Here is a 72089-nt window from a genome sequence, read left to right as displayed (position 1 = left end):
CTCACGATCATTCGCCGACAATCAGTTTTCTAATTCTCTCATCTCTCTCTCTTTCTCTCTTAATTCTTACTTTGATTTTTCATACAAAATTCCGCATTCACAAGATCTAGAAACACCTAGCCATATTCGAAGTTGCCTTCGCCCTAGACGTGAAAGGTTTAATTTCTGAGGGTTTGGTCCCAAATCTCTATTTCAATTATTTAATTTAATTGTTTGCTTTATTATTTTCCTTGAAGTTACTAACGTGTGTATTTTGTTATTAGAAAGAGGTACGAAGCATCAAAGTAATTACTTTTAATGATTTTTATTGATGTTATGACGTAGAAATCATGTTTATATTGTTATTATGATATTCCTAGTATCATGTCTAGGGTAATTTTAATATTAAACATGATTGTTGCGATGCTTCCTATGCTCTTCCTAATATTTATGATTGTTAGTATCATGTTAGGGCTAAAGATTTGATTTTTATTGCTTAGTGACATGCTAGGGTTTGTTATTAATCTTGTTAGTATCATGCCTAGGATCTTGCTATTATTTTTATATTTTAATATTAACATGAACATGATTATGATTATAATTGTTATTATTATTATTCATGATTATGATGATTTATTATGTTGCTTGATATTTATTTTTATTACTTGATCACACCTTTTATTGCATGTTTAAAGGGAATTTGTACTTGTAATCACGCTTAATAAGATATTTAATAATCTTGTTTAGGGTTAATGTGATTATAATTTCAAGTGATCGCCAATAATAGATTTAGTTGTGCATTAATATTCAACCAACATAGATAAACAGGTTTAGGGTTAAACCTATTGATTGCATGTTAATTAGAAAGCGCACAAAAATACGATCAGAATAAAGTAGAGGCCTATTATTAGGGCAGGTTCAATCTCTTTTAGGTTGGATTTGTACCTTCATCCCCGAACCCTTATTTGGTTCTAGACCTTATGGAGTTGACAATCTCCTGGATCGTTAAAGGGGTGTAACCTTCACCTCGTGAACGGTTTACAAGTTCCTTAAAAAACTTGTTGGCGACTCTTTTGCTCTATCTTCTTCCCTTTTGGACGCCGTCGTACTTTAGTGTATGATCACAGTGGGGTTCAAGCTAGTGGGATTAAATGCTTGAAATATTCCCTACAGTTTTTGGCGACTCCACTGGGGAGGATTTCTATTTTAATTCCTTAATTTGTTTCGGCAATGATTTAGAATGAGTGGATGAGAGTCGAAACGTTCTAAGTATTTCATGTGCGTAATTTTGATTAACATTATTGTCATATGCATAAAAAAGATCTCATTGGAAAGACCATTCGTAATGAGTTAAAAACATAGGATTTTACACGTAGGAAATTTGAGAAATATCTTTTACAACTAGGACTGAAATAACACCGCGTGAAACTGGAAAATTTTATCGAGCACAGAAAGCTGCTGAGGCATGTGGGAAGTAGCGTCAGGGACCAGAGCTTGGCGCCAGTAGTTTAGTTTTAGCGCCAGACGCTAGTATTGGCGCCAGGCGCTACAGTTAAAAGCTGGCGCCAGTCTCTGTTTGCTGGCGCCAATTTCCCCCAATACCGAGCCAGAAATATGCGTTCTAATTTCGACCGGTTTTCGTATTGTTTGCTCGATCCTACTTCCTGATTGAATTTTTTCTCACTTTTCTGAAACCCGTATGTGTTCTACATATGGACATAACCCTCTGGGAATTCATGCTCCATCTACCCGATTAAACGCTCCGTGCAACAAAGGGTACATCCGAGATGTTGAATTCACCAAACCATGGAAGCGAGTTTTTTCTAAAGCTCGCGGTGTCCCATCCACTCGCGCCAACCCTTCACGGTTAGGCTTCCGCGCGGTGCATCTGGACAATTAACCATGGACCCTCTATTGACTAACCCATATCTCGAACTTTAGAGAACTAGAGCCATGTTTAGGTTGCAAACGCATTGCATCATATTGTGCCTACTTGACTAATTGTGCATTATTTGTTGTGCATATATATTCTATTCTCTTAACCGTTTGTTGACTTGTGTTGAGACTAAATAAATTAATGACTTAAAGAAATTTGCCTAATTAATTAATTAATTAATTTATTGGAGTTAATAAAGTCTTAAATTTTAATCTGAATTGACCTAGTACGACTTTAGGCATACCCCGATTGACTAATAACACCGAAAACAGTCCCAGATCGAAGCTCCAATATTGGCGCCAAGGTCTGAGCTGTAGCGCCACACTATGAAGTGTAGCGCCTGACGACAGCTCTGTCGTCTGGCGCCAAGCTCCACGGTGTGATGCCAGTCCTGTCGTTTGGCCGACAGTTCGGATTATTGGTCGAGTCATCACCTAGAGTCTAATTAATCAGTTTGCTAATTAATTCGGTTAAATTTTGCTGTCAATAGTACTTATTTGAGTCAATGATCGAGTTTAGGCACTAAGTCCCATGGTCTTACACAAGAGTCCAAGCATGTCACTTACACTCAACGCACACACCAATACACATACTTTGACCATGTTTAAGAGAGTCTTGTGTGCGCGCTTTTTCCGTCATTTTTTTTAAGGGGGTAAGTCGGATATTAATCCTCCAAATAAAAAAAAAAAACTATACTTAGTTCCCTAAAAATATGTACATTATTTTTGCCAAAAAATATGCACACCCTTTTCTTTTTCCTTTTCTTCCTTAAAAAAAACTGTAAAGTCAAGTTGATTCGAGTCAAGTAATTAAAACGCAAAATGGTTTAATTTACAGCGCGTGGTCAAGAAAAGAAGGACGGATAATTAAAGACAACCTCTTCGTACAAGTCCAACTTTTCGACAAACCCATAGCTCGTAAGAGGAAAGCTAAGACTAAAATGGCAACACAAGAAGAAGTCAATGATCTTAAGAACCAACTGGCTACCGTGACTGAGACACTGAAGCTTCTCGCACTCAAGATCGATGATCCCATGAAGCAACAACAGATGGACCTCATGCAAGAGAGCCTAAGCAAGTTGTCTAGCGATTACAAGTTTCAAGAGCTTACATCACAAGGGGTCTCGGTGGACAAAGAACTTCTTCCGCAAAAGTTCAACGCCAACGACATCCCAAAATTCAGAGCAACTGACAACCCTTACTTTCATTTAATAGCATTTGAAACAATCATGAGTATCAAGGGTATTGATAAGAAGGTGTTCCCTTCTCTGTTTTCACTATCTCTCGAGACCGTTTGCCAACAATGGTTCTTTTCTCTCGAGAAAGAAAAGACCTATACCTGGGAGTCCATAGCAAACGCTTTCGTTGATAGATACAAGTGCAACATTCAAGTCGAGACTGACCATAGAGAACTTGAAATCCTCAAGCAGAAAGAGAATGAAGGCTTCACCTCTTTCTTTAACAAATGGAGAGAAACCTCAGCTAAGATGATTGAGGTGCCAAGTGAAAAAGAATCTGTGAGGCTATTCATCAAAAATCTTCAAGAAAAATATTCCAAGCATCTCAAATACCAAAATAATCGCCATACCTTCAAGGCCGTTTATGATATTGAAATCAATATTGAAGACGACTTGGCTAAGTTAAAAGCTGCCAATAGTAACTCCAACAGTGGCTGGAAAGGAAAGAAGAACGACAATCCTTCTTCTTCCAAAACCGCCCACTCAAACAACGTTAGCACTTTTAATTTAGGAGAAGTCCTTGCCATGAACAATCAAGGACAGAAGAAACCATTTAGGAGGAACTTCACTCCTATTGGCATGAGTTATGACATCGCGTTTGATCGCTTAAATGCAAAGGGTCTTATAACTCCTATTGGACCATTTGGGGACCCACTAGTTGAGAAGAGGTTGGCTAATGGAACCCCAATGCACACTGCAAGTATCACCAAGGTAGGGGCCATCTCACCGAAAACTGTTGGAAGCTTAAGGAAGCTATCCAAGACTTGATTGACAATAACAAGCTGTCGTTGCCCCCTGCCAGTAAGAAGTCAAGCATTGACAATGCACCTCTTGCTCATACCCTGGCTATCTCTGATGAGGAAAACGAGGTTGATCCCTCATCTCTCATTAGACCTATCAAAGAAATCCGTGCCATAGAAAAAGAAGAGGAAATCTTTTTCGATGTCAAGGATGGTCTTCCAGAACCGGCAAGTAAGGAAGATATACAATTGCTCACACTATCTATGAGGGAGGTATCACAACTACTACGTGAAGCTCTCAAATCTATGAACGAACTCCATAAGAAATATGATGAGCTTCAACTTCTGAAAGATAAACCTAAAAGAGAATTCACACCAATAGGAATGACCTACGATGCTACCTTTGATCGCCTCTATGATCAAGGACTAATCAAACCTATTGGTCCAACAGAGGATCCAATATCAGAAAAGCGATCTCCAAGGTGGGATCCCAAATCCTACTGCAAATACCATCGAGGAAACGGTCATACCACTGATGAATGCTACAGGTTTCAAAACCTCATTCAAGATCTTATGGAAGCTAAAAAGATCTCATTACCTCTAGCTAGCAAGGGAACGACTTATGAGGCAAAGCACTTTCCCTTACAAGTCACTGAAAAACCCAAGAAGAGTAATAGAATCTACACTCCAATTGGGATCCCATATACACAAATGTTCGAAATGCTCTCCGAGAGTGGCGAGATCAAACCTCTCGAACCGAGACCATTCGAATCGTTGAAAAGGACGGATAAATATTACTGTCAGTATCATCAATCAGGGGGTCACACTATAGAAAACTGTTTCAAATTCAAGGATTTGGTTCAGAAAATGATTGATGAAAAGAAACTAGTCCAAGTTCAACAAGAAGAGGATGCGACCATTAATGGAGTTTGGGACAGTGATGAAGAAGATGTCTATCTAAAGGACATATTAGGACCTCCACCTTCTGTGTCATACACCACAGATGACATTTGGGCTGAAGAAGACTCATCGATAGACGTCCTCACAAGATCCGGGAGAATGCAACCTCCCGTTTCAACACAACCTATGCCAATCACACAACAAGTTCCCATACCTATCATTGAGGACAATGATATTGTTAAGCAGTTTAAGAAGACAAAGGTTTAGATGAATGTATGGAAACTTCTGGCAACATCTCGAGAACATAGGTTGGCTGTAATGAATGCCTTGGACAAAATCGGGGTAGATTCTGACACTACTCCTGAGGGACTAGCCAACTTCCTCACAAGTGACCTTCCTAGTCCGATTAATTTGATCACCTTTTCTGACAAAGATTTACCCCCAGAAGGTGACAAACAATACAAGGCATTAAACCTCACAGTAGTTTGCAAGAGGATGAATGTTCCTATGACCCTTGTAGACAATGGATCGGCGATCAACGTCTGTCCACTTAGAACTGCGAGGATGCTCGGCGTAAGGGACGAAGATTTAACTCCGTCTACACAAGGAATAAGGGCCTACGACAACACTCGTCGTCAAGCTCTTGGCAAGATTACTCTAAATGTAACGGCAGGAGCAATAGAACATGCTACTACTTTCCAAGTAGTAGATATTAAAGTTTCGTTCAACTTGCTGTTGGGACGCCCTTGGCTTCATGATCTAAAGGTCGTCCCTTCATCTCTTCACCAACAAGTGAAAGCTATAGTTGGAGGAATTCCAATCACCATCGATGCTTCGCCCATGAGGATCAAATCTATAGAGAATCCAATTATTAATGTAGAGCACGACGAAGATGATGAAGATTTATGGGGCTTTAACGAAGAAGTATCCTTAATCCAGGAGGATGAAAGGACCCTTCTTTTCCATGACCCCCATTCCAACATGATTGTCAATACCATGCTGAAGAAACAAGGACATTTTCCTAGGATGACCCAAGGAATGGCAAAACCACTGGAGTCACCTGGCCTACCTAAGTTAGACACTTTCGGACTTGGTTTCGAACCGGCTCGGAAGGATCTTAAGCGAGCCCAGAAAAAGTCAAAAGCACGTAGGGACGCTCGCATTCAAAAGAAAGCAATCCCAATGGATCAGTACCCTCTTACGCTTAATGGTCAGTTTATAAAAGAAGGAGAGGACTATCCATGCTATGAATTTCCCGAACCATTTGTTGTAAATGGCATACGACAACCGGGATTCGAGATTTTCTTGGATTGTTACTTCGCTGATGAAATCCCAACTCCCGTCCACAAGGAGAAAGCACCCCCATGCTTTGACTTTAACGTCATGGGATTACTGTTTGGGCAAGAAAAGAATGAGCCAACTTATAAAGAGGATAACTCCTCGCTTATTCAAACAGTCCTACAAAGTGAAAGCTTTGATCCCTCGAAGCTAATTACTCCAGCTGAAGGATCACTACAAGGGTGGCGCAAGACTATCAAGGTGACTACCCCAAGCGGAAGTAAGATATCCATCACGACAGGGCAAGGACCGATATTTGAAGAGTCGTCTGAGTCTGAGTCTGAGTCGGAGTCTCTCCCTCTAGAGTCTTCTAAGTCTTTAGCAGTAACACCTCCCCCTCCTATTTCTTCTCCTAGGATAGTTAGTGATCCAGTCCCTGAGGATATATCACTCTTTGATGTAATGATCTCAGAGTATAATAATATTTCTCATTTTCCTTACTTCTTGTGTTCTTCTCTAACCCAAGATGACGAGCATTGCTTAGCTAACGATGAAAAAGACAAAGAAATTATTAAAGCAATGGAAACACTCGAAAAGAAAACATCGGTAATTGAAGAAACTGAAACAGTTGATATCTCAAATGATTCAACTCATAAAAGAAAAGTTAAAATCGGATTAACATTGAATAAACAAGAAAGAACCGATTTAATTAACTTACTTAAAGAATTCATCGATGTATTTGCTTGGTCATACGAAGATATGCCAGGCATTAATAGAGAAATAGCTCAACATACTATACCACTAATTCCAGGAATGAATGATAAGTGTCATTTATGTTGCTATTTTTAGGAGTTTTGTAGTTAGTTTTTCATAGTTTTTCTATCTTTTTACTTGGTTTTAATAGTGTTTTACTACATTTGTCATGTTTGTGTGTGAAATGTCGTTATTGCTCAATTTTGGCTTTTCTTGCATATTTTGGTGGCTTATGACATTAGATTAAACTTTATTGGTTTACTCTTATGTTTAGGAACACTTGGATAAGTTCATTGCTCAAGATTGAAGAAATATAAAACATAAAAGAACAAGTAATGAAGAAATGTGCACTTGATTTGCAAAGATCATACTTCAAACGCCTATATCTTTTGATCTACAAAACATTTTGGGGCGATTCTAATTGGAGATGAAAGCTTATCTCGAGAGCTTTCCAACGACAGGTCATATGCTCAATTCCGATATAAAACGTGGGAGATATGCTCATTTGAAGCTGAGTATTTTGCCCAGTCCGAGAGGAGCGGGCGCTCCGGTTCTTGGAGCGGGCGCTCCAAAATCTGCACGCCCGCTCCTCACAGGAAATCCAAAATAAAAAAACAGATTGTTTCCTCCAGATTTGGAGCGGGCGCTCCGACCTTCTGCACGCCCGCTCCTGGACCTGGAGCGGGCGCTCCTCCTCCTGCACGCCCGCTCCTCTACGCGCTGCTCGACTTTTTGCGGAGCTTCCTAGGCAATTTAGTAAGGGCTATAAATAGATTTTTTTTTGCTCATTTTAGAGAGAGGAATTCATATTTTCAGTATTTTTAGGTTAGTTTTAGGTTTTTAGAGAGAGAAACTCTCAAATTTTGGAGAGAGAAAGTGAGAGAAACAATGGTTTTCATGGATTTTGGATAATCAAAGGAGGAATTGGATGATTTGAAGATCTCCATTTTATATCAATGAGCATTTCTTACTCTCTTCTCTCTTTATGCTTTATTAATTGCTTTGTTAATCATGTTTGAGTAGATTTCCTTCTACTAGGTGTTAAGTGAAGCTTGTTATGGTTAATTGAGTTATTTGAGATAAATTTTATGATAATTGTGTGATTAAATTGATTGAATTGATGATGGCATGTTGTTTGTTTTAGATTGGATTGATCTCCCAAGATAGCAAACTTAATTGCATGTTAGTTCTAGTTTGACAAGGGATTGTGAATTAGAATTTATATATTTGATTGCATTTTAGGTAAACTTCTTCTATGCACCTAGTCAATGAGGGATCTAGGCTAGGAATTTGAGAGATTGCTCTTGATGGTAATTAATTCCCATTTTAATTCTTTCTTTGCATGATTGATTATCAAATCGATTCCCATTAACTTGTTAATTGTTCAAAGTGGATCTTTGCCCCTAGTAGACTTTGTAATATCTTGATCTTTATATGTGTGTTAGTGTAGTTGTAGTGTCCACTATCCATAAACCGACTTCGGTGTAGCTTAAGCATTAGATCGAGAACAATCCAACATTACCGTTCCTTGTGGTTCGACTCCGAACTTACCACTAGACTTGTTTAGGGGTTAGTTTAGGATTATAATAAATTTTGTTTGGCCGTGAGGAGGTTAGTCAACGACATAATTTCCCCGCGCTCAAAATGGCGCCGTTGCCGGGGAACGGTGTCAATGCTTGATTGTTTTTTATTGCTTGAGTCTAGGTCTTTGTGTATACTTTTCTTTTTATTTATTTTTTGTTTTTGCTTGTTTTTGTAAAAAAAAATGGCAAGTAACTCGTTTCCTCAATATGACAATGAGCCTTTTGTGAATATTTCAATAGACTTGAGGGATATTTGGATTTTGATTGTTGTAGTCTTTGGGAGGCTTGTGAGATTTGTTATTTTGGTTTGAATGAGCAAACTATGGATGAAGTTGAATGCATGCATAATGGTGAATTTAGAGCATTATCAATTGATGATGCTTGGGATTTTTATGTTTGGTTTGCTTGGGATGTCTATAATAAGGGTAATCATGATTCTATTATTGATATGCAATGTGTTGATACTTCTAATATTAGCATGAATTCCCATGATTTGTTACATGATCCCTTAAGTGAACCTAAAACACATGATTTCAACTCTATTTCCTCTTTTGTTCATGATGATGAGGTACATGCTCAAGTTAATGCTAATGGTGTGTTTCAATATTCTTCATTATTTACCATGCCTTCTTGTGATGTGCTTCGTTCCCTTAATGATGAATCTCATGTGTTTGATTGTGCCCCCACTCCCCAATGTGATGTATATGATCATGATCTTAATGTTGATTTTTCCAATCTTGGTTGTACTTCTTCTTCTCTTGTTGAGCCTCAACCTTCAACACCTTTTGAATCCCTTATTGCTACTTTTGAATCTCAAATTAGGTGCATTGAGCTTGATAATGAGCTTGGGCCTAGTAAGGAAATGATTCTTAATTCTATGAGAGGTCAATTAGAGATAATGAAAAAGAATGAGGAGCGTCTTGAGGAGGGAAGGAGAAGAAAAGAAGAGTTAGAAAGCCAATTGTCACCCTTGATGCTTGTTTGTGAAAAATCCCAATTTAATGTGTGTGTTGAGGATGATGATGATGATTTTGAGCAACCAAGAGAATGTGAGGATCCCATTGGTGAGCATATGAGTGATGGTGAAGGAGTTGAGAATGAAGAGAGTGTTGATTTTGAAAATCCTAACCCTTTTTCCCATCTTGATGAGTCTCAAGTGCATGATTGTGATCCTTTTATCCATGAGTATTTGGATTCATTTGAGGTTATGTCTAATGTGTTTATTGAGTGTCAAATGGAAACCCATAGCCTTTTGAGTGAGTTCATTAAGAATGCTTCATGGGAGAGAGATGATTTTGAAATGAATTTGCATCCATTCATGCATGGCTTTGAGATTTTAGGCTTTAAGGAAGTTGAGGGAGTTGTTGTTCATGATTGTAGTGAAGGGGATTATGTAGTTCCTCTTGGAAGTTGGATGTTTGAGGGAGATCATGATCATGAGTGTTCTTCTTTTGAGGATTCTATGATTGATTTTCATGCTCAAATTGGTGATTTGAGGAATGGTGGTGAAGAAGAGACCATTTGTAAGACCATTGCTCCTATCCCCTTCTCTCATGTCCCTTTTTCAAGGAATTTCAACCATATCCCCTACACTCCTATATCCCTTCCTTCCTTTGTTAATGAGCCTATTGGGGACCCCCTTGCCTATGAAGATTTTTATGTCCCTCATTCGTCTTCTATTGAGGAAAAGGGTGATTTTGCCACCCAAAAAGATTTTTGTGAAGAGAGTTTGCCTTTCTATTCTTCTTCTTATTTTCTTAAATTTTCTTTTGATTCTTCTTCTTCTTGGAAACTCCCTCTTCACCTTCTTTTGCGTGCACTAATCTTGGTGCATGCCCTTCTTATATCATTTGCTTACTTGTTATCTTATGAGATGTGTAGTAGTGCATTTGACAAGCTTTTGCGATCGTTGCAATATTATTTACTAGAGCGGTCAAGCTTGGACCTTAAGCAAGCCTTTCTCGGGAAGTAACCCGTGTTTTATTGCTTTCATTTTCTTTTATTTTTAGAATAGATTTTCTCTCATGGAAATGTTTGTGTGCCTTTAACTAGGTACATAACTTGATATACTTTGGTGCATTGGTTTGGATCAAGAATCAAGGAAGTTTGGCACCACAATTTCTAGCATATGGAAAACAAGATTCAATTCTTGAGAAGAGTGGCTTTGAAAAGTTTAATTGGGTCATTTGCGGGTATATACACCCACCTAAAATCCGGTAATATCTTTCCTTGCTGTTTCTCCATTGGTTGATACCTAAAGTGGCTTTGAAATAGGAGATATGTTGGGTTGTTGGATTGATCTCCTTGTTTTTCCCTCCCATGGATTATTTGATTTATGTTTGAGCATGTTGTCTCATTCAATCTTGGGGGAGGGTATTCTATCATATTTGGTAGATTTTGATTCATATATATTCCATGCACATTTGTATATGCTTTTCCATTTTCTATGTCTTAAAAATCACAAAAATATTTTTGTTTCTATCAAGACAAATTTGCAATGTATTTTCTTTTGTTCTTGCTTTGGACATAATACTTTTGGACTTGTATTCTTGAATGTCTTTCTTCCTAAATTTTAGAGGTGTGCACGGTTTGAGAATCTGTTAGGTTGACTCTAGGATATGGTATGCTAAGGTAGTTGGCTAAGAACTTTGGGACCATGAAGCTCTAGTTCACTTGCTTGTGGTAAGATGGAGTTGCTCTCTATAGTGGATATGAAATCAAGAGTTAGTTATTGCTATCCCTAGTGAGGTATAATTGTTCTAGCCTTCATCATACTTTGTTGAGCGGCATATTTGGATCCTTGGCTATTGCATTCTCATATCTAGAACTTGACTTTTAGCTCCCAAGATCGCGACTGAGCCAATTTAGGGGATGACAAAGACATTTCTCTTTTTATAGGATTAATTTTCAATTTTGGATTTGGTTTGCATTTGCCCCTATTACTAGCCCATTTGAGCCATATACATTCTTTTCTCTAACCACAATACAAGCCTTCCAGCCTTGGTTTCACTTTAACTCCTACCTTTAGTTTGTGAAGCAATTTTGTTTTGGAGCTTGTTTTATTGTTTATGGTGCAAGTTTAGAATTATGAGTTCATTTGCAAAGCAAGTATGTGTTGTATATAATTTTTTGCATAAAACCAAATGCATTTTGAGAAAAATCCGCCCAAAGTTAAAAGAGGCAAGGACATTAAAAAAAAAAAAAAAAAAAAAAAAAAAAAAAAAAAAAGAGCAAAAGCAAAAGCTTGGAAAAAGATATCGAAAAAAAAGTAAAGAAGAATGTAAAGCACAAAAAAAAAAGAGGTTTTGTTATTGTTGTTTTCCCTGTTTTTGTTATTTTGTGTTAAATAAGCTTGGGGGAAAGTTATTTAATAAGCATACTTGGCACTTTTGTTTTGGAATCGTTTGGATCTTGTGGAAGAAGTTCCACCTGTGCTTCACATAGGTTTACCGCCAATTTCAAGAGTTCTCCACACCTTTACTCTCCTAGCTTATATGTTACAACCTTGAAAGTCCTTTTGATCCTAGAGGGTTAAGTCATTCAATGATGGCAGGAAATAGGAATCAAGCCTATAGAGCGAGTTTGCATAGCCAAGATGTCGGGTAACCTTCTCAATGTTTTTAATTTCTTATTTATTTTCCGGTTCCTTCGTGGAATCATGAGAAGCTAACTTGAAAGTGGATTTGAAACTAGTAGAGAGAACGTGGTTTGATTGGTTGGAACAAAAGGTGGAATGTGTTTCCTTTAGTTCTCTATGCTTAGCATGTGTTATGTTTCAATCAACCTTGGACATCTTAGAACGTGCATACCTTTATTATTTTAGAAATATTGACATTCATTAGTGTTTGTTCCATCATAAAAGTCCACTCTAGAACGCTTGTAACTTTTCTCTTACTTCGATTTATTTTATTTTATTTATTTATTGCTTTGCCTTGATTTTTGTCAAGAGTTATGGGTTAAACTCTTAGGACACCCTTACGAGAGCTTACTCGTCCTCTAGAGCAATCTAAGGGTTTAAAGTGCTTGATGCATAAGTGTAGGCGTCGTTTGAAGTGCGCCTACGTTAAAAGCATGTGTGAATATGCTTGGCACTCATAGGAAATGGGAATTGACATAATACGATTAGGGACAAGGAAAGTAGGGAGCCGCCGACAAGTTTTTAAGGAACTTGTAAACCGTTCACGGATCATAAAAGGCAACCACGAATAAGGGACAACGATAGGCAACAACGATAGGCAACAACAATTGACCCGTGAAGGTTACACCCCATTCATAATCCATGAGATTACTAACTCCATATGGTTCGGAACCACGAAAGGAGGATCGGGGATGATGGTACGAAGTGAGTCATGGAGTCACATTCGCCCGTATTGGCCTCTACTCGATTCTTATAGTGAAAAGTGATTCCTGCGATCTCAAAGGCATACAAACAAAGATTCAATTTGCTCCAAACTAATATTATTCTAAATTGGTTGAATATTAATGCAACACATAATTCTATAATATTGTGATCACTTTAATTAACAACAAGATTAAAAAGGAACCTAAACCGGTTGTCCAAATTATCTTATTAGGCGTGATTTTCAATTACATATTCCCTTTAACATGAAATATGGTGATCATAAAAAATATAATAGAATAAACATTAATATTGGAAGCAATTTAACAATAATAATGTTAGTCAAATCAAATACAAAATAACCTAATCATGATACTAGCAATAAGAAAATAAAATAAGAGTAATTAAATTAATTAATTACTCACATTCCGCGCGTTCCTTTAAATTGCTACATCATGAATAAATTGTTAGTAACTTCAATAAAAATATAAATCAAATTGAAACAATTAAATTAAATAAAAAGTAGAGTTGATTTGGTCCAAACCCTCAGTCAATTATACCTTTTCACGCCTTGGTTTAAGTATAAAACTTTAGGTATTGTATGAACTCCTTAGAATGCTTAAAGGAAGGAATAGTGAAAGAATGGGGATGCTAGTGTTTAGGCTAAAGAGGGAGAAGAAAATTATTTTTTGATCAAACTTGTTGATCCCCAAAAAAGGGGAGCTATTTTTTATAGAGAAAAAAGAAGGGTCGAAAAAACAAGATAAGATCCGAATTAAATCGGAATAAAACTCGATAGACTACAGTTTTTGCGGTTTTTGTTTTTATCATATCTTTTGATCCAGAAATTGGAATAAGATGAATAAGATATCGTTGGAAATCTCTTGAAGTCTACTTTCTAACCCAATTACAATCAGATTAAAATATTTTATAGAATAAAAAATATGTCCGAAATAGTGAGACGATGTCAGTTTTGGATAGAGTTTGACATTTTATACATATCTTTTCCGTTATAGCTCGGAATTGATATTATAATATATCATTGGAAAGATAATTTCAAGGGCTATCCAACCATATAAAATTTGGATAAAAAATATGATGCACGAAAATAATATCTGTCTATCTTTGAACGTCTTTCAATTCAGATATAAATAGGATTTTCAAAAAAAGGAGTTTTATTCAATTTCAAACTATTTAATCTTATCTTTTTAAAAATGATAATTAAGATCTTTTATAAACTTATATAAGCTTCTAATTAATCCTAATTGGTTTAGGAATGGGATTAAATAATTTGGACCCTCCACATGATCATTGGGTCGTAGGTAAGGTGGGCTTAGGTTTGGTTTGGGCTCGGTTTAATATTTTGGCCATAACTTATTCGTTATAACTCGGATTTGGGCTTATAATATATCTTTGGAAAGCTCTTTTAAAGCCCCATCCAAATATTCAATAATTGGACCCAGATTATGGACCAAAATAAACTGTATTAAACGTTTTTATAAAAAGGACACGAAATGAATGATTTTAAAGGACACGAAATGAATTATTTTGGGTTTAAAGGCACGAAAAGAGAAAAATAAGTTATGGTTTGGGGAAATGGGCTAGGAATTGGGTTGTTTTATGAAATGGAAATATGGATTTAAGCACTCCAAAAATTAAATACTCAACCCGACCAATAATGGCGGTGAAAGGTTGTTCATCATCGGTTTTGGTTTTGGGGAGACATTTTTAGGTGTCTACAGAAGCCCCCACTTTGACTGAGTTTGTAGAAACGTCAGTTTCGAAAACGATAGTCAAAGTAGCTGATAGGGACGGAGAATGATTAAAGACGTTCTGCGATCCTAAATCATTCATTATACGCCGATACCTGCAGAAAAATGTTAGTTCTACAGATAAAAGAGTAAAGGGATAGAATGCTTATCTAAGACCAATGTATTGGTGGCAAATGAGCTTGGTAGCTTCCTATGCTTGAAGGAATCCACCGGATGACGTCTGTTGAAACGCTTTCCATGCCTGAGGAAAGCCGACTGAGGAGTTTGGTAGTTTTCTAAGCCTGAAGAAACCTACCGGATAATACTTTCCATGCTTGAGGAAAGTCGACGTATGAATTTGGTGTCATTCTATGCTTGAAGAAATCCACCGATGATGCTTTCCCTGCTTGAGGAAAGCCGACTTGGCGGTTTTCTATACTTGAAGAAAAATCCACCGATAACGCTTTCCAAGCTTGAGGAAAGCCGACTTGGCGGTTTTCTATACTTGAAGAAAAATCCACCGATAACGCTTTCCAAGCCTGAGGAAAGCCGACTGATGAATATGGTGTCATTCTATGCTTGAAGAATTCCACCGATAATGCCTTCCATGCTTGAGGAAAGCCGATTTGGCGGTTTTCTATACTTGAAGAAAAATCCACCGGATAATACTTTCCATGCTTGAGGAAAGTCGAAAGATGATGAGATTGCAAGTCTCTGTGTATCGAGAACCTTGCGTCATGAAATGATGGTGGTCCGCTTGTCCCCGGACGTGGGCTGTAGATGGTCCGCTTGTCCCCGGACGTGGGCTGTAGATGGTCCGCTTGTCCCCGGACGTGGGCTGTAGATGGTCCGCTTGTCCCCGGACGTGGGCTGTAGATGGTCCGCTTGTCCCCGGACGTGGGCTGTAAATGGTCCGCTTGTCTCCGGACGTGGGCTGTAAATGGTTCGTTTGTCCCCGAACGTGGGCTGTAAATATGACCTGCAAAAATAAATTTGCCAATGGACTCGTATATACTGTGATTGACTTGACCACTAACTTGACAAAGTTTGACTTGATGTGGCATGACATGTGTATGACTTGTGAGTATATGTGTGTGTGCAGACACAAGCAAACGAAGATGCAAAAGCAAAAATTTTCCGTCAATATTTGTCATGAGTGGAGGGTACCGACTTTCTCCCGAAAAAGAAAGATGTAAAAACTGAACTTTTATTTTCGAACTTCCTTCCATGAAAACTTGGAAAAAGTTTTTGAACTTCCCCAAAATAAAATAATGAAAAAGGAAAGAAGTTTTGAACTTCCTCCTTGAGCAAGACGAAATGAATCGTATGGATTGAATTGTTTGTCCTGAAAATAATGTATGCATGATGCATGTTCTTAGGCCAGGAGGCTAAGGACAATTACATCATGTGACACGATAGATGAATGAACTTAAGTCATGGAGCTAAGCATCATATATGGTGTAAAGAAGCGATTTTGAATGTCACTTAGGTCTGGAAGCTAAGCACGTATAGAGATGAAGTGATTATTGCATAATGAACCTTGCCTAGGTCAAGGAGCTAAGCACGATATGCTTTGTATGATTAAAAATCATCGATATATAAATGTTTCTCAGCACATTATGCGATGCATGAAACAATGAATATTGCTCAGGTCAGGAAGCTAAGCAAGTATACAATGTTTCTTCTAATGAATGTTGTCTTTAAATATGATGAAACATGCACAGTAGGGAAAAAAGATTTCATGATAAAGGGTTCCTAAAGAGAAGGATGATATGGATATGGATGTGTGAGTGAAGTGTGTGAATGTGACACTAAGGCTGGCTGCAAGGGTTATGGCGATGGAAAGAGATGTGAGAAGAGTCAAAGATGATGACTCTTTAGGCTAGGTAGGCTAAATGATGTAGGTTCAAGCCCCCAATTCTAGCTCTAAATGGGTAGGGGTAAGCGTTGGATATTCTTTGACTCGATCATGCATGGATATGAATATTGAATGTGGTCGCGCCTCGATGTGAGGTTGCCTACGTATCCGTTAGGAATCAGGCCGAACGTAGCTCTAACCAAACTTTGCACAAGTGTACGTACACCTCAAAGAGGTCTTTCAAGGGTTTTAATGTGGTTAAGTTGATGGTTTAAGGAAGAAAGAGGTAAAAGGCTCAAGACCCGAGAGAAGCCCCCAAGATGTGTAATTGTGAATTTGAAAATTTTGAATTTTGCAAGTTTATTTTCAACACATTTTTTTTTTTTTTTTTTTTGCTTTGAACTTTTTTTTTCATTCTTTTAAATCAATGTAGGCAACCTCAGATCATGCGGTCCATCACTCACTTAGCATTCATGTTTCTCAGGCACGGTACCGAGCACTCGATGAGAGACGCAATTTGAGACGTGTTCATATCAAAGACATTGGAACACTTGCCTTTAGACATTGTTTTATTGTTGCTTTGCTGCTTTCTTTTTTTTTTACTTGCTTTTTGAATGTTATACAATTACACATCTTCCAATCCCAGGGTTAAGTGAATGTGGGTTGAAGAAATGAAGGCCAAACGTTAGACGAGGCTCAAAATGGTTGATGAAGAAATGGAATGTGATTGAACGATTAACAGGGAATGACATGGTTGCAAAGGTGCCTCAAGTCATTGGTGTACCTTGGGTTTAGTTCGGTAATTGATTTTTTTTTTTATTTTGCAAATGAATTCGATGATCTATTGCAAAGGAAAGGAATGCTCATTGATGGAAAAGGTAAGAAATATGACACATAGACAGTACACATGGATAACGGGAACCTATGCTAGACTCATTGGGGGAGAGGGTTGAAACAAAATAATAAAAAAAAGCATGAAATCTTGCACGAAGGATCTGTGTGCCTTGTATTCATTACTTCTTGCCGCCTGGAGGGACAGGAAGTTTATTTGCATCCATCAAGTCTTGAATGACGTCCTTCAAATTCCAACATTGCTCCGTAGTGTGGCCCCTTCCTTGATGGTACTTGCAATGGGCATTGGGATTGCATTTGGCGCTCCTTTCTTTAGGTTTTGGCTCTGGAAATGGCCCAATAGGTGTGATCAAGCCTTAACTGTAAAGGCGATCAAAGGCCGCATCATAAGTCATTCCTAAAGGAGTGTAAGTTCATTTCTTCTTGGGCAATGGAGTATCAAGAGCTAACACTTCATTGAGATCAACTTGGATTATATTGTTGGTAGTAATTTCGTGCTTAGAAGACAAGGAAGAAGGATGGTCGTTCTTCTTGTTTTTCCAAGTGTTATTATTGTTACTACCAGCAGTCTTTATTAGCTCATCCTCGATATTGATGCCGATGTCGTATACAGCTTCGAAAGTGTTCAGTGGAAGAAATTTGAGATGTTGTCTATACTTGTGAGTCAGATTTTGAATAAAGAGGCGAACCATCTCTCTTTCTTTGGGAGGATCTGCCAAGAGTGAAGCCGTTTCCCTCCACCTGTTCAGATAAGCAGTGAAGCCTTCATTCTCTTTCTGTTTGAGAATGGAGAGTTCACGTTCAGAAGTTTTAGTTTGAATGTTACACTTGTAACGATTCATGAAACTTTCGGTGACATCTTGCCAAGTCGCAGTACGCTTGGCATCTAAGGAATAAAACCATTGTTGGCAAGCATGTTCTAAGGAGAGAGGGAACATCGTAGGGAAGAGTGTTACGTCCAATCCCTTAAGAGCCATGGTTGCAGAGAACGCCTTCAAATGGAATATTGGATTGTCAGTAGGCTTGAACTTTGGAATATCAGCAGTGGAGAACTTTTCAGGGAGTCTATCCTTCACATCCAAAGGAGTGGGAGGTCGTTCCACATAAGTGAAATCCTCAGAGATCTTACTCATTTGTTCCTTCAGTTTGTCAAGGGTGGAAACAGTGACCTTGTTTTGTTCCATGGTAGTGACCCTAGTGGTAAGGGTTTGCATCATGGAAGACAGTGCCTCAATGGATTTGTTGATGTTCTCAATGTCTTCTTTAGTAGCCATTGAAAGGTGATGAGTAACGGAGATGACAAAGTTCTATTTGAACGCCTATTAGATCTGAGAGATTGTTGCGGTAATGGCTCAAACCGTATTGATCTATCCCTGTTCCTTGACCAAGTACTGTGAAATAAAATAATTCACTTAATTGTTTGACTCATTGCTCAATATAGGAAAGGAAGGAAAAAAAAATAGACATTTGAAAACAGGTGAGAAAACTCCACTCATTTTTTATTATGACGAAAAAAGGGTGCATGAACCTAATATACGATCATAAACGACCTGGTGCATGACTCGAGTCGGAACATAAAGAAAGTGTGTGGACTATACTTGACTCGTGAGTGACTAAGTGATGTCATAAGACTCGGGGTATGATCGTATGGCTAGACATGTGAACAATAACCAAAATGACTGACGCGAGGACCAAATTAACACGGAAGACTTGACAGACGCGGTTTTTTTTTTTTTCGTGCCATGGTGGACATTCCCGTGCCACGGTACGGTACACCGTCAGACGGTGCACTGTACCGTGACACGACAATTTTTTTTTTTTGGCTAAAATCCACCGTGTCACGGTGGAAATTGCCGTGACACGGTGAACTTTCCCGTGCCACGGTAAACATTCCCGTGCCACGGTACGGCACACCGTCAGACGGTGCACTGTACCGTGACACGGCAATTTTTTTTTTTTTGGAAAATCCACCGTGTCACGGTGGAAATTGCCGTGACACGGTGAACTTTCCCGTGCCACGGTAAACATTCCCGTGCCACGGTACGGCACACCGTCAAACGGTGCACTGTACCGTGACACGGCAATTGTTTTTTTTTTTTTTGCTAATTAATAAGTGAGTACGGTCCATTGGCAATCGTTAGTCATAAAATAATCCACCATAGACAAAGAAAGATCGTTAAGGTTAGGATCAAAACGACCAAACATAAAACATGTAGGCACAATGATGCAAAGAATAGTTCGCAACCTAAGGTCAAGTTCTATGTTCAACTATTGGTCAAGCTTTGGGTGTCGAAAGGGTACCATGGTTAAGAGTTTGGACGCGTTAGCAAGGCAGCCTCCCTTGAGGGTGTATGCCAACGGGCGGCTCCGCGAGTTCGTGATGAAATCGAACTTGACTCCATGGTTTGGGTGGATTTAATAACTCGTATGAACCCTTATTGCCATGAGCGTTTTTGGGTCAATAGAGCTTAAATCCCCCGGGGCTAAGACGCATGTAGAACACATACGTTTTTTCAGAAAAATCGAAGGAAGTCGACTATGAGGAAAGAAAATAAGCCACCGGACTGATTTTAGGACTGCAGTGACACGGCAAAAATTCCCGTGTCACGATACTGTGCACCATCAGACAATGCACTGTACCGTGACACGACAGATTCTGCCGTGGCGCGGTAGTCAGAAGATCTGACCAGTGCCCTGTTTTCCTTCGCGCGCAACCAAGTTATCCAATTTTTCCTACGGGACAGACCTGAATGCGACGTTAAAACGTCTATGCAAATGCAAAAATGCCAAATTAATCACAAGAATATTTTTTCAATAATCTTTCAAGTCTCATCCACCCATCTTAATTAAATACCGATCACTCTAATCGATAAATAATTAAGAATCCTCCCCAGCGGAGTCGCCAAATTGTAGGCGTCGTTTGAAGTGTGCCTACGTTAAAAGCATGTGTGAATATGCTTGGCAATCATAGGAAGTGGGAATTGACATAATACGATTAGGGACAAGGAAAGTAGGGAGCCGCCAACAAGTTTTTAAGGAACTTGTAAACCGTTCACGGATCATAAAAGGCAACCACGAATAAGGGACAACGATAGGCAACAACGATAGGCAACAACGATTGACCCGTGAAGGTTACACCCCATTCATAATCCATGAGATTACTAACTCCATATGGTTCGGAACCACGAAAGGAGGATCGGGGATGATGGTACGAAGTGAGTCATGGAGTCACATTCGCCCGTAATGGCCTCTACTCGATTCTTATAGTGAAAAGTGATTCCTGCGATCTCAAAGGCATACAAACAAAGATTCAATTTGCTCCAAACTAATATTATTCTAAATTGGTTGAATATTAATGCAACACATAATTCTAAAATATTGTGATCACTTAAATTAACAACAAGATTAAAAAGGAACCTAAACCGGTTGTCCAAATTATCTTATTAGGCGTGATTTTCAATTACATATTCCCTTTAACATGAAATATGGTGATCATAAAAAATATAATAGAATAAACATTAATATTGGAAGCAATTTAAGAATAATAATGTTAGTCAAATCAAATACAAAATAACCTAATCATGATACTAGCAATAAGAAAATAAAATAAGAGTAATTAAATTAATTAATTACTCACATTCCGCGCGTTCCTTTAAATTGCTACATCATGAATAAATTGTTAGCAACTTCAATAAAAATATAAATCAAATTGAAACAATTAAATTAAATAAAAAGTAGAGTTGATTTGGTCCAAACCCTCAGTCAATTATACCTTTTCACGCCTTGGTTTAAGTATAAAACTTTAGGTATTATATGAACTCCTTAGAGTGCTTAAAGGAAGGAATAGTGAAAGAATGGGGATGCTAGTGTTTAGGCTAAAGAGGGAGAAGAAAATTATTTTGTGATCAAACTTGTTGATCCCCGAAAAAGAGGAGCTATTTTTTATAGAGAAAAAAGAAGGGTCGAAAAAACAAGATAAGATCCGAATTAAATCGGAATAAAACTCGATAGACTACAGTTTTTGCGGTTTTTGTTTTTATCATATCTTATGATCCAGAAATCGGAATAAGATGAATAAGATATCGTTGGAAATCTCTTGAAGTCTAATTTCTAACCCAATTAGAATCTGATTAAAATATTTTATAGAATAAAAAATATGTCCGAAATAGTGAGACGATGTCAGTTGTGGATAGAGTTTGACATTTTATACATATCTTTTCCGTTATAGCTCGGAATTGATATTATAATATATCATTGGAAAGATAATTTCAAGGGCTATCCAACCACATAAAATTTGGATAAAAAATATGATGCACGAAAATAATATCTGTCTATCTTTGAACGTCTTTCAATTCAGATATAAGTAGGATTTTCAAAAAAATGAGTTTTATTCAATTTCAAACTATTTAATCTTATCTTTTTAAAAATGATAATTAAGATCTTTTAGAAACTTATAGAAGCTTCTAATTAATCCTAATTGGTTTAGGAATGTGATTAAATAATTTGGACCCTCCACATGATCATTGGGTCGTAGGTAAGGTGGGCTTAGGTTCGGTTTGGGCTCGGTTTAATATTTTGGCCATAACTTATTCGTTATAACTCGGATTTGGGCTTATAATATATCGTTGGAAAGCTCTTTTAAAGCCCCATCCAAATATTCAATAATTGGACCCATATTATGGACCACAATAAACTGGATTAAACGTTTTTATAAAAAGGACACGAAATGAATTATTTTGGGTTTAAAGGCACGAAAAGAGAAAAATAAGTTATGGTTTGGGGAAATGGGCTAGGAATTGGGTTGTTTTATGAAATGGAAATATGGATTTAAGCACTCCAAAAATTAAATACTCAACCCGACCAATAATGGCGGTGAAAGGTTGTTCATCATCGGGTTTGGTTTTGGGGAGACATTTTTAGGTGTCTACAGAAGCCCCCACTTTGACTGAGTTTGTAGAAACGTCAGTTTCGAAAACGATAGTCAAAGTAGCCGATAGCGGAAGCAAAGTATTATCAATGCGGATGGAGATTGTTTCAAGAGAAATAATCTTCGATAGTATTCCCTTGGACGTGGAATATTATCAATGTGGATGGAGATTGTTTCAAGAGAAATAATCTTCGATAGTATTCCCTTGGACGTGGAATATTATCAATACGGGTGAGGATTTGTTTCAAGAGAAGCAATCTTCGATGGTATTCCCTTGGACGTGGAATATTATCATAGCGGAGGAGGATCGTTTCAGACGAAGCAATCTTCTAATTTGGAAGCAGTTACAGGCGTAGCGGTTTTCAAGCGGGGTGGCATTCTCTAGCTTGCAGGAGGTCATCAAAACAACAAGGATACAACAACAATCGGTTACTTTCAAAGACGTGTGCTCGACGGTGCAAGATACGCGTTTCTTAACTCTTTTATCTGTTTAACTAACGCTAGTTTGCAGGTATCGGCGTTACAAGAGTGATTTAGGATCGCAGAACGTTCTGAATCATTCTCCGTCCCTATCGATACTTTGACTTTTGTTTTCGAAACTTGCGTTTCTCCAAACTTAGTCAAAGTGGGGGCTTCTGTAGACACCCATTTGTGTCTCCCCAAAACCAAACCCAGTGATGAGTACCTTTCACGTCGAATCATAATCGAATGAAGTGAAAGTGTGGAAAGTCTAGTGTTGCGGATAGTTTTAATTTCTTTTCTCTTCTCTCTGTTTTTGAAAACTTATTTTAAGAAAACAGCCAATCCAGTTTTGTTGGTCCATGATATGGGTCCAATAGTAGTGTAGTTGGATGGGGCTTGCAAAGGCCTTTCCAACGATATATTATAAGCCCAATTCCGATGAATATTGAGGAAGTTATGGCCAATTTACCAAACTGGGCCCGGTTTGAGCTTTATGTACGGCCCAATGATCTAGAGGAGGGCCTAATATGATTCATCATTCCTAATGCAATTAGGAATGGTTTTAGTCTTCTAGATTCTTCTAGAAGGTTCTTTTCATTCCTAATTCAATTAGCATTGATAAATTGACTTTTGTTGACTTTTCAGAGTTTTAATCAAAATCAAATAGCATTTTCAAGGAAATTATATGATTTTATCCTCCAGTACGGCAAACTTATCTGATTTTCGAAAACGCGTTAAAATTAGGCTTGTCGCTTGACCCCAGGCTTTGGCGCCAGGAACCAGGCCTGGCTCCTGGCGCTAGCCATTAGCGCCTGGCGCTAGTGTTGGTGTCTGGCGCCAGTTAGCCAGGGTTTGCGCCAGCTATGTTTTTTGTGCGTCAGACTCTGTTTTGTTTATTTTATCTTTTTGGCTGCTTTTCTCTATAAATAACGTATTAAAAACTCCGTTTTCATTCACCAATTCTCACGATCATTCACCGACAGTCAGTTTTCTAATTCTCTCATCTCTCTCTCTTTCTCTCTTAATTCTTACTTTGATTTTTCATACAAAATTCCGCATTCACAAGATCTAGAAACACCTAGCCATATTCGAAGTTGCCTTCGCCCTAGACGTGAAAGGTTTAATTTCTGAGGGTTTGGTCCTAAATCTCTATTTCAATTATTTAATTTAATTGTTTGCTTTATTATTTTCCTTGAAGTTACTAACGTGTGTATTTTGTTATTAGAAAGAGGTACGAGGCATCAAAGTAAGTACTTTTAATGATTTTTATTGATGTTATGATGTAGAAATCATGTTTATATTGTTATTATGATATTCCTAGTATCATGTTTAGGGTAATTTTAATATTAAACATGATTGTTGCGATGCTTCCTATGCTCTTCCTAATATTTATGATTGTTAGTATCATGTTAGGGCTAAAGATTTGATTTTTATTGCTTAGTGACATGCTAGGGTTTGTTATTAATCTTGTTAGTATCATGCCTAGGATCTTGCTATTATTTTTATGTTTTAATATTAACATGAACATGATTATGATTATAATTATTATTATTATTATTCATGATTATGATGATTTATTATGTTGCTTGATATTTATTTTTATTGCTTGATCACACCTTTTATTGCATGTTTAAAGGGAATTTGTACTTGTAATCACGCTTAATAAGATATTTAATAATCTTGTTTAGGGTTAATGTGATTATAATTTCAAGTGATCGCCAATAATAGATTTATTTGTGCATTAATATTCAACCAACATAGATAAACAGGTTTAGGGTTAATCCTATTGATTGCATGTTAGTCAAAAAGCGCACATGAATACGATCAGAATAAAGTAGAGGCCTATTGTTAGGGCAGGTTCAATCTCTTTTAGTTTGGATTTGTACCTTCATCCCCGAACCCTTATTTGGTTCAAGACCTTATGGAGTTGAAGATCTCTTGGATCGTTAAAGGGGTGTAACCTTCACCTCGTGAACGGTTTACAAGTTCCTTAAAAAACTTGTTGGCGACTCTTTTGCTCTATTTTCTTCCCTTTTGGACGGCATCGTACTTTAGTGTATGATCACAGTGGGGTTCAAGCTAGTGGGATTAAATGCTTGAAATATTCCCTACAATACCCCTATCTTTAATTAACCCACTTACAATCTTTTTCCAGGAGTTCGCAATCCTCTTTTTTTCTCTGAGTAATACCTAATGGAAGGAGTAATAAAGATATTGATCATATGATAGTCTCAATGTCATACCCCCGCCAAATCCTAGAAACACCTCCACTTTTCCAAAAAATAGTTGGGTGCCCCCCACCTTTGAAATAGGCACGGTGCCGGAGTTTATGTGCACTTACAAACCCTACTGGAATTCAGAATACTTTCTAGAAAAATAAAAAACCAACATTTTTAAGAGAAGAGCGAAGGCTACGAATTTTTGTGTAAAAATCGAAGAAACAAAAGGTGGTTTATATAAAGTAACATAGAGCAACGGACAACATGAAATAGGGAAGAAACGGTAAGAAATTTAAAGCCGATATAGAAGCAACGTTCAGCCAAAATCAAGAAAACGACTACCCATTATACTCTACAATTAAAGAAAAATCTGAATAGTTAAATAGAATAAATATTGTAGCTTATTACAATATTCCAAAACAAGTTGAGCCCAAAAGAAATAAACTTTCTCCAATTGATAAAGGGCCCACAACCCACCCACTCCCGCATATCGCATTCCCTAAGTCACGAGTCCCAGCCCGATTTGTCGCGCACGCATGTGTGTGCACACCCACCTCCCACTTACTCAACTAAGTAGTACTAAAGCACTAAAATATTTAAACAAGATAAAGAAATTAGCCCTCAACCAATGTGGGACTTTTCTCTCTTATTTGTTTTCCTCTCTCTTGTTTTTATATCAAGAACTTCCAACAACTTTAACGCTACCTTTACTTTTTTTTTTTTTTTTTTTACAGCTGGAAAAAGGGAAGCTATCCCCTACAAGAAATATAACTAACAGAAACACAGTGAAAACTAACTAACACATCACTAATTTTCTTAGTGAGCATTATGCCCTCCTGTAAGCCAATGTTATCCCCCTATATCCATGTGAGGGCCCTTTTATTAGTGGTTTCAATCTTCAAATGCCAAGACTTCACTCTAGCTGTTGCTTGTAAGCCTGTGAGAATAGACTTCAGACATCCTGCTGCTGCATTTGAACCATACCTTGGTCATGATCAATCCCTGCATTCCTCAGCTTCCAACTCTACCAGCTGTTACCTTTCCTGTTGCCAACCTGACTAATGCTCAAGATTGCCTATTCATAGTGTCCATAACTTGTAATCAGGTTGATACACTCAGAAAATTGATCTTTTCCATGCTGACCATGTGCCTTGACCTTTTCGAAACCTAGTGGGCCATTAGTACCAGTATCGGTTCTAGTCTCAGCTTTAGATCTAGACGTAGCTTTATCCCCCATTTCCTTCACCTCCCTGCAATTCCAGTTCATCTTATGGTCCATGATTTATATCACAGCTAAGGGATATGGGTCAACATCCTTGAACACCTTATTATTTCTAGCTTCCCAAATGCAATTCAGAGTTGCTAAAAATAGCTGGGAGCTTCCTTCCAAATTGCTGTTTTTATGACTCAACATTCTCAACCAGTTGTATATCCATTCAGCAATTGGTATATTATTTTGCTGGAAGACATTGATCCCTAAGCTGCAGCCGTTCCATATATGGCTTGTAAGGGTGCAATTTCTAAAGATATGCTCTAAGGTTTCCAGATGCTGACTGCTGCTGTCATCTTCCTTGAAACACAGTTTATAGAAATGATTATCTCCTAATCCTCTCTTTTTCATCTCACTACTAACAGGCAAGGCCCCTTTAAAAATTTTCCATAAGAATAATTTTTGCCTAGGTGTTCCATTCATTCTCCAGACCAGCTTCCAGTTGATCTTGTCCTGTACCCCATTTGTGCTTCTATGATTCTGGTTCAGCATGTCCTCAATGAGTGCTTTGTAGCCATTCCTCACAGAATAGTTCCCGCACTTATCTCCCTTCCATATGATCAAGTCCTCAAAGCCTTCATCCAAAGCCTTCATTTTCAATATCTTTTTAACAGTTTCATTAGTGAAGAGTTCCTTGCATAGCTCCAAGTTCCAGTCCCCATCTGTATTCCTAAGTGAGGCTACGTTGTCATTATTAGAGCAGCCATGACATCTCCAATCTTGGGGTGCACCTAATACCCAAGGATGGTGGATTTTTGCATAGCACCCATCCCCTATACCCCACACACACCCTTGATTGAGAAGATGCAAACCCCACTTAATGCTTGTCCGATCCAACCCCACAAACCCACCTTCCTTCTATACCATGAGTCCTCAAAGAGAGAAAACTTGTTAATGCCATACTTAGCTTAATAGAATTTGCTAAATAAAGATTATGTATCATTTATTATGCACCACCCTTGTTTAGCTAGGAGAGCTTGATTAAAGAACCAAGCATCAAGGATACCTAAGCCTCTCTTTTCTTTTGCCTGAGTTAGATGTGACCACCTTTTTCAATAAATACCCTTCCCATTCTTGTTTCCCAGCCACCAAAACCTTGCAACTAGGCTATTGATTCTCTTTAAAATGGCAGCAGGACATTTGAAAACTGATAGTACATAAGTCCCCCAGGTTAGACAAAACAGATTTTATCAGAGTCTACCTGCCAGCATGAGATAGGAAAATCGAGTTCCAAGCGTTTAACCTTTCCTTAACTCGGTCGACAATTTTATTAAAAATTTGAAGCTTAGAAGTACCAAAATCAGCTGGGATTCCCAGATAAACTCCAAAATTGCTACTCTTGTTGATTTCCAGGAGCTCACTGTACCTTGTTATCTCCTCCTCACCTATATTAGGGCTGGTTAACATCAACGATTTTCCTTGATTAATAACTTGTCCTAGAGCCTTGCAGTAGGTTCTTAGCACATTTTTTAAAGACAACATTACTTTCATTCCCTTGTAGAAAAAAGGCCGAATCGTCTGCAAAAAAATAAATGACTAATGTTTGGAGCTGGTGCTACTTTTATTCATACAATTCCACCTTTCCTTTCCTCTTCTCTAATAAAGCTTGAAAGGAATTCCATACAAAGAATAAAGAGGTACGGGGAGAGCGGATCGCCTTGGCGAAGTCCACATTTAGGTTTGAATTTTTCCTGGGAAGAACTATTGATGATAACAAAAAAAAAGAAACAGTGCTAACATAGTTCATTATGGTCTTCACCATCAAAGTTGGTAGACCTAATTTGTTTAATAACTTCTCCAGAAAATCCCATTTAATTCTATCATACGCTTTACTCATGTCTGTCTTAATTGCTAATTTCCCTTTAACACCCTTCTTCGTTTTCCTAATATTTTCTAACAGTTCATGAGCAAGTAAGATGTTGTTTAAGATAGCTCTTCCTGGGATAAAAGCATTCTGAAATTCACTCACTAAACTACTCATAACCTTCCTAAGTCTATTAGTGATGCACTTTGAGATAATTTTATAAACAGCATTACAAAGTCCAATTGGCCGCAGCTTATCCATAAAATCAGGATTATCACATTTGGGGATCAGGGCTATGTTGGTGCAATTCCATTCTTTTAAGATGTTACTTTATTTGAAAGCAGATAACACGACCTCTGTCACGTCATCCTGCATCCAACTCCAATTTTTCTAAAAGAAACCATTAGGGACTCCAACTGGGCCTGGCGTTTTCCACGGTTTCATAGCAAAGAGGGCATTCCTAACTTCGCTCCTTGAGTATGGTTGGGAGAGTAAGTCCTTTTGATCTTTAGAAAGTGAATTTGTTATACCTCTTATTCCCTGTTTAATATCAAAATCCCAAGGATGAGGGGAGTTTGCATCATTATGCCCGTATATCTCCTTGAAATAATTGTTTGCAATTTGTGCAATTTCCTCTTCCTTTTTAATCCAATCTCCTTGATCGTTTTTAATTGCTTCCAATTTGTTCCTAGCTTTCCTTCCTTTCCCAAAATTAAAAAAATATCTCAAACAAATATCCCCTTCATAGTTCCAATTCAGCTTTGCCCTTTGTCTCAAGTAGATCTCCATATTTCGTGAGTATTCTTCTAATTGTTTACTAACTCTTCTGAAATCTGCATCATTCCCTTCACTTTCCAGTAGGAGTTGTGCTTATAGAATGTCCTTCTCGAATTTATCCCATTTTCCATTCCACTCCTCCCTCTTGTTTAAGGTCCATTTCTTAATTTCCCGTTTTGCTTTCTGGGTTTTTTTTTTTACAAGCTTGAACATTGGCGAACCCCGCTGATGAGAGTTCTAGCAATTCTGGGATGCTTCTACACATTCGTAGTAGTTCAGACTCTACTGCTCAATCTTGTATGAGCTTCTTTTTTTTCTAAATTTTAGGAATGGTTTGGAAAATAATTGGAGCATGATCCAAGACTAGAATCGGTCGGTGAGTAACAATGGCATGTGGAAATATATTTAGCCACGTTGTATTGGCATAGTCTTTATCAAGTCTTTCCAAAACCAAGTCCTCCCCTTCTCTACCATTTGACCAAGTGCATTTTGGCCCCTCAAAAATTAAGTCATGTAGATTATTAGCTTCCTTCCAATTATTAAAAATGTTGCAACCCCTAATTGTAGTAGAGTTTGTACCAGTTTTATCTAAAAGCGAATTTACTTGATTAAAATCACCTACCAAGGCTGTTGGAATGTTGAGTTGCGGGTTTTTCCATTGGGTGAGGCAATCCCATACGTCCTTTCGCATGGAGGTACAAGGTTCACCGTAAACCAAAACCAATCTCCAATTTCCATTAATAAGATCATTGACATCTACTACAAGAAAATTGGCACTAACAAAGACTACTTCTAACAAATCTTTTGACTTCCATCCTAGCCATAATCCCCCACTTAACCCCTTAGGATTAACACCTTTGAAGAAATTAAAACCTAAACACCTAAGACGACTAAAAACTAAGTCCGAATTGCTTTTAGTTTCCGAAAGAAAGATAAAATCCGGATCAAAAGACCCAACAAGTTTTTTAATTTTAGGAATTATCGGGGTTGTTGGGTTCTTAATTCCCCGAAAATTCCAAAGAAGGACAATCACTGTGGAAGAGGCGATTGATTTGGGTCAACCACCGCAATCCCATTACCTGCATATGTTAGTACTATGCTAGATTCAAAACTATAAGCACTTCTAGGCCCAAGCCTAGAGAAAGAAGAAGACGAAGGCCCTGCTCCTGTTACATCTTCACATACCATCCCTTTGCCTTTTTTAATTCTTTTGGTAATTAATGAGTTGGCATCATCCTCCTCCTCCTCTATAAATTGGATCGAAACAAGGTCTAAATCTGAGATAGCCTTTCTCTTTAGAGGACATTTCTCTTGTTTGAAACGCCTCTTCTCTTTCCTTTTCTTGAATCTCCTGGTACTCAATATCCTTCCCCTTCTGTCTCTTTCCCCATCTTGTGAAGAATATGCACTGCCTGACATTGTTTCTGTTGGGGGATTCAATTGAAGCGTCGCTATTCCCATAAATCACCACTTCTAGTTGCTCGATTCGGTCTTGGGTACGTTCCTGTTCATGTGGCTGCTCTTCAATACTTCGAAATTCAAGCTGGTCTTCCTCTTCAACGTCGATTTGTTGTTCCCCTTCCCATGGACTCATAGGTTCTTCTAGGATCTGACCAAACTGAAAGGCATCATCGCTCCCCCCACCTTGGTAATCCATCGGATCATAAATAGGTGAGTTGGGTTCCCTTATTTCAACTACCCTCGTATAATTTTGAGCATCAAATTTGGTGAAGAAACGCTGATTATAACCCGCGTTATCCACCCTTCTTCCAGTAATTTCTTCGTTTAATTCCACTCTCGATTGTATCGCACCACTCATTAACAGATCAAAATGGAGGTTTTCAATTTCCGGCCCATATCTGGGCACCATGTCCCCGTTTTCCACCTCTACATTGAGCGCTGGAGCTACCGTCTCTGCAGCTCTGTAAGGGTCCTCTTCAATTCCTGTTTCTTAGTTATTTCCATTAATACCCTCACCCAGATGTTGCACACCAGTATCTGTTGGGTTGACTTGAAATCCACCTTCCGTCTCCACCTCCATGGTTGCCTCTGCATTTTGTTGTGCATCCTGTACCTGCACTCCGTTTTGGCTCACCACATGTCCTCTAAAAGGTGCTCCCCTGTTGTTAAATCGTTCCCTAGGCTTGATAGTTCTCCCCCCGTGTTGAATAACTAGATCGAATTCGACCATTATGTCAGAGGCTCTAAAGTTTGGTGAAGGAGGTTGATCAGGCACCTCAACCAATCTTGTATTAATTGTAATTATTCGTTTCGATGAGGGTGTGGCCCTCATGTCTAGATTAAACATAGAGAACCCTTCCTCTGTTTCCAGAGTTGGGATTCCCCGAGATAGATATTGCATCATCTTGTGATCAATGTCATGCGTAATCAAATCCTCGTGTGTAGTGCATTTAATATACTTATGTCCAATCCTACCACAACATACGCGATATTTAAATAAGTGCTCATACCTGAGTTGTATCCAGATGACAGAGTCATCATCCATCTTGAGAAAGAAGCCAGGAACTAAAGATTCCCCCAAGTTAACCTTGACTTGAATTCTGAGGTAATCGTTCCTTGGCACAAAGTTTGGTTCCAAATCAATCTCGAAGGGCATTCCCAGCATTTCCCCCACCGTTTCTGCCATGTGTGAGTTCAAGTATTCATATGGAAAACCACATATTCTGACCCAAAATTTGGCTTTCCTGAACCTCACTATGTGAGGCACTTGGTTTGGTAGTCATGGCGCGAAAACCATCAGCGCACCATCAAAGTTCGCTTTGGTCATTTCCAGCATCTCTCGTTTGTCCTCAGCATTGGAGCACTTAAAGACATTGAGATCGTTCATTTTAAAGACATCAATGTGCCCTTGTTTCCTCCATCTGGATTTCACAAACGTTTGAATTGAAGAAGGGATTAGGGTGCGATAGTCCATAAGATATATGTAGACACACAATTGCCAAAAATCTCTGCTCCCATTCACTCTTTGGGGTTCCAGCTCAGTAAGGGATACTACCCTGTTAATGTTTCTGTTTGAGTAAGGAGTGTTATTCATAGTGAATGACATTCATTGGAATAAAATGGTAGGAAGAAGGTGGAAGATGGTGAATAAACTGGTTGTGGTAAGTGTGTGAATAAATAGTAGCCACCATGCCAAGGAGGCAATTCAAATCTTATCTCGGTGTAGGTGACAATCGCATGCAGATTACCTTTGGATAAAGTGAATTACTGCTGTAATTTATTGGCTGATTTAGCCACCCAAAACGTATTAAAGATAACTTCAGTCACTAAAAACTCTTTACATCAGTTACGGAAGTCACTCCGTTGAAGTAAACCCATAGTGAAATAACGGCAGAACAGAAACTTGACTGACGGAAGTTGTAGCTTGACAGAAAACGTTAGTAGAAGCAATGATTATGCAATGAAAAACTATTGGCCTTTCTCAAAGGAACCAATTAAAAATTCTAGATGGCAGAGCAGGGTGAAGAAGCTAGAAAGGTTCCCATAGGCAATATTTACCCCCTAGCAACCGTAATGATTGAAAATTGTTTTTTGGAATAAAATAATTGGTAATCCACCACCACTAAACCCCTAAAAGGGGAAAAACTCTATTTCTAGAGTGAGAGACTCTCTTTTTAGAGAGAGAAAGTATGTATTGGATAATTGGGGTGAACCCTACCTTTACTTGGTGTTGGTTTTGAACAAGAACCTATATTTCATAGATCTTGGTGATATTAAGATTGGTTTACCTTGTGTTATTGCATTGGAGTTGTTCTAAGTTGATAATCCCCTTTACTCATGTATAGTTATTTACTTGTTTCATATCATCTCTCCGGCCTCCCCACTTATACTAACTTTTCTTTTTTTAGATTTTTTTATTCTTCAACTAACCCCAATTCTATCATAAAATAACATTTTCGACTATTCTATTTAAAACTCCATGCATATCTGGAAAAATAGAGCAAATAATAATATGTAGAAAGGAGTACTCTACATGAGGAATTCTTGAATTCTAACTATTAAAGTCATAAAAGACTCTAATAAGGGAAAAAAGGTAAATCTAAAAAAGCAATTATAAAAAACATTAAGGTAAGAAAAAGCGAAACAAAATCTGTAAAAAAAAAAAAAAAAAAAAAGCAAAACAAAATCTGTAAAAAAAAATAAAAACCTTTTTCAATTTTTGTTTAGTTTAGAACAAAAATTAATTTCTAAAAAAAAAAAACTTTAGCAAATTGAGTTCTTCGTTCTGCTATTTCCTCAAATGGAGTTCTCAACATGTGATAAATTTTGGTGGGTGGGAACGAATCGTTGGTAATGTTCTTGTTCTATCTTTTGTTGTTGATGAAACTTTTTATGATGTCAATGAACTTCTTGATGGTATTCTTTTATATACCAACAACCCTTGGTGATATTCTCCAACAATTCTTGATGGTATTCTTTTAGATACCAACATATCTTGATGGTATTCTCCAACAATCCTTGATGATATTCCTTTTTTCTATTTGCCGCTGATGATATTCTTTTAGATATCAAGTATAATAAATTTTGATTTCGATTTGTTAGATAATATAAATTAGGGAACTTAGCTTGTTCATCCGTCAATACTCAGTAACAATTTTAGTAATTGATGTGGTAATTTGTTGTGTTCTTCAATTACCCACAAAATTCCGACACTTGCTTGGCATAATTATTGAGAGCCAAAAAACATAACATGAATAACAACTAGGGTCTCTTACCACCATTATTTGGCGTAAATGTTTTTCCTTGTAGAGAAATCCATTTGAGTTTTCCTATTCCACTTCACCGTCCTTCTCCATAGCTTTGGTTTTGGTTTTTCTATTCAATTTTCTTTTTCTTTTGCAAGTGGGTAAACATTAAAAGGGCGGTTAGCCATTATTAGAGTCATGAATGACTCTAAGGGTATGTTTTCTTCATATTATTTTCACTTTAGTTCAGCTCAGCTCCAATATGTTCAGTTCAGTCAAAACAGACCTTAAATGCTAGAATCCTAGACTCCTCTACTCGACCTAGTAACTTTTTTTTTTCTTTTTTTTTTATAAGTTGGATAATTTATAATTAATTGCTATCACTACGAAAGTATCTTCTAGTGATGGTGATAGTGTCGGCAGAGGAATTTTAAAAGGAGGAAAGTTAGGCATTTGTAAATGCATAACATTGATTAAAATATTATTAAAACTCATGATAGAGAGAGAAAAGAGGAGAGAGATAGGAAGAGAGAGATCTGTAGGTGGACCCCACCTATTTTTTGGTCGGATTGTATCACATGATGGGGGGCCACATGTTGATTGTTCCACTGAAAGTTTATATTGTAATCCCCCATGTTTTCAATTTAATAATAATGTATTTATTTAGTATTTATTTTACAAATATTTTTATATTTTTTTTTTATTTTATAAGTATGAATTTTATTTGAGATAAAGTATTAAGATTTTAATTATTTTCAAACTAAAACTATTAAGTTGTGATTAGCCCAAACACTTAATTCCTCTTATTCAAGCCCAAATTGTAAGTTCCTACTCCTAATTCTACTTGGGTTAGGAATTTAGGCCCAAATTTTATAAAAAAAAAAAAAAACCCACCTTAATCCCCCTACTCCTCTTACGTGAGATTTAAAGAAAAGAAAAAAAAAGAAAACCCTCACTTTCTTCTTCCTCCCTCTTCACGACATTCAGCAAAGAAAAAAAAAGAGAGAGAGAGAAAAGCCGAAGCTTTCCCCTGCTGCCGCTGCGCCACCCGACTGCCGCCGCGCCCCCCTGCCGCCGCACCTGCAGTTCGCTCTCCCCTCTTCTCCTTCCTCTTATTTCTCTTCCTTTATTTCTTATTAATTTGATTAAAGATTCAATCTTTATTTGATTTCAATTATAAAATTATTGTTATTAGGCTTTAATAGTATGTATAAATTACAAAAGATTATGAATTTATGGATTTTGTATGTCTAAATTATTAAATAAAATTTCAGATTATGTATTTTGCATATTTTAGGGTTTAAAACGTTGATTTTTCATGTGTTAAGGCTTGATTACGTGTTAAACAAACTATCTAATCATACTATGTTTAAATTACATTAAAATACAATTATCTAAATCATAAATAAATTTTCAGATTTATTAAAGTTTCAATTTTTATGAACAAGTAGTGTTAATTTCATGTTTTTATGCTTCTAAACCTATAAAATAATTATTGTGAGTATTTTGTGATTGAAAAAGCTTTGAACTTGATATTCTAACTTTAAAAATAATTTTCAGATTTCATACCTTTTATTTTGAAGCCTCTAATTGCATTGAATTGATATATTCTTGGGTTTTTAACACACTAACTTGCTATATAATGACTATTTCAAGTAATTATGCTTATGGGGTTATTTTATATATTTAAAACAAAATTCCAGAATTATTTACCCACTTTAAAGTTGCTGTAATTTGATATAAAACACTATATTTTCATAATTCTAACATGTAAACTTAAAGTTGGGATGTTATATTACTAACTTTGATTTTTGGGGACAATCTAAAGACTTTATTTTGGTAATTTAAGAGGTTTTAAAGTAGTTTAGTATTGCTGTAATTTTAATTGCTTTGGTATTGGTTTATTCATAATTGTTTGGTTTAGGAGATGACTTTGTAGAAGGCGACTTCTAGTTTTAAAGTGGCCAACCGGATTGTTTACACAAGGTACGTACAAGATACGAAACCTTGCTTGTAGGTGCATGTTTAAGGACGGATCGAGAACTTAGTATCATGTATAGGATTGACTGGGTTAAATTGTCTGGTTATACATTGTGAATTTCAAATGATGTGCACTAGTTTATAATGCAAGTATTGTTTGTGCTTTAATTATGCAAGGTGCGCTTAAAGGCAAAGGTATGTGATTGGTGTAAAGATCAAATTATTACTCGTTCATGATTATGTAAACAGGATGAGTAAAGGAGAAATTCAAGTCTTGTAAGACGAGGTTAAGGTTTTGGGGTGCCTTATGCACTCAAGGTGTTTATACACCGAGGTAGTAATAGAATAATTAATAAATGTTGTTTGTCACTAATAAATTAAGAATCTAAATTGAGAATTTGTCATGTTTGATTGAATTGCTTTTGGGATGTTTGTATTGATATGTATAAGAGTCATCACTAAGTCTAAACCTGTAAATCACGTAAAGTGCAAGATGGATGAGCAATAAAACTCTGGAATGGTGCACATCTGGAGTAATGACAATCAGGGGTTGGGGTACATGGGGTATTAGCTGTGTACTTTTATCGAGGCCCTCTGATCTACGAGTCTCTTCTTTCAAATATTATTTTTCTAAAACTAGGAGTTAGGTGAGATCTCATACTAACTACGGTCACGGAGTCGCGCCCGTGGTCGTTGGATGTTTATTGATGTTTCCGAAAGGAGGCATGGGGTTTTTCTTTATTGATGTTCCAAATGGGACATGGGTTGGACAACCTTGTTTATTGCTAAATTCAATGAAATAAATAAACGAGTCAGTTAATATTAATTAGTGAGGTCTTAATAAATTTGATAATCGAGTCGTGAATTGAGTCTATATTTAATGATGCTTGTACTTGTGACGATCCAATTTTTACACTTGTAATATTGGGGAGCAGAATAACCACAGGTTCTTACACATGCACATTTATCAAGGTTGTGGGATCTTGAGTAGAGAGTTGGTTGTTTCCATATTATTTATTTTGCAAAGTTTGAATTTATTTTAATTCGATTTTAGTTCATCACACTAATTCTTTTGGGTTTGAATTTATTTGAAACTCTGAATTTAATCACTTATTATTTTTATTGGGTTTTGAATAAGGGCCTTAATGGTTCCAACTTGTAATACTTATTTTGATTTAATTCCTTTGTTTTGAGGTTTATTTAAAACTGTTTGGTTTTCCGCTGCAAATTTCTGAGATAGCCTTAACGTTTGAACACGTGGCGGTAGCACACCAGTAATTCTCTTGTAATTGTTCAGGTTATATACAGGTTTCTCACAGGTTTTTAAGAGAGAATTATTGGGGTGTTACATATATGGTACCATTGAATCCTCAGTGGTACTTTTTATGTATAAATTTTGTATAACTAAATGCATATATAATACCATTATGTGCATATATAATATCACTATATATTCAGTGGTACCATTTGATCATTCAATGATACCAGAATATGCATTCGTTTGTACATATGTATAATTACATGAATACCCCTTGTTATGCATTTGTAAATGCCTAACTTTCCTCTATTTCTAGTTCTTCAGTGTCGGCAATTCGGCATGTCATATCAAATGGTGCATAAGTGAAAATCTCACCTTAAATTCAATCTGTATATCGTCCAATTTAATGCCACTATAAACTATTCTGCATTAGCATTTTAGCTCCTTCTTGTTAGCTCCTTCTATTCTTTTAATTTGTTAACATTTTTTTTTCCAATAATTATGAATAAATAAATATTAAAATGAAAAATTAATTTTATAAGAATATAAATTAAATATCATCATTTAAGATCTCATATGATTATGTTTTGTCATAGCTATAAATCATAGTAAAAGATAATCATAAATAGTGTCAACAATCAAAATGGATCAACAAAACAATGTGTTTTTTGTGCAATTGGCCACATCGTAGACCTGATCAATGAGCAGGCCGAGCCAAGGCATAAAAAATATGTCCATTTCTCAGGTCGGGCTGTGCGGGCTTTTCACGTTGGGCAAAAAAAATGAATTAAAATAGCGTAAAAATGCATTCCCAAGCCTATGCCAAAAAAAAAATATGGTCAGGCCGAGCCCAATTCGGGCCAACAAATGTTGCCCAAAATCAGGTCAGGCTAGCGGACTGGGCTAGTTTTTATCAGCTTTACCACATTGTGTGGCTACGCGCAAAAGAACAAAGTAACCCTTGTAACATCGACAAAGTAACCCCTATAACACTGAACAAATAATCCTTATAACACAATGACGGATTAACTCCTGTAATAATGGAGTTAACCCCAAAACACTGACAAAGTAGGGTAACTCCCATAATAACTAATCACATCATGTGACTAGTTAGTAGCCACATATAAAAGTTAGTGTAAACCAAAAAAATATTTTTTAAAAAAAAATATATATTTCCTTTGTTTTATTTTAAATACAACAGTTCTCATTTTATTCTTGTCAATGCGTTGATTCAATCTTTAATACTCCCTCTGTTTTTTTAGTTGACACCTTTCTATTTTCATGCTTGCCAACGCGTGTTTTTAACAATTAATATCTCTAATTATCAACATTGTAAAATTATAAAAAGTGGATATTCATAAAATATAAGGAAATTCTCATTGGTACCAACCTGGTTTTGACTTTTCTCATTGATACACTTCTAAATTTTTGTCATTCCATTAGTACACACGTGGTTTGGTCTTTTTCTCAACCGTGACTAACATCGTTAAAAACTATTTCATTACGTTAAAATAATTCAAGAAAAAACTATAATACCCTTTAAAACATCTATTGTCTCGATTTACGTGTCGCGTCGAAAGTTGTTCGGTTAGTGTTTTGAGAGTCATGGTAGGTCTTAAGGAACTAAATTAACCTCGAAATTAGAAAAAAAAAATAACGCAAATGTCTCATATGCGTGTCAAGAAATGTTTCGATTTGCGTGATATTATCTGTTTCGTGATAAAAATTGTTCGATTAAGGTTTTAGGAGTCATTTAGATCCTTTATGGGTCTAAATGGCACGGTAAGTTCGGATTCACCTTTTGGGCTAATCCGAATTCGGGAATCAGTTTTGGGTGGTTACGTTTCAGTCCCTCCCAATTATTATTGTGAGGAATTGAACACAAATCATCCCTATCAAGTATAGTCTCAATCACCACTGCACCAACCTCCAATTGTTAATATCAAATAAAGTTAATAGACACAAATTCCACCCTAATACTAGTACTCATTTTATAATCACGAACCCCATATCGAGTCGCCACGTTTGCACTTAACCTCCCCCCACCGAAAGACATCACTCATTTTCGCAAGTGTTTTTTTCCCAATCCACACCCTCCACCTTCACGTGGTTGGTTATCAACATCCTTCAATTCTCCCATTATGTCATCCTCACCATTTTAAATTTTTAATATACTTGCGGGACCACTCCACACTAATTTGTACCCTCCTCCACCCTATTACTTCCTCCTTAATCCCAATTAGCTTCCTTAACCTCACTTCCCATCTCTATTAAAACATAATTAGTTAGTGTAGCAGTTCAATTGTCATGACTCACCTATCACCATTATACAACATTCCCCATTAATATCACATTATTTAATATATCTTACGTATCGACATTTTATCATAAACCATCTTTTATCAAGTCGATACATGAATGAATAAAGTAGAAAGTTTTCGAGAGCATATAAACATCGCCACATAAACGTGCCAAAGCCGAACACTTAAACAAAAGAAGTTTTTTCTGGGGTTCTTTAGTCTTTAGTCTTAAGCTTTATGCTTGAGTGTTTTTCTTTCACACTTTGTATTTTTATTTTTTGGGTTATCTTTTAACCTGGGTTTTGTACAACAAAGCGGCCAAGCAACAATTTGCTTTAATTCAATTTCTCTTCTATCTTAGCTTTAAACTCAACATTATTATTATATCTTTAAGTTTTTTTTCTGGGTTTTTCATCAATTAGTACTCTACATTATTACTATAAATATCCAAAATCATAAACAAAGTTTCTATTTTGGGTTGTTAAAAAAATTGGTTACAATGAAGAAGAAAATGATGATGTTGTTAATGGTGATTTGTTTGGGTGTTGTTACTACGACGTCGTTTGCTGCTGCGAGTAATGTGACCTATGATCATCGAGCTTTAGTCATTGATGGCAAACGCCGTGTTCTTGTGTCTGGGTCCATACATTACCCTCGTAGCACACCCGAGGTTTGTTCGGGTTTTTTTAATTACACCAATGAACGCGTTATTTTGTTGTCACGGGTTACATTACATTATATATGTACTAATTTATGTTTTGTAAACAGATGTGGCCGGACCTCATTCAAATATCAAAGGATGGAGGGTTAGATATAATTGAAACTTATGTTTTTTGGAATTTGCATGAGCCAGTTAGAGGCCAGGTTTTTCTTTTATTTTATTTTACAATATTTGTTGGGTTTATTTTAGTTGCAATTTCTATACCATTTTGCTTTTTATAATTATTGTTGTAGTTAAAAATAGTATGAATTTGGAGAAAATGATGAAATTTTACTTGGGACTATCGTTATTCTCATTTTTGGAAACTTCAGTTAAATGATGTTTTTAATGAAGTACCAAATTAAATTTATGGGAATTGATGGGAGTATACTTTTATTAATCCCATTAAATTATTTTTTTTGATTAAAATTATTAATCCCATTTTTGGAAATGCAGTATGATTTTTCTGATAGAAAAGATCTAGTCAAGTTTGTCAAATTAGTTGGTGAAGCTGGGCTTTATGTTCATCTTCGGATTGGACCATATGTTTGCGCTGAATGGAATTATGGGTAATTTTTATTTACTATTTTCGTTTGTAATTTAACTAGTTTTAGTACTAATGTAATCATATACTTTTTACTTCGTACAATTTTTGTCATGATGTTGTTTTCTGGAAAATTTGATGATTTATGGGTCTAAATTTTGTAAATGTTTGATGTAGTGGGTTTCCTCTTTGGTTGCATTTCATTCCTGGGATCAAATTTCGGACCGACAATGAGCCATTCAAGGTTGCTATCTTAGCCTTTATTGTTTTGGATTTATAATTTTCAAGTAAATATACTAGTATAAAAAAAAATTGAAATATTTATACATTATGGATGATGGTGATATAGGACGAGATGAAGCGATTCACCACCTATATTGTGGATTTGATGAAGAAAAACGACCTATATGCTTCACAAGGAGGACCCATAATCTTGTCCCAGGTTAGTTCCACAATTCAATACTAATTTATGATGATTGTTGAAAAAAATCTTTGGTGGTTGAGCCTATATCTCATAATCATACATATCTAATCATTAAAAAATGTGTTTTTTTTACTAACTAAAGTCCTTGTGACATGGGTCAATGATGATTGTTTGTTGATACTTGATAGGGATGTTTAGTTGATACAGAGTAATAGTTTATATAATTTTGCTAATTACAGATTGAAAACGAGTACGGAAATATTGATTCAGCGTATGGATCGGCTGGAAAATCTTACATTAAGTGGGCAGCAAACATGGCGGTGTCTTTGGATACAGGGGTGCCATGGGTTATGTGCCAACAGTCAGATGCCCCTGCTCCTATTGTAAGCCCGAATCTTTGATAAATGTTTGCTATGCTGATTGGAATCTCTGATTAACAATAAAAAAAGAAAAAAGTTCCCTAATCTTGCTTGTTGTGTCTGTAATTGTCCTTATACGCAGATCAACACGTGTAACGGATTTTACTGTGATCAGTTTACACCAAACTCCAACCAATCACCAAAATTATGGACCGAAAATTGGAGTGGATGGTGAGTGAGGTTTATGAATCTGTCTCGTTTTCATAAATAATAGTAATTCTTTTGGGCTTATGTATATTGGAATAATATCTAACGACTTGCTTAAACTATAAATAAATCAGCAATTATTCCCTGATTATTTTATTATTCATAAGCATAGGTTGCATACCAAGAAATAGACTTCTCTTTCAGTACATTGTTTCAGGATTTTTATGGTTTAGCCTTTCTGGTGTGTTAGGTTTACTTCTTTTGGTGGTAAGATACCTTATCGACCTGTTGAAGACCTAGCTTTTGCAGTAGCACGCTTTTATCAACGAGGAGGATCGATGCAAAACTATTACATGGTAGTACTCTGCTCCTGATTACATTTCACTTAAGTTGAGCTACTTTATTCATAGAGACAAGGAAATAATTATTATAAAATTCTTACTCTAATAACAAAAGAGTTAGTTTTCACTACAACTTACCCAAGTCTTAAAATTCTACACACCATCTAGAAAATTTAAAACAAATCAAAGAAACTTCCTCAATTTATACCCACCACAAATTTCCCCAATAAGTATCAGAGAAAACTTTTCTTCTTTAAGGATATAACCCGTGCTAATGCACGGGTAGTCGGGTACACACTGAAGAATACAGGAGTGTATACTAATATGTCTCATTATGTATTAAACAGTACCATGGAGGAACCAACTTTGACCGCACTTCTGGTGGACCGTTCATTACTACCACTTACGATTATGATGCTCCAATCGATGAGTACGGTATGCTCATGCATGATTTACTTAATGCAATAGATTTTATTCAATTCAAAGCATCATTTTACTCCACTTAAGCCAATAATGTAGAGGAAATGTTGCTGCAACTACAAAAATATAAATTCTCATATAGGCGCTATATAAGTTGAAAGATACTTCGTATTGCACATAAAAGTTGAAAGGAATTGACATCTTTGTTGCTTGTTTTTACATCTAAAAATAAAACTCAGGCATTATTAGGCAGCCAAAATGGGGCCACCTAAAAGATGTGCATAAGACAATAAAGCTCTGTGAGGCAGCAATGGTGGCAACTGATCCCACGTACCCTTCTCTAGGTGCAAATTTGGAGGTATGATCCATCATTACAGCTTTAACAGCGAAATATGCTCTTTTTCTATCTTTGTGTTGTAGACTTCTCGTGCTTAAGTTATGTAATTATGTTCTCTCTCTTTCAAATCCATTGCAAGTTTCTAGAAGCTTGACCATTTACTTATGCCCAGGAGACACTAATATTTTATGTCATATTTATATTGTATGGTTAATTAGAGTCATCTAAGGTAGCTAAAGCAGTGTCAACTTGCTTCATTGGCATACCTCTTTGAAGAATATACCAGTACCAATATAATACATTCATCATAAAAACTTTTGTGTTTGATTGCAAGCAAAATCCTTTTTAATCTTTTTGGCTATTAACCAAACTACAGGCTGTGATTTATGATAAAAAATTTCATTTAACTAGGGTGTTATATTGTCATGTACATAGTGCGAAATATTATATGAGCTTTGCCATAAGAGTCAAATGTGGTCATGATGTCAATTTTCTAAGTTATGTCTTTTGCAGTACTATGATTTTTGGTTGAATATATTCTTGTATCTTTAGAGGTTCCAAAGAATTCTACCTCATAGAGTTTCTCTTTTTCAGGCCACGGTATACAAAACACAATCAGGATTGTGTTCCGCATTTCTGGCCAATACGGATACACATTCTGATGCAACAGTGAAATTCAATGGCAACTCATATCACTTACCTGCATGGTCAGTGAGCATCTTGCCTGACTGCAAAAATGTGGTGCTCAATACTGCAAAGGTGTGTTTTATTTGTCAATAACATCTTATTACTTTTATCTAAGAATGGAAAAACAACTTTTTTAAGAGGATCTGTTTGGAAAAGAAAGTAGAAATTCGTTACTGCTCAGCATGTATTTATAAAATCTTGTATTCCATGGAGGCATTTTTTCTGTGAATATCTGGGCACCTCAAGTAATTCTTATCCAGACTAGTTTGGTTCTGTTAATTGTTCCAAGCTGTTCATTGCTCGATTGGAATTGCTATAGATTCCTACATATACCAAGCAGACAGATGACACTTGATTGAAATTTTCTTGTGCCAGATAAATTCTATGGCCATGCTTCCAAAATTCATTCCTCAATCTCTAAAATACAACCTTGATTCTTCTGGAGATATCCAGTCAACATGGAGTTGGTTTCGAGAACCAGTAGGTATATCAAAGACGCAAGCCTTTGTAAAATCTGGCCTACTGGAGCAAATAAATACTACAGCTGACAAAAGTGACTACTTGTGGTATTCATCAAGGTATTGTATTCAAGTCGTTGCTTGGTCTAAAAATATTGCTGAGTTATCAGTGGCATATATATCATCTTTATCACCATTGTTGAGTGGCTTGGGATATCTTTGAAACCTGAACTTAATGTATTACAGCATTACTATCAAAGGTGATGAACCCTACCTTCAGAATGGATCTCAGACTGTTCTTCATATTCAATCACTTGGTCATGGCCTTCACGTTTTCATTAACGGGAAGCTTGCAGGTAGAAATTACAGCTTTGTAATCACTACTACTACCTCCGTTTTTTATTAGTTGACACGTTTTGACTTTAGCACTATTCACACACTTCCCTTTGACCATGTTTTGTGATTTATATGTGAGAATAATATAGTCAAGTGAGATCTTGTTAGATTTGTCACAATGTATATTTTCAAAATATCAAATTTTTATAATTTTTATTTATCGATAATTAAAGATATTAAAGATGAATTTGTGCATTGGCAAACGTGACTAAAGAAACGTGTCTGCTAAAAAGAAACAGAGGAAGTATTAATTTTTATTATGAAGCAGGCTTGCTTAGTAAATTGAAAGTTTGTGTGTTACATAAAATTAGAATTTGGATTTAGGTGTTAATATTCTAAGGTGAAAATCCTTTTGCATCTTGTCTAAATTTTAACCAATGCTTTAGAGTGATGATATCCTTTAGTTCCCAATTTTTTATTAAGTGATGACAACTGCGAACTTGAAATGCATAACAAAATTATGTTTTAAAGCAACATTTAGGTTAATTTAGAATATTGAACTTGCTTCCAGAAGTAATTCTTGTCTTTAGTCACCTTGTTCTTTCTATGATGATAATGCTTTGTTTACTGGACTTGTGGCCAGCTACCAGGTATTCCCCGACAGGAGATCATAAGATTTCAGTGGACATTCCTGCAACACTTAACACAGGAAACAACGCAATTGATCTCCTTAGCTTGACTGTGGGACTTGCGGTTAGTAACTAATAGTACTTTGATAAATTTCTGAGATCAACCAAACATATACAATAGTGAATAGTGTCAATTTTGACTCTCTGTTAAATCCATGATTTTTTGCAGAATTATGGAGCATTTTTTTATTTAGCGGGTGCTGGTGTTACTGGTCCTGCATCTCTTAGAAGCTCTAATGGTGGCCTTACTTTAGATCTCTCTTCTCAGTCATGGACATATCAGGTTTATCTTCTTACCTTGAGTAATTTTCTGCTTCTCAGTGAAATATATTTAATAAGGTAGCTATACAAAATATAGATAAGTGGCTGGATATGATGTCTTCCCTTTTTATACGAAAGCAGTCAAGCTTTATAAAGCTGAAGCAAAAGGAAAAGTAGAGAAAAGAAAAAAGAAAAAGAAAAAGAATAAAGTGGCAAAGACAAAAGGAGTGGAAACATGTTCAGCAGTCTATTCCATAGATAGTGAATTTCCATTTCTGGATGTTCGAATCACAAGTATTCTTCTCTTTATAAAATTTCAGGTTGGACTAAAAGGTGAAGACTTAGATTTAGCCAGTGGAGGTTCCTCTAATTGGGATTCATCAGCCTTCCCTAAGAACCAGCCCCTAACATGGTACAAGGTAATCTTATATTCTCACTTCATTTATGAGCAACAGCTAAATTATCTAACAGTTAAAAATAATTCTCATTCTTCAAGAAATTGCAATAATTTATTGAATATTTGCATATGGTACCATCATTTACATGCTCATCTGTCATCAAGTTTTGACTACCCTGCTTTATATATATATATATATATATATATATATATATATATATAGGGGAAGGCTTACGTGAGAATTTTTCTTATATGAGAAATTTTCTTATGTGAGAACACTCTTTATGTTCTAAACTTTTTTTTAGGTGTTCTAAATTAAATCAAATGTTCTAATTTATTAGTTCTAAACTATAAATTAGTTAAGCTTGATGTCATAAATTTTAAATAACTTGTTCCAAACTTTTAACTTTTATGTTCTAAATTTTGAAACGTGTGTTCTAAGATTTTTAATTATATGTTCCAGATTTTCTAAGATTTTTTAGTTATATGTTCCAGATTTTAAAGCGTATGTTCAATTTTTTTTACTCTTATGTTCTAAATTCTTTACTCACATTTTCTATATTCAATATCAGTTTGTTCTAAATTTTTATTCACATGTTCATAATCTTAAATCAAGTGTTCTAAATGTTACTCATATGTTTAAAATTTCATAAAGCAAATTTTATAAATTTTTAATCACTTGTTATAATTCTTAAATCAGATGTTCTAAACATATTACTCACACAAATGTTCTAAATTATTACTCATATCTTCAAAATTTTAATTTGAGTCACATGTTCTAAATTTTAACTCGTATGTTCTAAATTTTTACCCACATGTTCTAAATTTTAAATCAGTTCTCATATAAGTATGAATTCTCACATATGGACCTATTCTCACCGGATCCCTCCCCTATATATATATATATATATATATATATATATATATATATTTGCTTTATATATAATTGGGTAAGAATTCATAAGTTAGAGAAGTGTATTATATCTGAAGTATATACTTAACAAAAATCTGTCTATGCCAAATAACTGCAGCACTGACTCACTGAGTAAGAGTGTCCAACCTCTCAGTAAAGTAACTCAAATACCTGGTGTTTCGGTGACATTATTGCTTATTATTCAAGTTGGCTAAATGTCAAAGAAGATGTATTGTTCAATCTATTCATCTGGATGCAGGGAATACATGCGTATCTTTTAACATAATTACTTGTAATTGAAAGTGCTACATGCTTAGACAATCTATATGACACTAAGAATCTAAGATGTGAAGCCATAGAAGAGATGGCCAGCTAATCTCTTAATAATGTGAATTTTTGTAATTATGGGATGCTTATTCTGAAAATAATTACTTACTCAGACATCATTCAATGCTCCTGATGGGAATGACCCACTTGCTCTGGACTTCACTGGGATGGGAAAAGGTGAGGCATGGGTGAATGGGCAAAGCATAGGACGGTATTGGCCAACTTTGAGCTCGCCAAGTGGTGGTTGCAGTGACCATTGTGATTACAGAGGGCCTTATAAATCGGACAAATGTCTCAAAAATTGTGGAAAACCTCCCCAGCAATTGTAAGCACCAGGAGTACTTTCCTTTTCACCCAAGTGAATTATCTACAAGTACTAAAAACTTAGGATCATGAACCTGCATCTTTATTTTTTATGAATTACAGGTATCATGTACCTCGTTCATGGGTAAAACCGAGTGGCAATGTTCTTGTGGTGTTTGAAGAGATTGGCGGAGATCCCACAAAGATATCTATCGCCACTAAGCAAGTTGGAAGCATGTGCTCACATGTATCAGAGACCCATCCAGCGCCTGTTGATATGTGGGATACAGATCAAACAGACAAGAAATTAGGGCCTATGCTTTTGCTAGAGTGCCCTGCACCACATCAAGTTATTTCTTCAATCAAATTTGCAAGCTTTGGTACTCCTCAAGGTTCTTGTGGGAGTTATACACATGGTAAATGCAGGAGCTTCCAAGCACTGCCAATTGTGAAGAAGGTGGGCCATCACATTCCTTGTGTTCTTCCGATCCTTTTCTAGAACTCGTACGTGCGTCACAAATTTTAGTTTATATCTGACTCTGACCATCAAATTTTTCATACAGGCCTGTGTTGGAGCTCGCAGTTGCAAGATTGGAGTGTCCATTGACACATTTGGTGATCCATGTAGTGGAGTGAAGAAAAGTTTAGCTGTAGAGGCTATTTGTGGATAGTTTGCTAGCATCTTACCAATTTATGGGGATCAAAGCACAAGCATCATCCTCTTATACTTTGTTAAATAACGACTCCCATTTGTACATTCTTTCACATTATTTTCAAATGGAACGTATATCAAGTAATGAAACCAAATACGTTTTGAAGATGTTAGTGATACTTCAACATCTTCTTAATCAAGTAAACATATCCGATCTTCTGGGTGCCAATCAACTAGGTTTGCTGGTGTGATTATGATATTACCTTTGGGAATTTGGGAAAATGATTTAGCAGCTGAGATCGCCTTTGTAGTGCATTGCAATAGTTTAGTTATATCAAATTGGCATTGACAAATCCCTAGATAATTATGATGGAAGCCAACAATATGATTGACATTGACAAAACCCTTGAAAAATTAATGAAGCCAACTTCTGTTGGTGTGACCGTGTGAGCACATATCGAATATGGGCAATCATTTCAAAGTGAAAAATAAGTAACCTATATCTTCATAAGATTATCCTAATAAATCTTTAAATTAGAAGCAGGCTATAAGAGAGTGCTAAGAATATATGGGGAGTTCAATCTTTGTATCTTGCAAGGAATTCAAGTCTCCTGCTTTGATGATACTGCTTGAAGTCTCGGACTCTGTATCAGTCATGGTCTCTTCTCTAAGGTCGTTTACCATTTTTATGAAGTACAAATGCCTGTAAACAGCAATAAATTTATTCTTGTGACTTCCAATAGACAAGTTAAAAAAAAACCTCGGATAAGTCCAATAGTTACCATCTACTGTCAGCAGTCAATTCAGGATGGAAGGACGTTCCTAGCAAATTTCCTTGCTTTACAGCTACAGCCACTTTGTTTACAGATTCAAGATTCACCTACAGAAATTCAATCAAGTTCATCAGGTATGATGACAATTATGACATGAAAATGACCAACTATTCAGAAAATCACATTATTTATCAATACTTGATGATTTCGTCAAAAACAGATAACAAGCAACATTAACCATATACTATTACTTGTATTCTTTTGCACAAAGGTTGGCCCTTTGAACAAAAAGGGTTTCCGAATTTCCACTCTTTTCATGACAGGAGTCCATAATTTTGCATATCAATCATCAGCAACAAAAATGCCTGTTGGAAGTATGTCCTTCAAACAACATGCATTACTACTCTTAACAATAGTTTATAGGATTTGATACAGATAATGATTTGCTAGCTAAATTAAGTAATTGATATGTTTAGCTGGAAACTGCTATTAATTAGCACAATTAATGTAATTGGCTTGCAGCTTAATGTAAATTAATCATAAAGGGTCGATACAAGTATGGATCAGCTCTTGGAATTTGATGTAAATATATTTGCGGAGAAACATCAAATACGGATCTATACATAATTGATTATGAACCTAATATGAATATTATAAACCTCTTGTAGTGTGCCTTCCCTCAGCCGATTCGATTAGATTACAGACTTCAAGAACCTCACACGAAGCTCATCTAATAGAGAGCAACATGTACGATCACCCGACAATACTCTGGACGTCACCAAAGTCTTTGGAAGATAATATGCAGCTAAGCATTTGTCCAAAATTCCAAATTCCAATATCTAAGATCCCCCTCTTTCTTTTCCTCCATGTTCTCCTTTCCCACGAGTTTCTATAAACAACTCCCTTTCTATCTCCTCTATATTTCCACACTCATTTCTCTCAATAACTCTCAAATATAGCCTCATTAACTTTCAGATATTATCCACCAAAATTTTATAATTTCTAATGACTTCTTAAATTAATATCCCTGTTCCCTAGCTCCTTTCTTTCTTCATCCGATAATTACTCCATTACCATCCACTACTTATCAAAAGTTCATTTGCAATCTTATGTAACCCATTTTAACAGTTTCTCCTCTTTAAAGGGTTGTTGCCAAGAGAACCTGTTGAGATCGAGATTAATAAAGCACTTCCTTCATCTACAGAAAAATATCCACTCAGGGTTAGGCTCACATGATAATACTCCTAATCAATTCTTTTAAGTTGCAAGTTTGCAACTAAACCAAATGACACACAAATTTAGTAAGAGAGAGAAAAGGAAAGGGGTATGGGATTTGCAAAATTAATCCATTGAGTAGAGAGTGTTAGTGAAAGGGGTGAGGTAATTTTGGTACTTTATTTAAACTTTCTAAGCTTGACTTCTTCCAATTAACACGCCTATTCCTAAATTGGAAATTGTTTCAACTTTCAACCTAAAAGAATCAGGCGAAGTAGTTTTTAGTTAGGCGGTGTAGCTCGTACAGGTTTTTTGTAGCGTAAGAAAAAAAATGCAAGTGAGAGAGATAGAGGGAAAGGGATCATTAGATGGAGAGATAGAAATAATGAAGGAAGGGAACCGCGAGGAGAAAGAATGGGAAAGAGAGGTGGTTTGGAAGACTTTTTTATACATAAAGTAAAATATGTCATAAGACGAGTATATATGGGCATTTATTGGAAGGATAGAGAGAGTATATATGGGCATTTTATAATCCAAAGGAAAGGTAAGAGTAAAAAAAATTGGTGAGAGATAATTCTTCAATGTTGTTCTCAAATGGTTCCAAACCCCACGATTGTTTCACAAACCTTCTTGATTCCCAAGTTCAAAGACTAATGGAAGGATTTCATATTATATGTCACGTTAAATTAATCATTTTCCAAAAGATGAAAACAAAAGGAAGGAAAAAAAGATAGTAAGCTCTTGCATGTCAGAATCCATGGCTTGAAATGGCTATGGGCTAGGGCTACTAATCCCTAAATGAACCTGACCCAATGGTTGAGCAGCCTCTAACTACAATAAGGAGGCGTTTGGTATTAATATTGGAAATGGATGGAAAGGAAACAAATAAGAGCGAGGAAATGAATCATAAATCTTTTACCTTTTTATTGGTTTAGTTTAACCATGGAAAGGAATCACTTAAACCTTACTGTCTTTCTTTTTATATGAGGATAAAGGCAACTGTTACCTTAGGTTTTAGAGAGGTGATAAACCGGTGAAAACCATTACTCCTAGGTAATGCTAGCTGTTACTCAAACATTCTAACCAAAGACTTGGTAACAAGAATGGTTTAATTGAATTTGTTTCTAACACAAAAACACTCTTAACAAACATGCTCTAAATTAAAACTTGTTTCCAAGGGGACCAGAGAACTCCTCAAACATATGTACAAAGGACCACTTCTTAGACATCAATGCATCTGAAGGCCCTATGTATTAGGATGATCTTGTAGGGCCAACAACACATCAAATATAAAAAGGAGGAGGTTTTCGACAGTTATCAAGAATTATAGCAGAAAGGACCCTTGGATGTTCAAACCATAAAAGCATAAATAGCACCCCTTCATCTGACCTAGATTCAAATTCTTTGGGACCTGCGGTTGAGATCAAGACCTGCTCCTTGTCAAGGGTTCAAACCTGCTATCTTCAAAAGTCCTCTCAGACAAGTCAAATTTTAGCTCGACTGACAAGAGGAACTTGAAGATAGGTAACTGGCTACTATAAACTCCTTTTAAAGATTCTTTTAAAGATTCTTTTAACTCTTTTACTGTCCCACAAGTATCCAAAAGTAACAAATATCAAAATCAAATTACCTAGCCCTCATAGAAAAGAAAAATGTTCCACCCTTAAAATAGAAATGGGGGAAAATATTATATGAAGTATGCACTAACCTCTTGAATCTCCTTTATCATGTCTGAATTCTTAACTTTGTCAGGAATAGGAACTTCTGCCAAAACTTCAACTTCTGAGCCAACTTCAAGGATAGCAGGAGCACGGATGAATAAAGCACGAAAACCTAGAGGACCACCTTCTTTATCTGCAATATACGGCACAGGGATCTCTTCCTCAAAACTTTGTATCTGCAAGAATGAAACTCTATTATCTTAAGATCCACAAAAGATATAAGTCAGCAAAATAACAGAGTTCAAAAGTGCTTGGTTAGTTTAATGAAATCCAAATGCTACACCCATCAAACTTATAAGAATCTTACACATGGCAGGATTTACAAGTATAATAGAAAAATAAAACAAGTTGAAGCTCCAAAATGCCTAAAAATTCAAGTAAAGATAACTACTCGTAAACTCAACTGTATTATTCAAGCAAGGTAAAATCACGCTAACAAGAACAGCCTGAGGTTATCAATTTACACTCTAGACACCACATCCTTTCAGTCTAAAATTATCAGCCCTCTAAACTGCAGAAAATGCATAACATAGGTATCAAATAATGCATTAAAATCACCACTTCTCCATCAGATCCATCACAGAAAAGCCACATTGAAAAATGCAGCTTCATCAATCTTTTAAATAAAGATGAGAGATAAGAAAGTAGGTAAAACCAGCAATAAAATGCAAATTCAGCCGAACATGCAAACTTTCATATTACCAAAATAACCAACAGTGATCCAAAACTACCTGACTGCCAAAGAAATTTCTGTGGACTGTGCAATCAAGGCCACCAACAAGTTCCTGCCCACCAGTTTTCTGGCCTGAAAATTACAAGTCCTTTTAGTATTCCATAATTATAATATCTTCTAAAACACCCTAGCTGTGCCAATCTAGATTTTGAAGGCAACCACCAGAGATAGATTCTCAATTTATGCAAACAACCCCATTCTTTTGGGATTAAGACTTCGGTATTGTTGTGTTGAACATTTGCCAACAATTTAAGAATTATTAAGCTCATTCAATCATTGTCATTCCTCCTTGAAAGTAAAATCTAAGGGGCTACATACATGCCTTGAATATACAGAAAAGGTATCTCTAATTGACAATTAAGAGATAATAATTGATAAGAGATAAGTATACCAATAACTTTATTTGCCAAGAAAATCAGCCCTGCACAAGTTCCCCATACTGGCTTGCCCATCTTGACAAACTCCCTCAATGCAGGAAACTGTGAACACAATCAAACTAATTACTTCTTTCTGAATTCTCATCCCACAGTTAACTAAAAATAAAATTATACAAGATTACAGCTTTCCCACTTCAAATTTAGAAACCCATCAAAAACCATAAATCATTAAACAAAATTAATGCAACCCCAGTTAAAATGAAACATCATAAATAAAAGCAAAGAAAACCCAATTCAAAAAAAGACAAACTAATTACTTCTTTCTGAATTGTAATCCCACAATCAACTAAAAATAAAATTAAAAAAGATAACAACTTTCCCACTTCAAATTTAGAAACCAATCAATAATCAAAAATCATTAAACAAAATTAAAGCAACCCCAGTTAAAATGAAACATCATAAATAAAAGCAAAGAAACCCAATTCAAAAAAAATTAAAATTATAGAAAAGAGATATACCATGTTGTTTAACTCGGCAAGTTTAGCCATGGTGGTACTTTCACCCCCAGGAATGATAAGGGCAGCAACATTCTCTAATTGTTCTGGCTTCCTAATTTCCACTCCTTTCACTCCAACCCTCCTCAGCGCTACACATACAAAATTCAATACAATTATGACATAAAACATTAAATTGCTTTGTCCTTACCCTTAATCCGGTAAAGCATAGACGGGATTTGATCTCAAGTCGTAACGGGTAACTGTCATACTAACTAGAAACCACAGAATACAGCAAAATAAGTTTTTTTAAAAAGGAAGAAAATATACAGAAAAATACCTGCTATGTGTTCGTTAAAAGAACCCTGGAAAGCAAGAACACCAATTGCCATATTTGATTTTATTTTCGTTTGATTAGCAGTGAAAAAGAAGGAGAAAATGAGAAATTAGGAGTAATTTAATAATAATGAAAATTGAGGAGTGGAGAATGAAGCAAATGTTGAAGCCGTTCGTTTTTTGTTTTTATAAGTCGTAGTTGCTTCTAATGCCTCTCATGCCGCCCTCAAAGGCTCAAAGTCTTAAACCTTTTTCCTTTTTAAAAAAAAAAAAAAAATTAAGAAAGTTTATAGTAATACTGTTTTAATCTTTTACCTTCAATTCAAGATATCAAGTAGTGCAGTCCTTTTCAATTTACCTCTTTTATACCCAAGTAGGCAAGTAGTAATGTTATTCGTACCTCTTTTATATCGTGGTGAAGGGGGTCTATTTATGTTATATCCGTGAAGAAAATTCTATCCCGTGGCGGATCCAGGATTTTCAAACTTATGAGTCACCATCAATAATTAATCACTTGTTTTAATCCAAAAATTATATTAAAAAAAGTTATATTTTACCAAAATAATTTCAATCCAAAAATAAGACATAAAAAATACATACTAATACTATAAAACTGCCTATTTTATATTTTAATAGGCGGTCTCTTTGATATTTATAAAACAGACAGTGGTCTAAACTCAAATAGAAGCAACAAAGAGACCGCCTATCTGTAATAGGCGGTCTCTTTTTTTTTTTTTGGTGCTAGTGAGTCACGTGACTCACTGTGCACCTTAATAGATCCACCCCTGATTCTATCTGATTCATTAGATTGTTATTGAATGATTAACCTGTTTTTCGATATGGCATAAAACAAGTACGATACCAAGGGCTTAATCTGATTAACTAAACTGAGCTTAACTAAATTGAATTGAGCTAAGCTGAACTGAATTGTTTATAATATAAGAAAATTAATTACTAAACTGAAATTAAACTGAAGAGAATAGGTCCTAACAAATTCTTATATGTAGTTGGCCACGTGATGTGGTCAACCATCACTGGGGTTACTTTGTTAGTGTCATATAGGTTATTCGGTTAGTGTTATAGGGGTCACTTTGTTAATTTTACAAGTGGACACATGGTGTGATCAGCCGCACACAAGACATGGTGTAAGTTTTATCATCTTAGTTGATTTTGGTAAGAGAGTGTTTAAATGTTGTATTTTTTTCCATTATATAATGATCATAAGGCAATTTCACATTTTCACAACTTTAATTCTTATTTTTTTTTAAAAGGTATAAAAAAATTGTTTTCCAATTTAATGAAATATAATAAATTTATTTTCTGTGAAATAGTGAATAGTTGGATCATAATATACAAAATATTGAATAGGATGGCAATTTCACAACTTTAGTTTTAATTTTAAAGTTTTAAGATTTTGTTTTTTTTTTTTTATTGAATGAATTATAATAAATTAGTGAATAGTGGTAGAAAAAATTTGGATCATATCATCAAAATATTGAATAATAATAATAATAATAATTATAATAATAATTATTATTATCATCATTATCATCATCATCATTATTATTATTATTAGATGTAAGTCCGTGCAATGCACGGATTTTATTCTAATATTTTTGAATTTTGTTTTGTTTTGATTTTTTTTTTCTTTTTTAAAAACTTATAAATCTTTTTTTATAAATCCCTTTGTACGTATTTTTTTTTTGAGGGATACGTTATAGTTTTTTTTTAGATTAGTCTAAGTATTTATTAGAGATTGAATATGTTAATTCTAATGAAATTGTTTTTTTTGTGTGTGTGTGTTAAAATGTTGTATGTATTTTGAAGAAAAATATTGTAATTCCAAAGCTAAAATAAACATGATCCATATAAGGAAATTATTTCCTTCAATATATTTTGGACAAAAGTGTTGGATGAAGTTGGATTTAATTGAGGCATGCACGTAATCACTCTACAATCAAAAATAAGAAATTAATTTAATCTTTTTTTATAATATTAATTAATAAAAAAACCAAAAAGGTGTATATTAATAAAACTTAATAAAGGTAAACAATTTATAAAAGTATAATACCTCATTGTCCATTAAAACCATATCCAAACTTATTAAGCTATCTTGTTTGCGGATGTCTAGTACGTCAAATAGGCGAGAACTCGTACTTTGATTTTTCAATCATTGTTGCTCGAATTTAATTCCCCTATTAAATTAGATAGGCATGTAAAAACAAAATTCAATAAACTAAACAAAATATAAACATATAATCGTTAAATATCCCAAAAAACATAATGTAAGTAATAGTTACAAATCTAATATATATATATATATATATATATATATATATATATATATATATATATATATATATAAAGGGAAGTTTTTTCCCGAGTTTTTAGAGAGCCACATAGGATCTAATTTTCTTAGTGTGCATGTAATCCCCCGTATTTTTAAATATTTTATAAATGAAAATTTATTTTATTTATAATATTTATTTGTTATTTTTCATAATTTAATTTCAAAAGTTTCAAATTATTAATCTGGGTCGAAATTTATTTGAACAAATTATTTTATGCACCTTTATTCTACAATTTATGTCCAATCACACAAGCCTAACCCATTTGTTTACTTAATCGACCCATTATTTTTATGAGGCCCAATATTATTATTTACCCTACAATTCTCTCCTATAAATACCCCATGAATCCCCAAAAAAATTTCCCACACAAAAAAGTTAGTCTTATTTTCTTTCTCCTTAATTTTATTAATTTGTGTAATTATAATTATTGATTTATGGGTTTTGATTTTATTGTTTGAAATTAATTTAATTAGTATCAAATTGTATTTTGATGATTAAACTTTATAATTTCAGATTTTATAAGTGTCATAATTCTCAGATTTTGTAAATTTTATAACCTAGGGTTTTTAATTAGTGAAAATCATGATTTTAGGGTTTTTATGAACAATTGATTTAGGGCTTTTATAGTAATGATGTTTTGAAATTTTAGTGATTATAACTATTGATTATTTTAACTTAATTCCAGATTATTTTAAACACTTAAATTCGTGTTTTAATTTTAAGATTTCCGTTCATTAATATTAACCCCGTTTTAATCCCGATTAGCATCTGAACTCATCCGATTTTGACAAAAAAGTAGTGTTTTCCATGTGTAAACAACGTTTTAAGAAAAACTCATTACCTTAGGTAGTGAGCACCACCCTCTCGTGGCCAAATTCAGCCTCTAAATATGATTTTCGGGCAGTTTTTGATTTTAACGAAGTTTTTTTATACTTAAAATATTATCCTTGAGTTTGATTAATAAAATTAATTATGTTTAAAGTTAATTAAGCATAAATATATGTTTTTATTGAATTTTTAAGTGTTGGAAATAGTTTCTAAGTACTACTTTTGATGTTTTATAAAGAGGGTTTAATCACCCATTAAAAAGGGAGATTATTAGGGGTTTAAAAATAATTTTCAGATTTTTATTAGACTTTAAACTTGCTGTAATTTCATGTATAAGAGTGTATTTTAAGGTTTTTATGAATAAAATTTAAAGAACTATATATAAGCCTTTAATTTTAAACTAAAGGGAAGGTTTTAAAGTGTTGTTTGATTTGGATTTTGAAGGTTTTAAAGTAAGTTAGTATTGCTGTAAATTTGATTGATTGGGTATTGATTGAGATGTTATTATTTGGCTTAGGAGAGGAGTTTATTGAAGGTGATTTCTAGTTAGTAAAGTGGCATACCAATTTGTTTGCTCAAGGTACGTACAAGTTACGAAACCTTTCTTTTAGGTGCATGTTTAAGGACGACGGATCGAGAACTTAGTATCATGTATAGGGATGACTGAGTTAAATTGTTTGGTTATACATTGTGAATTTCGTATGACGTGCACTATTTTATATTGCAAGTATTATTTGTGCTCTAATTATGCAAGGTGCGCTTAGAGGCAAAGGTATATGATTGGTGTAATGATTAATTTATTACTCATTCATGATTATGCAAGCAGGATGAGTAAGAGAAGAATTTAAGTCTTCTAAGACGAGGTTAAGGTTTTGGGGTGCCTTATGCACTCAAGGTGTTTATACACCGAGGTAGTATAGGAATAAATAATAAATGTTGCTTGCCACTAATAAATCAAGAATTGAAATTGAAAAGTTGTTTTACTTGATTGAATTGATATTGGATTGATTGTATTGTTATGCATATGAGTCATCACCAAGTCTAAACCTGTAAATCACATAAAGTGCAAGATGGATGAGCAATAAAACTCTGGATTGGTGCACTTTTGGAGTAATGACAATCAGGGGTTGGGGTACATGGGGTATTAGCCGTGTACTTTTCTCGAGGCCGTCTGATCTACGAGTCTCTTATTTCAAATATTTTTCAAAACTAGGAGTTAGGTGAGATCTCATACTAACTACAGTCACGGAGTCGCGCCCGTGGTCGTTGGATGTTTATTGATGTTTCCGAAAGGAGGCATGGGGTTTTTCTTTTATTGATGTTCCAAATGGAGCATGGGTTGGACAACCTTGTCTATTGCGTAATCCAATGAATAAAAATAATGATTTACCTATTATTAATTAATGGAGTCTTAGTAATATAAATAGTTGAGTCGTGTGTTGAGTCTATAATTTAATGGTGCATGATGATTGATTATTAGTAGCATGTTATGGATTTCTTAATTTATTTTGCAGCTTGTATGTACTCAGCTTTGCTGATTGCCTGCTTTTGTGTGTGTCTTTCTTTGGTCATGGCCTTCGCCTTTCAATGACCTTGTGACGATCCAATTTTTACACTTGTAATATTGGGGAGCATAATTACCAGTACAGGTTCTTACACATGCAGCATTCATCAGGGTTGTGGGATCTTGAGTAGAGAGTTAGTTGTTTGCATTTTATTTCTTTTGCAAGTTTGAATTTATTTTAATTCGATTTTATTCGACACTATTTCTTTTGGGTTTGAAATTATTTGAACACTGAATTTAATCACTTACTACTTTTATTGGGTTTTGAATAAGGGCCTTAATGGTTCCAAGTTGTATGACTTAATTTGGTTTCATTCGTTGGTTTTGAAACTTATTTATAACTGATTTAGTTTTTCCGCTGCTATTTTCTGATAAAGTCTTAACGTTTTAACACGTGGCGGTAGCACGCCAGTAATTCTCTTGAATATTGTTCAGGGTCCTCACAGGTTTAAAGAGAGAATTATTGGGGTGTTACAGTGCCATGTAGGATTATAAATTTTAGTAGTAACCAATTAAATAGGAGATTATTAAAATCTTTTATAATTAAATAATTCAAATGCCACGTAAGCAAAATTGGCGAATAAGATTTTCCAATTTAAATTAATTAAATATAAAATATTATCTTTTGATATTAGGAATTTTATCTAAACATATAACAAATTTTAGCACATAAATATATGTATAAAAAAATTATTTTAAAAACTTCAAACAAACCGTGCATCGCACGGGCTTCATCTAGTATAAATTTAAACATGAATTTTAAAAACTAAGCTAAGATTTATCCAACCATTGATGACTTAAAACTGAGAGAAAATTACTAACACAAATTCGCTTGATGGGGTTTTGTAAATTTCGTTGATGTCGTATGATGTGTCAATTTATAACGCTGTAAAAAAATTATCTTATAATCATAGGTATAACAAATTTCATTGAAAACGTTTATCATTTAAAATCTAATATTATTTGTAATATAATTTTAAGTATTTCTTTCTTTTTTTTTTTTTTTGAGATTGTATATTATCAAAAAATATCTTTTAATGCACAATCTCATGATAACTTATATAATGCACGTTATCTTACCGTTGTTGATGAATACAACATATCAAAATATTATAAGATACCATGCGATATCAAATACATGTGATTTGACTTGGTTTATCAAATGCTAATTTATTTTATCAAACCATTAATATCAAAATCTAATTTTTTAAATAAGAATATTGTTAGGTTTTTTTCCAAAAAAGATAATTTTAAGTTTTTATATAATTTAAATTTTAATTATTCACTTTCCGTTGTTTTTACCTATGTGGCAAATTTCTAGATATAAGCCCGTGCGATGCACGGTTCTAGTAAATATTTTTAAATAATTTAAGATTTTTTTATATGAAGATCATTCATCGGATATTTGAATAAAATTCCTAATATCATAAGATAATTTTTTTTTTTAATTTTAACACTAAAGTTATCTTTTGTAGGTTTATTTATTTTGCGTGGCGCTTGAATTTAAAATCCCAAACCTTATTTTTCAATTTTGCTTGATAAAAAATAAATGACAAATCATTTTATTTTTTGATTAAAATAAGTCCTTTGCAAATGCGTTTTTTTATATACTCGTTTTGTTTCAAAATGTTAGTGTCATCTAAAATCTTTTAACTATTAAAAAAATAAGGGGGAATCTTCTAAATTTCTCTTTGTATATAAGGAAAAAATAGTGATATGAGATTTAGTTTTATTCGTTTCGATGAGTACATTTTTAATATCTAATTTTTATAATATTTGCTAGGGAGAGATTAAAGATATTTACGATCAAAGATTTACATCCATATATGTAAAAAAGATAATTATTCGTTTTTTTTAAATAATTTAAATTTTAATTGTTCACAATTCGTTATTTTTATCTATGTGGCAAAATTCTTAAATCTTATTCGTCACTTTTTCTTAGGTGGCGAGTGAATTTTTTAATTCTAAAATAAATTATTAATCTAAAATTTCATTGGTCAAAATAATATCTTTTCTTATGTGGCGCCTCGAATGCTCTCGAAAAATGCCTACTTTATTTATATATATATTAGATTAGATTATTATTATTATTATTATTATTATTATTATTATTATTATTATTATTATTATTATTATTATTATTATTATTATTATTATTATTATTATTATTATTATTATTATTATTATTATTATTATTATTACGCCAAATTCCTGTTCATCTTTATGATGAACGAAATTCGTTCATCTTGAGGATAGGATGGCCATTATAATATTTTTAAGGGATACCAATGTAAAATACATCAATGCTACGTGTTCTTTTTTGCCACATTAGAATGGTCTAGTCATTCGCAATCGACTAACGTCGTTAAATGCTTTTGTTTTTTCTTTCTTTACCGTTTGTTGGTAGGTGGGAACCATTATTGGTGGAATTAATGTGGTCTACTGTTTATGATTTCAAGGGTTTCGACTTTGGTTTCTCAGATTGATACCACCTTCAATTTTTGGTTATTATTCCGGATTCAATTCTATTTTGAAGTTAAGCTGCGGTGGGAATTGCTTTGTCACACCATACAATTGTAAGTGAATGAATAAAAATTGTCTACTCTAATATCTCAATTATTTCTATAATTTTGGTTTTCCTTGTTTATTAAATATGAATCGAGCTTTTTTTTCGTTTTATACTTTCTTGTAGTGTTGAATGTAATAATGGGCAAGCGTGACTTGAAATCTTTACAAGTTGAAAACAAAGAAGTAAGCAGAAAAAATATGTTAATTGTGTTTATCACTGTTTAATTATTCGTTAAATTTGACTAAGTCTACAAAAATATGCCGAGATTAATGCAAATAACTGGTTACAGGTTCGGGTCGGCTTCTCTTATAAGAATTTAATTGAATTGAATCCAGATCTATTCAAGGTACAAAACTTTACTTTTGCATACGTCGTTGATGGTGGATACTATGAATTAACTGATGTCATTTTTAACAAGTCATTCCTCATTTTTGTAGGATAATAGGTTGAGTCCTGGGGGTGTGGTGAAGGCAGCCGGGCGAGTATTGAAGGAGCAATCTGATTCAATTTGTCGAGTAAGGGCACGCTAAACCTTTGTCCTTGTTTTGTCTACTTCACGCCTTAGTTAAGAGGATGGATTGGATAGATTGTGATTCTATAATCTCCAATTCAATAGCATTGTTGTGTGCTTTGTTTTTTCATAGTATTTTATTTGAAGTTCTTATTTTATGTAGTCCATATGTTGGTTATAAGAACCTAGTACGTAGGGGCTAATTATCAGATTTCCTCTCCTGAAATGTGTTGGTTAATACAAGATAATGCAAAGGTTGAAACTAAAAAACATTTGGTTAAATGAAAGAGATGGTGTTCATGTAGGTTCATTTAAATTTTTAATATTTAACTTTCCATGCTCTCCATATACAAGTCTGAAATTGTCCATGACTAATTTGGGAAATGTATCCAGCCTCCTAATATGAGTTGCCGCATCCACTGCTTTGGGCGCATATGTAAGAAGTTTGACGTTAAAAGAACTAGATGGGTTACCGAGATGGGATTTGGTGGACTACTCCATTTAGTATCAGACATGCATTTACCAAGACAATTAGCATATTGGATAATGACAAGGATAGACCCTTTGAATAGAAGCATAATTGCCCAGATGGGCGTGTGTTTTCGTTTTCGAATAATCAAGTTCGATGGATACTAGGAATTCCGAACGGCAGCAAGCCTGTTCCAACTTCCAAAATGATGAGTTCCGACGAGCGTGATAAAGTACAGCATGTGCTTATGAAATATGGTAGTTCATGGAAAACCAAATCGAGCAGAGGTTCAGGAAATGTTTACACATCCGTAGGTATCCAATTAACAACCCAAATGATGGATAGGCTACAGGAAAACTTTGGGGACGAAGATGAAGAGGAATTCAAGACATTATTTCTTATTGTTGTGCTGCATATGGTGCTTTGTCCAACCCAATCACCTCGACTCGGTTCAGATTTGTTACCTGCCTTAAGTTGTGCAATGGATTGTGTAAACTATGATTGGTGTGATTTGGTGTTGAAGAAATTGATGGACAGTGTATCCAGTTTTGCACGTCGATTTTATGCAAATGGCTTTGCAGGAGGATGTGGTGGTTGTGCCATATTTGCTGTGGTGAGGAACGATATTTCATTGGATGCATGTATTATGTGTTTGTCTTTTTTCTGAATGTAAAACCATATATATTTATGTTCTAATTTAGAAGTTTATGGATGTACAGATTTTCTACCTTGATCGATTAGACAGACATCCAGTACAATGGGATGAGTACCCTAGGATCAAGGTCTGGACCATGACGGAAATAGGCAAGGCGACGAAGGAAGATCGCAACCGTTTAGGTGATTTTGGGATGTTAGGGGTAAGGGATTGCGAAGTGTTGCCTTTATGTGTGCATATAATGATTTGCACAAACATGTTTAATATTGTGTGTTACAACTATTAAATAATTGAAGTATGATGTTTAAACCAAATTTATGGTTAATCAGATGTGTGATGTTGCTTATGGCGAAAAGCACCGAAGAATAGCAAGAGACAAGGAACCTCCCAGCGGGATAGTTGTTCATGAAGTGTGTAGGCCTGTCATACTGATCGTATTATTTTTTATTTTTTTTAAAATATAGTATAGATCAGTTAAAGGTTTGGTACATTTTGTTAAAAGTCCTGTGTTTTGTGTCTACAGGATGTTTCCACCTTGATTGTATCATTAAGTGAGCGATGGAGTAGATCAACATTTCGAGCAAATAGGAAGCAGCGACGACTCTGCCATACAGTGAAGTTGAAGTACAACAATGTTGATGACTCTGCAAACGATACATAGATGAAATGTACTCCATGCCAAACAAGTGAAAAAACTCCAGTCCAGTATGCTTTTGTTAAAATTTGTACCATTTGATTACATGTAGTAGCTTATCCTATATATCTGTGCTTGGTGGCTGCACAATATAGTCTACCTTTGGATACAATTAGTTCTTTACCTTCAAATGATTCGGATAACACACCCAAATTGTAGTTAGCTAAAAAATTATAATGGATATTTGAGTGTATTGAGGACCCTGATAGGGGGCTATCAACTCATATTGTGATTTGTTATTTTGATTCATAAGGTCCCAGAGTTCGTAATTTGATGGATTGGTGGGTACATACGCTTATGTGTAGGGCCCATTCGACATATGGTGATAAATCTACAGGGTTAATATTTAGTAACAAGATGGGCCATATAATTGAATACATAATATGTATGGAACTTAATGGGCTTTTGATTTTGCAAACGAGACCAAATAAGATGGCCAATTCATTTGATGATATAGTCAGTTCTATTTTAATATAAATTGATTCTTATATATGTATACTATTATAAACGATTTACACTCAATCTTTTTATACAAATGGGAAAATGTAAATAAAACAACTGTGTTTATTTTATTTAAGGACAAATAAAACAGTTAATTAAAACCTGTTTTGTGATATGTAAGTGTATATTTTTGTGGCTGAATATACATTGACCTCGGACTAGTAGCATTTCAGATTCTGAAAAGCACTAGTTGTATAAAAATTAAAAAAGAAGGCTGAGTATGATAAAAAAAGTTTCTTGTTGTTCGGATGAGATACTCCAGGTTTATTTAGTGTTAGTTCTAGGATTTACAAAGCAATTGTAGGTTTATTCATCATGGAATCGTTAACAAATGAGGAACATATAATTTAAATCGGTGTTTAGTAAGTCTTCATGGGATGCTTTAAGGTTTTGCATTGAGCAATATGATTTTGAATCGCAATTATGCCTTAACAAGTGATCCTTGAAAATACTGGACTGGGTGTATTGGACGTTTGGGCTGGCCCATTACTGACACAGGTATGAACACCTTTTCATTACATTAGCGACACTTATTTTCATTCTCTATTACAGCAAATTTGAATGGTAGTAACGATAATTTTTATATCTTAATTTAAGTGTTTTAAGGATAACTGCACAAACAAAGATAATTTGATAATAATGATACTTTCACATTTGGTAGTTAATACTCCCTCCGTCCCAAAAAGAACGACCCATTTGGGTTGATTACGCGGGTATTAAGGAAGTTAAGTAAAAAGAAGTAAAAGTATATTGGAAAGATAAATTTACATGGGGTTTGTAGAAAAAATAGAGAGAAAAAGTAATAAAATAACATGGAAAATAAAATTTTTATATGGGAAAGCTAATTTTGCACAAATATTGTTGCAAATTGGTGGTGTTTTAATGCAAATGGGTCATTCTTTTTGGGACAAAGTTTTGGCCAAATGGTTCATTCTTTTTGGGACGGAGGGAGTATTTTATAATCAATCTTCGTTTTTTGGAAACTCTAATATATCTTAGTTTAAGTTAATTATACTTCCTCCGTTCTTTATTACTCCACCCGCTTTGACTTTTATACTATTCACCACTCCTCCTTTTACCGTCTTTAGAGAATAACATGTAAGAAAAAATAGATTCATGTATGATTGTAGGGAATACTTAATACAACAGCCCAAACTTGAACCCCACTGTGTTCATACACTTAAGCAAGGTGGGGTCCAAAGGAAAGGAAGCTAAAACAAAAGAATCGGCAATAAGTTTTAGGAACTTATACACCGTTCACAGGGTGAAGGTTACACCCTTAACGATCCAGGAGATTGTTAACTCCAATAAGTCTGGAACTATGACTGGAAGTTCGGGTATGAATGTACAAATTCAGCCTAAAAGAAATTAAACCTGTACTAATAATAGGCCTCTACTTTATTCTTCTCGTATGCATGTGCACTTTCTAACTAAAACATGCAATCAATAGGAGTAACCATAAACTTGTTTGTCTATGTGTTGGTTGAATTTTAATGCACCAAATAAAACTATTATTGGCGATCACTTGAATTATAATCATATTAACCCTAAACAAGATTATTAATTATCTTATTAAGCGTGATTACAAGTAACAATTCCCTTTAAACATGCATAAAAGGTGTGATCAAGCAATAATTTAAATAAATATAATCAAGCAACATAATAATCATCATATTAACCATGCCATTACTTATAACAATTAATAGTATGGATCATAATTAAAATAATCACGACAATCATGTTAAAATTAAAGCATAATAATAGCAAGATCTTAGGCATGATACTAAAAAGATTAATAACAAACCCTAGCATATCACTAAACAATAAAGATCAAAGCTTTAACCCTAACACGATACTAACATGCTGTTAGAAAAGATATAGGAAGCATCCTTTTAATCATATATTTGATATTAGAAATAACCCTAAAATGTTACTAGTTGTGTCTAGTGCTAATGTATGAGGAGGTTTTAGGAGGCTATTTATTAAGAAAATCAGCCGGATTTGATAAAACAACGAATCAGAAGGAATATGGTGGCTCTGCGACTTGTGTTATTTTGTTTTGATACTTGTGTTTGCGGCCATGTCTTTTTATTATGGTGGCCCTGCGACGATCTATTTTTGAATTTGTCCTTAATGGTGAGCAGTCAAGTTTGTATAAGCAGGTTTGATCAAGTGATCGTAGCTAAAGGGAGCTCAAGTGATCGATAAGTATGCTACAACGTTTTGTAAAGTTGTAAATAGCTCACCTAGATTATTGGGTTGTATTTATTGGGATTTTTGTAAGCCTTAACGCTCGATAGGTTGTTGAGTGTGGCGGTAGGTATACCTCCGATTTAGGAGTATGCTTCTGCACTTTTATTTAATGGTTGTTTATTTTCCCTTTAATTCTTATTTATTTTCAGTTAATAAATCGGGGGTGTTACAGCACTGTCTATCGGGTTTGATTTATATGTAGATATATACTCGCCTCATAAAACCCAATAGCAATTACTTTTTCTTGATTTATTAATATCTCTACGATTTACTTATAATTTGACTTGATATTTTTAGAACTTCTCATATCTTATAAGACCTATTTAATTGACATTAGTGTCCCTTTTAAGTCGCACGTGCAGTCTAACCCTTTTAGTATATCTTTCTTAGCGCACTCATTTACTAATTATATCTCTTTTTTCTTATAACAACAAGATTTACCTTATTATTGAGACATGTCGACATGTATTGGATTGAGGGGTGTCTTGTGTGGTTAGTAATGATAGCAAAGGGCCAACTACTACCCTAATCTTAAATGATTTTGTTTGGCGATGGCAAATTTTTCTACTTCTATATATAATGCATGGAAAGCTCCTTTATGATGCAAAAAGCCTTTTCATCTTGAATTTCTTTTTATCACCATCCTACACAAAAAAAACAAAACCATTTCTCAGAAGCTAACATGCCTCGTCGTGCCATTACCAAATGCTTCACTCCCGCGTTGTTGTGTTTCGATCCTCCTATGGGAAATATTCCTGAGTTGGACTTCACACAATATGAGTATTTGTTTGTCGATGATGACGGTGAAATTTTAGCTACATTATCACATGAAACTATAGCTGCCCTTATACTCCTCCCTAAAAGTCGTAACAATGACTTTTTCACCACACTCCTAATGCGTCCAGACGGATCTAATAATCCGCCTAAACCTGCCCATTTTCCTAATATTTTTGACACGTACCCAGTTCGTGATGAATTTCAGGTTTACCTGAAATGGTGTTTGGGTACCTTACCTCCATCAACCTACAATCCTCATAAAATAGAAAATGCAATGCATGTTTTGGATCCTAGACCTCAATTGAACTTTGACTTCCCTCCATGGGAACTAGACCATGTGTCTATCCGAGTGTGTGTAGGGGCGTACACAGACTTTTTTCAGGTCTTTAAGGTTCCCACATTTCCTCATATCCTTCATTTAAGGGTTATGAATGTAGCCTTTCGTGAAAACGTACCTGGGTATCATAATGTTGATTTTACTCCATTTACAGCGAAGGAGGCTGAATATGTTATTTCGGGCCATTACTCCCCCATCCCTGCAGAGTCTCGTGTCTGTTGTTGGAACGTTAGAGGCATAGGTAGACCGTCACTCATTGAAAACTTTATTGCAATGCATAGGATTCATAAGCCAACTGTCGTTGTTTTACTAGAGACTAGACATGGCTATGAAACAATTCGAATGCTTGTTAAAGAACTGCCTGGTAATTACTGTTTTGGGTATTCGGCTCCAAACAATGGTCTTTGTGGTGGTACAGTTTATTTATGGAATGATAATGTGGTCACTACTGAGCCAAAGCGATGCTATTCCTCATCCACCGTCGCAGATGTTTACTTTAAGGTTTTTTTTTACTGAATTTTATATAGGTCCCTAATTTCATATTATTAGGATTTTAATGTCATTACTAACCCTCGTTTTTAATCAATGCACAGGGTCATCCCGGATCAAGGAGGTGTTTGTTTTAATCGGCAGTTGGTGGGCTCTTGATTTTCTACCATATTTTCATTTCCTTCTTGTTATTTGCAATTTTATGAATTTCGTCTAGTACTTGTAACCCAACTCTGCATGCGTGCATGACCTTCTCTATCAGATTTAATAAAAAAAATTCTGGTTTGATTGTTAACCTTTTTGTGAAATAATTGGTAAAATGATACTACAACAAACCATTTATTTAAACGAAATAGCAAACACTCTCAATACATATGATAAGTTAAACAACACATTAGCTTGATACAGATGGCACAATAGATAATACTGTTAGTGCTACCACTACAGCCATTTAACCTTTGCGATCTTCAAATTTGAGTTGCAACCCAAGCCGCTATCCATGAACAAATCATAATGAAGGTTAGGATGTTGTTCCTCCTGATGAGTGACATGTTTTTTTCACATAAGTTTGCATTAACCGCGGATGATTTGATTAATTCGGACTTAAGAGCATGGTTCTCCTCAATTAATTCCACGTTACGGGATATGGTTTTTTGCAAATTACTTTGCAACTCATACATAGTATTGTTGTAGGGAAAAGCATCACTAGATTCCCATTTAAAATATCCACAATCTTTAGTCCTATCCTGTATTAAAAAGAACGAAATTATCAACAAGGTATTTCAATTTGTATTTACTGTAAATCAATTACACATAAACTTTATTAACAAATAATATACCTGCCAATATGGGCAGCCGAGAAACGACCTTCCCGCATTGATACCTTTTCTAACCACTGAAACCTTTGCTGGAATTCCATGTCTACACTCTACTTGTTGAGTGCTACTTCCAGTTGATAAGGAAGGAGACGTCATAGCTTAATCACTTTGTTTCACTAGAATTCCTTTTGTGATTGGATGTAATGTAGTGTTACGATATTCTTAAACTCCTTTACCTTCTTATATTGCTCATGTTCCACTCAACACATGTAAGTTGTTTCATGTTTAAAAAAAAATAATAATTGTGATAACACAATAAATATTACCATCCTTATTCGTAGGTGTCAATAAAATTGATTTCAGAGGTTGGCATTTCCAACTACCTATTTGACTAATATTATCAACAATGGTGGACTTTATCTTATTTTTTATCTTTTGTACTTGCACTCGATATTATTCAATTGAAAAATCGATCGAATCCGATCCGAATTGATACGTACGTAATAATATATTGTGAATTATTTCCGTATATAAATTTGAAAATAAAATTTATAACTAGTTTAAGGAAAAGAATCTTGAATCTAAAATGAAAACAACCAAATAACATATCAACCTTTTTTAGAAATTTAAAAAAAAAAAAACATATAAAATAACACTTAACAGGGAAAAAAAATTAACAATCTTGAATCAGCAATTTAATCAATCAAATAACTTTATCTATTAATAAAAAAAAATTAAATAACAAACAAATGACATATCAGCATATTTAAGAAAATTGAAAAAACCTAAAAAAAAAAAAAAATAAATAAAAACAAAATACGAACGCATCCTAGTAATCATCGAACTAGGGACCTTCCATGCGTCCATTGTTTAGTTAACCAACTAAGCTCGGCGCCGAATATTGTATATATTTGTTTTGAACTTAATATATCATGTTAAAATAGCACATGTCACCTTTCAAATTGGTAAATGAAAAATAAAAAAAATGGACTTAGTATATCATGTTAAAATATCACATGTCATCTTTTAATAGGTTAAATAAAAAACTAAAAAAAAATGGAGGTGACAATATTGTAATGTAAATAACTTAAGTACATATTCTAGGGAAAAGAAGGCCTTTGTGCTTCAAGTAAGTGCGAGTACTCCAATATTGTAAATGACGACATCTAAATCCAACCAAGCTGTAGTGGGACCACCTTAATTACAGGAAACCTACACCATAAATACACCTGCAACGATATCCTTCACTTGAAAAAATATATCTATATTTACGTTATTTATTGTTCTACAAATATAGAGTTTGAAGGAATATAGAGATATATAAACTCTGCAAATAAAATCTATCATATTTTGGTAGGGACCATTCTCCTTTTTTTTGTGAGTATCCAGACCAAATAGATATATTGATGCAACCCCATTATTTCAATATGTCTTAGATAGTGATAGTCTAATAAAGATTTTTGGTGGTAACTTACTCATATTGATTGAGCATCAATCTTGGCAATCAATATGCACATATGGCGTATGTTCTTAAGTTTGTAAAAAAATTATTTTATGCTGCATTTGGCTATTGTAAAAGAATATAGTCCTAATTTTGTAATAATTACCAATACATAATATGAGGTTTGTTATTAGACGTAGTCTGTTATTTAACCAAATATGAATTTGTCGCCTTCATCATTTTGCGTGTCCGGTGAATAAGGGATAAGGTGGATCTCATACTCGTCAACACGTCACATAAAATTAAAATTGAAGGTAGATACCATTAATTTCTACATCCTTTTTTTTATATAAAAAAAAATCATATGCTTATAATAACTTTTAAAACAAGATCATATCATGATTTTTGTTAAGTACTCGTAATGCAAAACAATATTTGAGTGAATAATGTTCTAGAAATTTGTTCAATGAAAACACTTAAAGCACTTGACTTTTGGGTGTAAATAAAAGATAGTAGAAAACCATCCTATCAAAGTAATAAATGGTTAAATATTGCAGCTTTGGGTAAATACGGGTAATAAATTCATTGTAGGAGTTGAGCTTCTAATAAATTCTAGATAACCATCAAATCATAATTTAGAGATGGTACATAAAATCTATGATTTTAATTTTAGTAAAACCATATCTTTTTACAGCTGGAAGTACCTCCACTAACTAAATTAGGGGTGTGCATGATGAATATTTTTATTTTGCGCTCAATAGATAGGATTGTTCTTTTGGTTTTTGGAGCAAAAGTAGTCATAATTTGATCCAATCTGATATATTAGTGAAGTGATATTTTTCCTTACGATTTGATACTAGCTTCTTTCTTAGACTAATCATACAACAATCTAGGTTATTCGAGCCGGATAGTAGAAACAAAAATACGATACTTTAGGCCTTGTTTGGCTATGTTATCAACTGATATGATATTGATATGTTGTTTTAAAAACAAATAATTAAGAAAATATAACAACAAATAATAATTAACATATTTTTGTGGTAAGTTTACAAATTTGTAATGATTTTTATAAGGTAGTCGATATTATGTCTCCATTCATAGCATGTAATGCACAGATTAGAGAGAGAAATAAAAAACCAAAAAAAAAAAATTATGCCTAAATTATCCTTAATTTATGTAAATGCTTGTTTCTTTTACGGAAAAAAGTAACCCTTAACTAATACGTTCAGAATAGTCAAATTTAACACGAGTAAAAAAATTCCAACATCAATTCAATAATATCCCAATGCAAAGTCTAGGATATAAATTAATTGTGTTATTAAGGTTGTTAGAGGATATGTGTTAATTAAATAAATCGAATGTTAACCATGTTAAAGTCTTCAGATAATTTTTTTGTTTAGATGTATGATAAAACCAATTAAATCTTCATCCACCTTCGTTAGTAATCCAAATTATAAACTAGCAAACTTTAATAGCTTGGCTAAACTTGTGCGGAGGATCTTTAATCCCTCTACATCTCCTACTTAACTCCCTGACATCTTTAACTTTGTATTATTAGTAGCGCCGCGTATAAACAGTTCTCTGAGGCAAGTAATTATTATAGTTGACACTTATAGATAACTGCTTTTAAAGCGCCACACACGGATTTCATTTTGATTTCCTTCGTCCAAAAGTTTGTAGCTTATGGTGAATGCTTAGCTCAAATTGGGGACCTCTGGACAATTGACATATAATAAAATCACATATACAAGCAACATTAGTCAGATGTGATACATACGGGTTCTTATAAATCAATTTTTTGAATGCAAAACATTTTTTTGGATAAAATGATGTAATTGAAAAAAATAATTACAATTCCACAACTAAATATAGTAAAATGAGGCCAAATGGTAAGGTATATAATTGTGCTTGCTTATTTTATTCGGGTCGAGAGTTTTTTTACAAGTTTTTTTATAAATGCCACGACTGATCTTTTACGTACTATTATTTAAACAATGTAATTAATCATTACATTAAAAGTGAGTTACAGTAATAAAGTGACAGGAGTGGATACAATTTACATAGTTTTTATGATCTGGATTATTGCCTTAGTAACGAAAATCAATCTAAATCAAACATAATGGTTTTTAAAAACGTATAAGGTAAAAATTAAGCATTATTGGAAATTTAAGAGGATTATCAGTTACATTTTAAAATTTTAAAGAAAATTATTAAGGAATAATGGGTTTTTTGTGAATCCCAATTTTATAATTTGTATAAAAATAAGTAGGGAATATATGTTCATTCCATTTTTATAGTCTTTCATACCCCATATTATTATTTTCTCATAATTTGTTGACTCCGTCAACGGCAAAATTATACACCCGGTCATTGTCTAATATTTTCAAGTTAAGCTACTTAACAATGTTTAAAAAAAAAGGGTCAAAATTGTACAACCACTTAAATCAATTGTGCACACTCAAGGTCACTCATGTCATGCACACCTAGGGTTTTATTTATATATAAAGCGATCAAAATTCACCTAATTTCATCACACAAATCTCAACTTTCCTTCTCCACAAAGAACAAATTTTAAAATGACCCCGAAGAGAAACAATTACTTTCCTCCCCCCTTCCCTGGTGGCTACCTTGCCTTTCCTGTGAGGAGGCCAAGAAGTGGTAGGCATTTCCCCCCACCAAGGGGAACCATTCGAGCTCTTGCCATGATTGCTGAAGCCGCATCCGTGAGAACTACAAGATCTCCTACCCCTGCTAGGAATGAAAACCAATATCAAGTCGTTAGAAACGACGTTGTAAGAGTTTCAGAAGTTGTAAATCCTGATCTCAACTTACCTCCAAAAGAGGAAGATGAGAATCCCCCGGAACCTGTTCAGTCATTGCCGCCAAACGAAGGGCACCATCACCGCCAACTACTTCCTC

The 72089-nt window shown here is 34.8% G+C and overlaps 3 protein-coding genes across 3 annotated transcripts; 2 read left to right on the top strand and 1 right to left on the bottom strand.

Moving 5' to 3' along the window:
- Positions 1-38957: 38957 nt before the first annotated feature.
- Positions 38958-47493, top strand: LOC145558391 (beta-galactosidase 8-like). Its single transcript, XM_081619617.1, has 19 exons — positions 38958-39579; positions 39678-39773; positions 40066-40178; positions 40331-40397; positions 40503-40595; positions 40817-40960; positions 41079-41167; positions 41394-41499; positions 41832-41919; positions 42144-42262; positions 42836-43000; positions 43304-43506; positions 43633-43742; positions 44366-44475; positions 44581-44694; positions 44993-45091; positions 46423-46634; positions 46736-47069; positions 47176-47493. The coding sequence occupies exons 1-19, from the start codon at positions 39409-39411 to the stop codon at positions 47281-47283; spliced, it is 2541 nt and encodes an 846-aa protein (XP_081475743.1). The 5' UTR covers positions 38958-39408; the 3' UTR covers positions 47284-47493.
- Positions 47494-47636: 143 nt separating this feature from the next.
- Positions 47637-53138, bottom strand: LOC145558392 (putative pyridoxal 5'-phosphate synthase subunit PDX2). The gene is made up of 7 exons (XM_081619618.1): positions 52918-53138; positions 52602-52729; positions 52098-52185; positions 51705-51778; positions 50961-51149; positions 48047-48144; positions 47637-47967 (listed from the first exon to the last, which is right to left on the bottom strand). Exons 1-7 carry the CDS (start codon positions 52967-52969, stop codon positions 47823-47825), a joined length of 774 nt encoding a protein of 257 aa, XP_081475744.1. The 5' UTR covers positions 52970-53138; the 3' UTR covers positions 47637-47822.
- Positions 53139-60074: 6936 nt separating this feature from the next.
- LOC145559550 (uncharacterized) lies at positions 60075-62517 on the top strand. Its single transcript, XM_081620963.1, has 6 exons — positions 60075-60232; positions 60349-60407; positions 60515-60571; positions 60663-60740; positions 61925-62270; positions 62384-62517. The coding sequence occupies exons 2-5, from the start codon at positions 60363-60365 to the stop codon at positions 62144-62146; spliced, it is 402 nt and encodes a 133-aa protein (XP_081477089.1). The 5' UTR covers positions 60075-60232; positions 60349-60362; the 3' UTR covers positions 62147-62270; positions 62384-62517.
- Positions 62518-72089: the final 9572 nt, after the last annotated feature.

The sequence above is a fragment of the Chenopodium album genome, chromosome 9, assembly GCF_948465745.1.
Source record: "Chenopodium album chromosome 9, dcCheAlbu1.1, whole genome shotgun sequence".
Lineage (NCBI taxonomy): Eukaryota > Viridiplantae > Streptophyta > Magnoliopsida > Caryophyllales > Amaranthaceae > Chenopodium > Chenopodium album.
This window is presented reverse-complemented; position numbering and strand designations above follow the sequence as displayed.

What these genes read in the sequence shown, in the direction of transcription:
- LOC145558392 (XM_081619618.1), bottom strand. Translation starts at nt 52,969, where the DNA reads ATGGCAATTGGTGTTCTTGCTTTCCAGGGTTCTTTTAACGAACACATA. An exon ending in TTGCCGAGTTAAACAACATG is followed by an intron (nt 52,186 to 52,601) that starts GTATATCTCTTT and finishes TTGTGTTCACAG; the next exon opens with TTTCCTGCATTGAGGGAGTT. An exon ending in TGATAAAGGAGATTCAAGAG is followed by an intron (nt 48,145 to 50,960) that starts GTTAGTGCATAC and finishes GAATTTCTGTAG; the next exon opens with GTGAATCTTGAATCTGTAAA.
- LOC145559550 (XM_081620963.1), top strand. Translation starts at nt 60,363, where the DNA reads ATGGGCAAGCGTGACTTGAAATCTTTACAAGTTGAAAACAAAGAA. An exon ending in TACAAGTTGAAAACAAAGAA is followed by an intron (nt 60,408 to 60,514) that starts GTAAGCAGAAAA and finishes AACTGGTTACAG; the next exon opens with GTTCGGGTCGGCTTCTCTTA. An exon ending in TGAATCCAGATCTATTCAAG is followed by an intron (nt 60,572 to 60,662) that starts GTACAAAACTTT and finishes TCATTTTTGTAG; the next exon opens with GATAATAGGTTGAGTCCTGG.
- LOC145558391 (XM_081619617.1), top strand. Translation starts at nt 39,409, where the DNA reads ATGAAGAAGAAAATGATGATGTTGTTAATGGTGATTTGTTTGGGTGTT. An exon ending in CGATGCAAAACTATTACATG is followed by an intron (nt 41,500 to 41,831) that starts GTAGTACTCTGC and finishes TGTATTAAACAG; the next exon opens with TACCATGGAGGAACCAACTT. An exon ending in TACTTGTGGTATTCATCAAG is followed by an intron (nt 43,507 to 43,632) that starts GTATTGTATTCA and finishes AATGTATTACAG; the next exon opens with CATTACTATCAAAGGTGATG.